Source organism: Podarcis gaigeae (genome assembly GCF_964106915.1).
Source record: "Podarcis gaigeae genome assembly, chromosome: 1".
NCBI classification, from domain to species: domain Eukaryota; kingdom Metazoa; phylum Chordata; class Lepidosauria; order Squamata; family Lacertidae; genus Podarcis; species Podarcis gaigeae.
In genome coordinates this window covers 125,332,095-125,404,183 of record NC_139678.1, presented here as the reverse complement: position 1 = coordinate 125,404,183, position 72,089 = coordinate 125,332,095, and the positions used below count along the sequence as shown (strand labels likewise).

The following is a 72,089-nucleotide window of genomic DNA, read 5'->3' as shown; positions in this document are numbered from 1 at the left end:
GAGATTGTGGGTTGGGTTGAAGAATCAGGATGGGTCTGGTGGATGAGAGAAGGCTGTGAGGCATTGGACATGACTGGGGGAAAGAGAGGCACAGCTGATACTACGACAGAATGCATGACTTAGCCCAGTCAAGGAGTTGGTACTAGTAAAGAGAGCCAGTGTGGTGTAGTGGTTAAGAGCGGTAGACTCGTAATCTGGGGAACCGGGTTCGCATCTCTGCTCTTCCACATGCAGCTGCTGGGTGACCTTGGGCTAGTCACACTTCTTTGAAGTCTCTCAGCCCCACTCACCTCACAGAGTGTTTGTTGTGGGGGAGGAAGGGAAAGGAGAATGTTAGCCACTTTGAGACTCCTTCGGGTAGTGATAAAGCGGGATATCAAATCCAAACTCTTCTTCTTCTAAAGGTCCAGGCAAGAGCAGGGGCCCTCTAACCAGTGGCATAGAATGGGGAAGCATAGGTGTGATTGCCCCAGCCACAAAATTGTTAGGGGCACAGTGCTGTCTCAAAACAGCTGTGCACTTCTTTCCCTGGGCTCTGTTGAAAATGGCTTCTCTAGATAACGGAACAACTCTTCTTCTCTTATTTCTGCAGCCGGGATCTCCTGGGTGATGTGGACGCCATTAGACAGTTGAATGTGCTGTCCATTTCCTTCCCTCCTACCTCCAGCTCTGTGTGGCCTCAGGGGGTGGCAACCACTGCTACGCCACTACCTCTTACTCCTCTCCCCCCACCCCCGGAAGTGGGGTTGGCCCAAGACATTTTGCTGCCTGAGGCAAAGATGGCACACCTATTTCACATAAGGAAACCAATTGCACTGACAGTTGAATCTTACTTTGACACTGGTGATGGGACAATGTCCTCCTGCGGTCAACAGCCTAGCTTAAGGGGGCACAGGTAGGCTGCCTTTCACATCCTTCCACTATCGGCCACCTGAGGCAGCTTCCTCACTCTGCCTGTTGGTAGGGCTGGCCCTGCCAGAAATCATGACCAATGGTCAGGTTTCGTGGAAGTTGGGGGGCCATAGGTTTGCCATGCCTGGTCATGGGTGGTTACATACTAAATCTGCAGGCCAGGCACTGTTCACAAATGGTACGCAGTCACTCTATAAAGTGAGCCAAGTAGCATACTCTAGTTCTGTTGTGAGCAACAGTGTTTCCAGATTTAAGTGAAAGCTCTTAGGGAAATGCAGAATTCTCTCTCTCTCTCTCTCTCTCTCTCTCTCTCTGTGTGTGTGTGTGTGTGTGTGTAAAATGACTACATTAGGCCAATAACACACAATCTTATGAAACCCCAGTGCTGTGGAAGTGATAGCACTATAAAGCATTTTTTATATTATTGGATTTTAGAGTCATTTTGGAGTATTAGGATATTAGATTTCTCTGCATTTACAGTTAGCTTTTGGGTTGCCTGCTTGAGGTTTTACATTGTCTGATCTTAGGTATAAATAGCATTCTTCTGATTAGGTTTTCCCCTTCTCCCTTTCTTTTGGTAACGCTGTAAAGCAATGTATTAATTACATGTGAGGCTTTTCGTTTTGCTTTTGGCTTTGGAGCGAGCTCAGTTTCTAGAGGATTAAATGGCATTTCTACATGTGTAAGGCATTCAATAAATCTGAGTGGCATTTGTGGTATGATTTTGTTTTTATTTATTTGCAAAGTGCAACAGGGTATTTATCGCTGAGACCAGAGCGAGAGGCTGGCCCACAAGAGAGATCAAGCCAAGAATAAACTAAACAGGAAGAAATTAAAATGAGAAGCAGAAGACTCTGAAATGCAATTTTGCTTTGTTTTTGTTCTATTTTGTGTGTGTGTGTGTGTGTGTGTGTGTGTGTGCGTGTTTGTGGAATTGACAGATTTCTAACCATCATGGCCAACAATCTGCTAAAGTATCAGCCCCTCGCCTCATGTTGCACTAGCACAGGGGTGTGAAACCCTTTAGCCCTCCATGTGCAGTTGGACTCCAACTCCCATTAGCCCCTATCAGCACTGGCAATGATCAGGGATGGTGGAAACTGTAGCCTAGCAAAAACTGGAGGGTCACATAGAACCCACTTCTGTGCTGGTGGCAGTGAGTCAAGGGAAAGTCAATACTTTCTGTGCAACCCTGCGATAAGGGTCTAGGCCAGGGGTCTGCAACCTTTAAGACAAAAAGAGCCACTTGGACCCGTTTCCGAAGGAAAAAAAACTGGGAGCCGCAAAACCATTGCGACATTTAAAACAAATATATCTCCGGAGCCGCGATCTGACAGCGGGTGGGAAGGTGACGGGATGGTGCGTGACTAACACACGCACTGCCCCCATGCAACGTCACAGCCAGTACTGCGCCTGCCACAGTGGGGAGTGTCGGGGCGCACAATGCGCCTCCTCCCCTCGCTAGTATCCGCCCCGGAGCCGCGGCAAAGGTGTAAAAGAGCCACATGCGGCTCCGGAGCCGCGGGTTGCAGACCCCTGGTCTAGGCCGTAGGGTAGCCATGTGTCCTACTTCACAGAGGATGGTCCTCTCTTTGAAGGGTCATCAAAAAATTTAAAGATAAAGGAAGAGTAGGAGAAGCCTTGAATCTGAGCGGGCACACAGGTTTTCTGGTCACAATCCTCCCCAATGTGCTAAGATGTATTGTATTTCTATTTAAAGGATAGTAAGGTAAAGGTAAAGGGACCCCTGACCATTAGGTCCTGTCATGACTGACTCTGGGGTTGTGGCGCTCATCTCGCTTTATTGGCCGAGGGAGCCGGCGTACATCTTCCGGGCCATGTGGCCAGCATGACTAAGCTGCTTCTGGCGAACCAGAGCAGTGCACAGAAACGCCGTTTACCTTCCCGCCAGAGCGGTACCTAGTTATCTACTTGTACTTTGACGTGTTTTTGAACTGCTAGGTTGGCAGGAGCAGGGACCGAGCAACAGGAGCTCACCCCGTCGTGGGGATTTGAACTGCGGACCTTGTGATCGGCAAGGCTCTGTAGTTTGGTTGCTAATTCTGCAGCTATACTGATACATTTGCACATTCAAGTGATATGCAAATTGGAGTCCTTCTGTTTGTGGCTCCCCTTTTTTTGGCATCGCATAAATGGCCGCCCCACTGGACCTTCTGGGAGGAGTCCATGACGCAGCTTCTTCCTATGACAACACTGCCCCAGTTTCGGTGGGTCTCTGCTAGCATAGCATAAGCCAGGGGTCAGCAAACTTTTTCAGCAGGGGGCCGGTCCACTGTCCCTCAGACCTCGTGGGGGGCCAGACTATATTTTGAAGGGGGGGAATTCCTATGCCCCACAAATAACCCAGAGATGCATTTTAAATAAATGACACATTCTACTCATGTAAAAGCATGCTGATTCCTGGACCATTCACGGGCCGGATTTAGAAGGCGATTGGGCCAGATCCGGCCCCCAGGCCCTAGTTTGCCTACCCATGGCATAAGCACTGGCGGATGAACAGGGCACAGGAGCGATCCGTCCTGGGTGCAATCCGGGAGGGGGTGACATTGTAGCCGCCCCCGCCCCTGCCCCTGGGGCGCTTGGCACTTGGCATGTATCCCCAGGATGCTCACCACTTGCCGCGCACCCCAGACACACGACATGCCCCCCCTGGGACATGGGCCAGCCATGCCCCCAGATGTACGTCGCTCCCGGTGCCCGAGCAGGTAGCTTCACCACTGAGCACAGGAAGGCCAAATCAGAAACAAGAAGAAGCCCATGTAGCCTGTGGATGGAGTGGGGAGTTACTGTATTTTTCGCTCTATAAGACGCACCTAGTTTTTGGAGGAGGAAAACAAGGAAAAAAATATTCTGAATCTCCGAAGCCAGAACAGCAAGAGGTATCGCTGTGCAGTGAAAGCAGCAATCTCTCTTGCTGTTTTGGCTTCTGGGATAGCTGTGCAGCCTGCATTCTCTCCATAAGACGCACACACATTTCCCCTTACTTTTTAGCAGGGGAAAAGTGAGTCTTATAGAGCAAAAGATATGGTAAGTTCTTCAGTTTGCCCAGCTCTCTCTTCCATCTGCACCCAAATTTCTATTTATGCCTTTCAACATATCCAGCTTTCTAACCCGGATGAAGCTGCTCCACTGATATTTTTTGGCATCGGTTTCACAATTCTGCTTAAAACTAACAGCGCACTTTCTGTGCTTGGATGCAAGTGCCATTCAGTTCGGTGGGACTTTCTTCCAAGTAAGGAGAGATTCTTCTGAGGGAAGTAGCCGTGATGGCCCAGGCAAAATCAAACAGCCGAGCCTCCTTCGAAAGAGGATTCGAGATCCCTGTTTGTAGTTCGGTGCTGTGAAGGGATAGGCATTTTATTGTGAATGATAACGAATCGCATGCCGGCTGTTAAGTAAAAGAGCATGATGCTTTCCATAGCGTGAACCTCATGATCACTATTTATTGCTTGCAATGTTCCAAAGGAAACAGCTAATAAAGAGCGACTCCTGTATCATGACTGGCCTTTTCCTAATGATGTTATATACGCAGGTACAACCAGTCTCCATGTACTTGGAACTAAAAGAAAAAAAAGCCCACAATTGGCACTGCAAAGTTGTTGTGGAGATGAGAATCCTTATACATTCATCCAGTGCTTTACCAACTGCACTGGCTCCCGGTGGAGTACAGGGTCAGGTTTAAGGTGCTGGTTTTGACCTTTAAAGCCCTATGCAGCCTAGGACCCACGTACCTATGGGACCACCTCTCCTGGTATGCCTCAAGGTCCACAAATGACAAGGTCCCAAGTCGCAAAGTGGTTAGATTGGTCTCAACTAGGGCCAGGGCCTTTTCAGTACTGGCCCCGACTTGGTGGAACACTCTGTCACAAGAGACTAGGGCCCTGCGGGACTTGACATCTTTCCGCAGGGCCTGCAAAACAGAGCTGTTCTGCCTGGCCTTTGGTTTGGACTCAGTCTGACCCTTATGTCTCCCTCCCCTTATGGTTTTGATCTATGGGCTACTATTAAATTGAGGCTGCATTTTAAATTGTATTTTTAACCTGTATTTTAAATTGCTTCCCCTCCATTATGTTTTTATTGTAATTTTACTGGTGTTAGCCGCCCTGAGCCTGGCTCTGGCCGGGGAGGACGGGGTATAAAATTATTATTATTATTACTATTATTATTATTACTACTACTACTACTACCACTACTACTACTACTACTACTACTAACTACTACATATTTTGCAAAATTCTGTCTCCAAGATGAAGGACACTTCTGATATCTCCTAGCAGGCTGCCGATTTTAACAAGTGGGAAAGGGTAGATCAGGGATTCCCAAATTTGAATATCCAGCTGTTTTTGGACTACAACTCCCACCACCCCTGGTTAGCAAGACCGGTGGTCAGGAATGATGGGAATTGTAGTCCAAAACAGCTGGAGACTCGAGTTTGGGGAACCCTAGGGTACACCCGGGACACGGGTGGTACTGTGGTTTAAACCACAGAGCCTAGGACTTGCCGATCAGAAGGTCGGCAGTTTGAATCCCCGCGATGGGGTGAGCTCCCGTTCTTCGGTCCCTGCTCCTGCCAACCTAGCAGTTTGAAAGCACGTCAAAGTGCAAGTAGATAAATAGGTACCACTACAGTGGGAAGGTAAACGGCGTTTCCGTGTGCTGCTCTTATTCGCCAGAAGTGGCTTAGTCACGCTGGCCACATGACCCGGAAGCTGTACGCCAGCTCCCTCGGCCAATAAAGCAAGATGAGCACCGCAACCCCAGAGTCGTCCGTGACTGGACCTAATGGTCAGGGGTACCTTTACCTTTACTAGGGTAGATGAATTTCAGGGGAGACTGGACACAACTGCTCAATGGGGAGACAGGAGGCTAAAAAATAATAATACTTGGCATAAGATAGGCCACGATAAATGAAGACTACAATTCTACATACTGGCAATGTGGAAGATGTCAAAGTCAGTGCCAGGTGAGTATCCCAGGGGACAGCATGTTTTTTGATTGGGGGGCACTGTTGAAAAGGCTCACCAGCTTTAGGACAGCTGATGGAGGGGACACACAGAGAAGGCCCATGTAATTTTTTTAAGCTGGCAGCTGAGCCTAGGATCTTCTGGCTGCAAAGCATGCACTCTGACTCAGAGCTATGGTCCCCCCCCCAATTCTATATATAGTGAATTTTTTCATGTGCTCATTGGATTTTCTTATCACATGGCCAAATCTCATTGCCTCCATATGATGGGTCCTTTGGATTACATCACCCTGAGCTTTATTCTGTGGGCTTTAAAAATCGTCTTTGATGTCTAACTGGTGGGAGCTGTTTGGAGGACTGCTTGTGAATTAGCCTGGGCAAAAGGTAGCGGTGACACCCCCGAGACCGTCGTATTATTAGGCGCGCTTGAAGATTTCACGAAGCTGCTGTTGTTTTTTCAGACTGCGAAGCCTATTTTGCATTTCCCAAGGGGCACAGATTTCACGCCATTCCAGGTTTTGTAAAGTGAGTTCCAGCTCCAAAAACCATACCAAAATGAAAATTTTAGGGTAAAACGCCTAAGAAAATGTTCGGTTTTTTTAAGGGTGTGTGTGTCCAAATGTAGTATGAATTTTCGTGCGGGTTTTAAAAAATAAACAGATTGATGGGAAAACAGAATGGAATGGAGTTACGACTGAGCAGAATGAAATTGGCCCAAGCAGAGTGATCTGCGCATCCCCACATAATAGCATAATTCTAGAAAAGTGACCCTCACTTTCCTGCAACGGCGGCTGCTAGCGTTGGCTTTGGAGTCAGGGCTCCATGTTAACATAGCATTAGGAACGGCAACACCTTGTAAATTGTAAAATTCATGAAAATTAAAAGTGGATGAATATTTCATGACGCCTCACTGAAAAGCAACTTAATTGCTCGTGTATTATATTATTTATAAAACACGGAAAGCAATTTATCGTGTTTTACCTTAAAAACAGACTTGGAGCTGTGAGCAGCGGAAGTGGAGCCATCTCTCGTCGCGGAATGACTTTGGCGCTATTTCTGTCGGGGCTTTGGGGTCATCGGCAGCCCCCTATGGCTATAAGGGAAGACAACTGGATCTGTTGTTGCCATCTAAGTAGCTTAGGATACCAAGTGCCGACAAACAGATTTGAGAGAAAGGAGGATATTACTGGGAGCTCCCAATAGCATACTCCATATTCAGAGGAGGCTGGCTAGTAGCATTTTCTGTACATCACCTACCTATGGTCTTAGCCGATCATTTTCCATTGGGGAAAACCTGCCACGGAAATGACTAGGGTGAAATCTGCTAGAGAGATGTTGCTCTTTTCTTCAGCATTCCATACGAGACATTCAATGAAACAAGCTTCCTATATTAAGGGACACGGGTGGTGCTGTGGGTTAAACCACAGAGCCTAGGACTTGCCAATCTGAAGGTTGGCGGTTCGAATCCCCGCAACGGGGTAAGCTCCTGTTCCTGGGTCCCTGCTCTTGCCAACCTAGCAGTTTGAAAGCACGTCAAAGTGCAAGTAGATAAATAGGTACCACTCCAGCGGGAAGGTAAACGGCGTTTCCGTGCTCTGCTCTGGCTCGCCAGAAGCAGCTTAGTCATGCTGGCCACATGACCTGGAAGCTGTACGCCGGCTCCCTCGGCCAATAAAGTGAAATGAGCGCCGCAACCCCAGAGTCGTCTGCGACTGGACCTAATGGTCAGGGGTCCCTTTACCTTTACCTTTATTAAGCGGTTGGAGGATGGATGGCGGCTAACAGATTGAGGTTGAATCCTGACAAGACAGAAGTACTGTTTTGGGGGGACAGGAGGCGGGCAGGTGTGGAGGATTTCCTGGTCCTGAATGGGGTAACTGTGCCCCTGAAGGACCAGGTGCGCAGCCTGGGAGTCATTTTGGACTCACAGCTGTCCATGGAGGCACAGGTCAAATCTGTGTCCTGGGCAGCTGTTTACCAGCTCCATCTGGTACGCAGGCTGAGACCCTATCTGCCTGCGGACTGTCTCGCCAGAGTGGTGCATGCTCTGGTTATCTCCCACTTCGACTACTGCAATGCGCTCTACGTGGGGCTACCTTTGAAGGTGACTCAGAAACTACAACTAATCCAGAATGCGGCAGCTAGTCTGGTGACTGGGGGCGGACGCCGAGACCATATAACACCGGTCTTGAAAGACCTACATTGGCTCCCAGTACGTTTCCAAGCACAATTCAAAGTGTTGGTGCTGACCTTTAAAGCCCTAAATGGCCTCGGTCCAGTATACCTGAAGGAGCGTCTCCACCCCCATCGTTCTGCCCGGATGCTGAGGTCCAGTGCCGAGGGCCTTCTGGCGGTTCCCTCATTGCAAGAAGCAAAGCTACAGGGAACCAGGCAGAGGGCCTTCTCGGTAGTGGCGCCCGCCCTGTGGAACGCCCTTCCAGCAGATGTCAAAGCAATAAACAACTACCTGACATTCAGAATACATCTTAAGGCAGCCCTGTTCACTCCAAACACCTTCCTCTCAACTGACCAGCAAACACTGTTGCTCTCACAGAGATCTGAATATGTAGTCTTGGCAACTTGAATGAATGGACACTTGGGCCAGGGACCATGTTTTGTGTCTCAGAACTGGATCCGAAATCCTTTCCAAGCAAAGATTTCAGAAACGGTGGTGTTTTGGATACACACTAACAGGAGTAGCCAATATGGTATGTACAGGTATTACTGATCTACAACTCCCTTGTCCCTGTCCATTGACTATGTTCCCTGGAGTGAATCAATGTAGACAAGCTCTACATTGTATAACCAACCACTTAGTATTATCAACTACTTAGTCACCACACTGAAAAACAGTGCTGGATCAAAAGGCCTTGGTGTTTCAAGAAGTGGCAGAAAGATATTTCTAGATTTGTCTGGCAGGGCAAGAAGCCCAGAATAAAATTCAAGATATTAACTGATGCAAAGGAAAGGGGTGGATTTGCCCTGCCAGACTTTAAACTTTACTATGAATCAGCAGCATTCCGCTGGTTGAAAGACTGGCTGCTTCTTGAGAACACAGACATTTTGGATTTAGAAGGTTTCAATAATGTTTTTGGGTGGCATGCATACTTGTGGTACGACAAGGTTAAAGCACATAAAGCATTTAAAAACCATATTGTCAGGAAAGCATTGTTTAATGTTTGGATAAGATATAAAGACCTATTGGAAAATAAAACCCCAAGGTGGTTGTCACCAATGGAAGCAAAAGCTCAGAAAAAGCTCAATATGGAGCCCAAATGGCCGAAGTATTGGGAAATTTTGGAACAAGAAGAAGATAGGTTGAAACTGCAGAGTTTTGAGAAATTAAAAAATAAAGTGAGAGATTGGCTTCATTACTATCAGATAATGGAGGCATATCATTTGGACAAGAAAGTTGGCTTCCAGGTGGAAAAATTAAAATTAGAAACAGAGCTGTTAGAACCTAAAACTAAGATTTTGTCAAAGATGTATAACTTGTTGTTGAAATGGAACACTCAGGATGAAACGGTGAAATCTGCTATGATTAAATGGGCACAAGATGTTGGACATAATATTATGTTTGCTGACTGGGAACAGTTATGGACCACAGGTATGATGTTTACGACATGTAATGCCTTAAGAGAGAATATTATGAAAATGATTTACAGGTGGTACATGACCTCAGTCAAGCTTGCAAAAATTTATCATTTGCCCGATAATAAATGTTGGAAATGCAAAGAAAATGAAGCTACATTCTTTCACCTTTGGTGGACGTGCCCAAGGATTAAGGATTTCTGGGAAATGATTTATAAGGAAATGAAAAAGGTATTTAAATATACCTTCTTGAAGAAACCAGAGGCCTTTCTCCTGTGCATGGTCGGCCAATTGGTGTCAAAGAAGGATAGAACTTTCTTTATGTATGCTACAACAGCAGCAAGAATACTCATAGCAAAGTACTGGAAGACACAGGATCTACCCACTCTGGAAGAATGGCAGATGAAGGTAATGGACTATATGGGATTGGCAGAAATGACTGGCAGAATCCGAGACCAGGGAGAAGAGTCGGCGGAAGAAGATTGGAAGAAATTTAAAGACTATTTACAGAAATATTGCAAAATTAATGAATGTTAGAATTATGTCGGACAGAAATTAAGTGGTTTCCAGCTGTAATGCCCTAAGAGAATATGAAAAAAAAGGTTTAGAAATAGGCTAAAAACTTATTGATAAGGATTTGCTGAACTAACAATTTGAATTGGAATACAAAAAAGGGAGGTATGAGGAGGTCTGGGAAATAAGTTAATGAAAAATAAGTAATGGAAACTTTATGTGTTTTTAATTATTTTTATTTTTGTATTTTTGTTATTTTTTCTTTTTGATTTTTATTGTATTATTATTGAAAACTTTAATAAATATTCTTGGGGGAAAAACAAAAGGCATTGGAAGACAATGCAAAGTGTTGTTGGTTTTTTAATAAAAAAAAATTCAAGGAATAAGCTTTTTGAGAGTCTGTTTATTTTTCCTCCTGAGCCCTTGAAACTAAGACAGGAGATGAGACTGCCTAATGAGGGGACTGATAACTTCTATCCAGAAGAAAAGGCATTAATAAATCAGTTTGGATTGTTGCCTTTCCTTGCCCAATCTGAGATCTTGGGAAGATTGGAGACCCTTAGAAATAAGCTAACAGAGATGAATGTTCAGGAAAAAGCAAGAGAGAAAGATCCGGCAACGGACCAATTAAAGAAAGAGAACCTCTCTGAAAAAGCCAAGATAGACCCCATGAAGGACTACTCCTATAATACCTCTGCAACTGCAGAGATAAACCTGTTAACAACAGATCTAACACAGTGCGCAAGGGACAGTAATAAACTACCATCTAAGAAGGAAACCATCCCTATGGCAACCATGAAAGACTACTTTTATAATACCCCTGCAGTTGCAGAGATAAACCTGATAGCAACAGATCTAACACAGTGCGTAAGGGACAGTAACAAATTACCATCTAAGAAGGAAACCATCCCTATGACAACCACAACGTGCTCTTGGACCAGCATGAGATACCTGGATGAGGACGAACTTGGTACTAGACAAATAGAACACCTCAAGGTAGATTCGCCAAAAAAAGGAGTACTGATCACTAATGTTAGCACGTTGCACCCTTCAATCGATTCCATTGAGTACTTGGGCGATAATACATCTATGGACATTGCCAAAATGAACGAAACTCAATCAATAGACAAAAAGATAGGCCCTAAAAATCTTTTAAAGGCAAATTGACTAAGATCAACTTTTGGCAAGACAACGTGCAACCTTACCTTGCTAACTTGGAATATTGCAGGTTGGCAAAAGAGGGCTTCTGACCAATCCTTTACTAAATATATTCAGAGACATGACATTGTGTTTCTCCAGGAGACCTGGAGCACAAGCGAAGTGGAGTTAAATGGCTTTTCTGCGTTCTCCCTCCCAGGTCTTTTAAGTACTAGAGGGGGGCGAGTTAAAGGTGGGTTAGTTACTTTAATCTCAACAAGGCTAAGGGCCATATTTAAAAAACTAGACCCACTAGACCATCTGGCCACAGCTGTGCAGGTACAGTGGAGAACCCACAGCTTGCTGCTGATTAACGTATACCTACCCCCACAAAGAGAGAAAAGACTGATAAGAAATACCTGGGCGCAGTTAGAACAGTATCTTGACAAACTATCAAATCAATTTCCTGATGCCTCTGTAGTGGTGGCTGGCGACCTAAATGCCAGAACTGGACAATCTGATGAGGCTTTGTATGCCCATTTCCATGAAACAGCCCCCATTATAGAGGAAGCCCACTCAATACCAGCTAGAATCTCAAAGGATAAAGGCTGTAATTATGCTGGCTTATGCCTATTACACTTGGTCAATAAGTTGGACTTGGTTATACTGAATGGCCGTACTGAGGGGGAGAAGGTCGGAGAATTCACATTTATATCTAACAATGGCGCCTCCACAATTGATTATATAATCGTGTCGTATGATCTTCAAAACAAAGTTCTGGAATGCAAAGTGGAGGAGCGCTTAGACAGTGACCATCTGCCATTAAGTGCACTTGTTGTTGCGGGAAAGGATTTATCCTGCGCTGAGAAAATCGAATATTCGAGCCCTACAGCTTTGGAGCTCAGATATTCTCGTATTAGATGGACCGATGAACTGCATAAGGAAATTTCAAGTAGGCTATGCTCAAAGGAATTCCTCACTAAGAGAGATAACCTTATAACTTCCTCAAGCCATGAATTAAAAATAAATTTATTTCAGGAGTTAATTTCACTCCTTCAAGATTCCCTGAAGGAAAAAAGGAACAGGTCAAATAGGCAATCCTCAGTATATAAAAACTCCAAACCCTGGTTTGATCAAGAATGCCAGGACATGAAGCTAAACTTACTGAAAAAATACAAGAATTATAGATCTGCCAATTTACCCCAACTCCCCACGGTCTGGTTTGAAGATAAACGAAATTATAAAATCCTGATTAAAAACAAAAAACTCCTGGCACAGAAAAGAGAATGGAAATGCCTAATAGATGCATCCAGAGAGAGAGACTCGGCCACCTTCTGGAGAATGGTAGCGAATGGAGTGCGATCTACCTCCTCAGAAGTGGAGTATACTATACCTGCAGGGACTTGGGAGGCATTTTTCCAATCATTATATTCAGCTCTGCCTTTGACACAGCCACTAACACAGTGTGCGGCAGGTGATGAGTGGCCTCCGGTGTCGGTTGCGGAGGTCAGGAGGCTTATTCAGGCACTCAAATACAGAAAAGCCCCGGGAGCAGATAATATCTCCCCTGAGCTTCTCAAAGCCAATATTGACTGGTGGGCCCCAGTCCTTGCCACCCTATTCACCAGCATAGATCAAACAGCAATAATACCAGAGGACTGGGGATTGGCAATCATCGTTCCCATATTCAAGAAAGGCTGTAAACTTGATCCAGCCAATTACAGACCAATCAGTCTCTTAAGCATTATTAGCAAACTTTACGCAACTCACTTACGTGAAAAGTTTGCGGACTGGCTGGAATGGGAGCACATCCTTAAGGAAGCCCAGGCTGGTTTCAGGGCACATAGATCAACTTTAGACCAAGGACTGGTATTGCAACATCTAGTGGAGAAATACACCTCAAAGAAAGGAGGCTCCCTCTATGTAGCCTTTATAGATTTCAAATCAGCTTTCGATTTGATACCCCGGCACAGACTTTGGGAAAAATTAAGTGCCACAAACATCGACAGACGTCTTTTGCTTCTTATCCGTAGACTACATGAAAATACTCGGATCCGTGTTAGATGTGACCGTTATGGGAACCTATCAAAGGAAATCCAAAGTTTCCATGGTGTCAAGCAAGGCTGTGTTCTTGCCCCTATTCTATTTAATTTCTACATAAACTCCTTAGTCAGAAAGATGGAGGATGCAAGTACTCATCCCCCAAACCTAAATAATATACCAATCCCAGTCCTTTTGTACGCAGATGATGCGGCACTTATTTCCTTCTCTTGTGTGGGTCTAAGAAAACTTCTACGAGCTCTTACAGAGTATTGCGAAGCTGAACACCTAATAATAAATTACACTAAATCAAAAATTATGGTGTTCTCCAAGAGAAAACTCCGACATAAATGGAAAATTAATAACCAACCTATTGAGCAAGTAACATCCTTTAGATATCTTGGAATAATCTTTGATGAGAAGGGATCCTGGTGCCATCAGATTAAGAATTCCATTGCAAATGCGCAAAGATCTTCCAGAGCTATCATAAGATTCTTCTATAGAAAAGGAGGTCAATATGTTCCTGCTGCCTCCCAGGTCTTTGTCGCAAAAATACTTCCACAACTGATGTATGGCACCCAGATATTTAATTGTCAAAAACTCAAGTCCCTGGAATCTGTACAAACTAAATTTTACCGCTCCCTACTAGGGTTACCTACCTGTGTTTCCAACACAGCCATTAGGCTGGAGGTAGGTCAACTCCCTATCAATGCCAGGATATGGATCCTGAAGATTCACTTCTGGCTAAAACTCATATTTTTCCCAGTGGGAGTGGCTCCATTGACTCTATTAGACCCGTTCCAGTCTAAATGGAGATTGTTGCTCTATGAAAAATTGAAGGGCCTGGGGCTTTCCCCACAAGAACTTATAGCCTCAGGTTTTGAAAAGGCTAAAAGGATGGTGAGCCAGCGAATAGGAGATGTAGAGCTTCAGGACCATATGAGCAAGATAGATAAATATCCAGCCATCCAAGATTATGGAAAAGGGTTCAATCTAACACCATATTTGCTGGATTTACAAATCGCAAAATACAGGCGGGCGTTTACCCTTACCAGATTTGATGTACTGCCATCTGCCTTACTAAAGGGCAGATACGTGGGCAAACCCTATGCTGAACGAGTCTGCCCATGTGGTCTGAAAGAGGTGGAAACGGTTTCACATGTGTTGCTACACTGCGACCTCTATGGGGATATCAGGTCACTGTTTATTTCCCCTATCGTTCAGAAATTTCCAGGTCGATCTGAATCTCAGTGGCTGAAAATCCTACTAGGAGATAAAAACCCAGAAGTAACACTGAAAGTGGCCAAATTTTCTGCGGCTGCAATCAAGCGGAGGGCATTAGCTGTAAAAAAGTAAAAGACTTGACCCCTGGACAAGCCCCCTCATTTTTTAAGTCTATACATACATTGTAGTGCGTGTGTGCGTGTGTGTGTGTGTGTGTGTGTGTGCATATGTGTATTGCTTTTATGTATAATTTTACAATTTTTAATTGACACCATTACTCCCCTTGTAAACTATCGTTGTTGTTTTTTCTGGTCTATGACCGTAATAAATTAATTCAAATTCAATTCACCTGAGCAAGATAAACACAGCCTTATCTTAACTCTGGTCATCTGAGTTTGTGAGCGAATGTTTCATTAGCATATGAAGTGCCAAGGAAATAATGGAAAACTGTATAAGGGTTCAGCATTGAATAATCTATTGAAGGATTCTTTTAAATAAATTATTTACCTTTAACGTTATTGAGGAGAAAGAACGGAATGTGTGCTTATGGTAGCCTTCAACTTTTCACACCTGTATCATATATCATTCTTAAGAGTGACATCTTCTGTTACTATGGAAACAATTTTGACATTAAAATGTGTTTATTGCTGGGCTATCAAGAGAGTGATTCTGGGGGAAAAAACAGAAAAGGTCAAAATATCAGAGTAATTCACATTACACTATACATGTCAACACATTCCTTCAAAGATGGAATGAAATGAGCTATCGCTTTTTGAATGGAAGCACTTAAGCCTGGTCCAAATTCTCTCTGACAATGGCGGGATATAGTAAGAGGCTGAAATTACAATCATATTCATGCCATCTTTGTACCTGGCATTGTGTTCCCACCCCCTATAGCGAACTCTTGCTGTGCTCTCAAACATTTCCATTATTGCTGACTATATTCATATGGGCATTTCTCTCTCCTGTCCTCAGACGCTATACAAGTTTTTTTTTTTGCGGTAGATGTAAACCGAGCAAAGCGGTCTTTTGAAAGCGCCAACACAGATAGGCCATGCATTCGTTTCGGGACACATGGGAAACTTAACCAAATGAGGGTCCATTTGGTTCTATTTTCGTGCGCCCTGAAATGAATATAAAGAGAAAGCAAGGAGTACGACAAGGCTGTATTTTGTCTCCCTGCTTATTTAACTTATATGCAGAATTCATCATGTGAAAGGCTGGGCTGGATGAATCCCTAGCTGGAATTAAGATTGCTGGAAGAAATATCAACAACTTCAGATATGCAGATGACACAACGTTGATGGCAGAAAGTGAGGAGGAATTAAAGAACCTTTTAATGAGGGTGAAAGAGGAGAGCGCAAAATATGGTCTGAAGCTCAACATCAAGAAAACGAAGATCATGGCCACTGGTCCCATCACCTCCTGGCAAAGAGAAGGGGAAGAAATGGAGGCAGTGAGAGATTTTACTCTCTTGGGCTCCATGATCACTGCAGATGGTGACAGCAGTTACAAAATTAAAAGAAGCCTGCTTCTTGGGAGGAAAGCAATGACAAACCTAAACAGCATCTTAAAAAGCAGAGACATCACCTTGCCAACAAAGGTCTGTATAGTTAAAGCTATGGTTTTCCCAGTAGTGATGTACGGAAGTGAGAGCTGGACCATAAAGAAAGCTGATCGCCGAAGAATTGATGCTTTTGAATTCTGGTGCTGGAGGAGACTCTTGAGAGTCCCATGGACTGCAAGAAGATCAAACCTATCCATTCTGAAGGAAATCAGCCCTGAGTGCTCACTGGAAGGACAGATCCTGAAGCTGAGGCTCCAATACTTTGGCCACCTCATGAGAAGAGAAGACTCCCTGGAAAAGACCCTGATGTTGGGAAAGATGGAGGGCACAAGGAGAAAGGGACGACAGAGGACGAGATGGTTGGACAGTGTTCTCAAAGCTACCAGCATGAGTTTGACCAAACTGTGGGAGGCAGTGGAAGACAGGAGTGCCTGGCGTGCTCTGGTCCATGGGGTCCCGAAGAGTCGGACACGACTAAATGACTAAACAACAACAACAACATAGGCAAACCCAGTTAGATGGGTGGGGTATAAATAAATAAATAATAATAAGAATTACTACTATATTATTATTATTACTTCTTCTTCTTCTTTGGCGATCACTCGTAGCCGAGTAAGATTGTCTTCCATAAACACAGTTATTAACAATGAGTCCATAAGTGACTGTGGAGGCCAATTCTGGATGCACACGTCCTTCCACAGTGGGGACACTGGTTTCCGGGCAGGAGCTGTTGTGACGGTTGCTACAAGAGATGTGAAAACCTACAAGCTGGCCAATTTGCTTGCAGGAGAAAATCCCACCCTGGCCCCAAATACGGAGACCAAATTAACCATAGCAAAGTTCATAGGCAATGTGCCGGCTCCGCCAACCCCCCACCCAGTGGCCCTCTAAGGACTGGGTGGGTGGGTGGAAAACCCCCACAACCAGAGGCCAAGAGGGCGGCCAACACCTGGTTGCCCCCCCCCCACTAAAATAGGTTGGGGTGGGCTGCTTGCAGGAGTCCCAGGTGGGCAGATACTTTCACCTATTGAACTGAATAATTTTTTTTCTGCTTGCCTTGATATGTTGTAACAGGTCGCTGCTACTTTATTGTTAAAGGTTTTGATTCCCGTTTGGTTTTATTTTATGGTGTTAATTTTGATTGAGTGAATGACTGACTGAGTTTATTTCTATGCTGCCTTTCCACGGTGAGCTGTCAGTTTACAACAGATACCCACTTCTTAGCAACAACAACAGAACATCATACATTAAAAGCGTCTCCATACAGGGCTGCCTTCAGGTGTCCTGGGAAAGTTGTATAATTATTTATCTATTTGACATCTGACGGAAAGGCGTTCCTAGCAAGAAGGAATTAATGCGCTTAAAACCTCAAGGATGGCAGTGGAAACCAATCAATTTCAATTAACTGTGTACAAAACACAGCCTTTCTTTGACAATTCTGCTACATTTTTGCCTTAAAAGAATCCAATTTAAAATAATAATAATAATAATAATAATAATAATAATAATAATAATTTATTTATTTATACCTCAGCCACTCTGTGCAGCTTCCAACAAAATATTAAAACACAATAATGCATCAAACATTAAAAGCTTCCCTAAACAGGGCTGCCTTCAGATGTCTTCTAAAAGTCTGGTAGTTGTTCTGTTTGACATCTGGTGGGAGGGTGTTCCACAGGGCGGGTGCCACTACCAAGAAGGCCCTCTGCCTGGTTCCCTGTAACATCACTTCTCACAGGGAGGGAACTGCCAGAAGGTCCTCGGCTCTGGACCTCAGTGTCCGGGTAGAACGATGGGGGTGGAGACGCTCCTTCAGGTATACTCATATGACAGAAATACTGCTATTTTAAATAAGAAATTAAGAACAGCGGTGGTTGAATCAATAGGTGGCACTTTCCTTGAGTGCCTGAAGCTCTTTGCCTCCATATTCCTTAGTAACAACCCTGTAAGATAGACCACCAATACTACTGTTCCCATTTTAAAGGTAGAGGATGAAAACTGAGAGGCAATGGCCTCCATCCAAAAAAAAACCTTACAAGAGAGCACACGGTGTAAGCTTCTTCAGGGACAAAGGAATGGAGAAGTTGTCTAAGCAGAGAATGGTTTTATTACAACATTAAAAGTTCCCCGGGGAACTCAGCCCTTGCAGAAAGCAGACTTGACGCCATCGCCTATCAGCCGGCACCACTGTGTCCTGGAACTTGTAGCTCCTGCTGGCCAGATCCTGCCCCCATCCCGACCACTGTCTTAAACTCAAGAGCGGAGCCAGGAAAAGTTTCAACCCAGCTCAGATTGCTCTTTATGTACTTAAGACAAGCACTTCTGCATCAGGCCAAGGACCCATCGAGTCCAGTATTCTATTCTCACAAAGCGTGTTCTCAATTAAAGGAGAGCGCGTGTTGCGGATGGGGCCAGGCAAGACACCCCGTAGTTGCCAGGCAGGATAGGTTGAAGGGGCCCGGCTCGGATTGGTGGATGGTGTTGCTAGGGTGAAATTGATGTTGCCAATTTGGAGGTGGGAACAGAGGTTATTTAAGCAATGCCCACAGCAATCCGCTTTCTCTTTTGCCCTTGTTTTGGGCTTGTGCTTTGACCTTGCTATGCCTGTCATGGGGTCGTCTGCCTTGGTGCAGGTGTCTGGTAGGAATTTTTCCTGATTAGTGTGTGCCATTTGATTTTTGCCTACTGTGTAGCAAATCGTCACAACTTGTAAGGTTGGCGGTTAGGCGTTGGTTTAAATTGGTTGGAGGAGGGGTATGGATTAGCTGTGCCTGCCCCTCCAATGCTGCTGCTGCACGAGAATTCCATTAAAGGAATTCAGGGGCTTACTATTCTTTCGTCCAAACCCCTGGAATCGGGTTTGGGCCGCGTATGCCCCTGGGAGCATGCGGGGAGAAGCTGAGGGTCTGTGCCGCAGCTCCAGTTATCCCTGATCTTGTTCCTCCACACTGGCTTTCGCTGAAATCCGGGAGTCAGTGCTGTCCCCCAAGGCGGGGGGGGGGGGGCAGATAGTCATAACCAATGCCTAAGCAACCACTCACAATTTGTATGTTCAATAAAGTTGTGGCCAAAATTATGCCAAAAATCTTTTTGAAAAATTTATGAGTGATGTGTGAGTTATTGGGGTAGGGGTGTTTTGGGGGACCTCAACACGCAATGCCCACCATAAAGACATAGAGATGGATTTCCCCAGTATGTGCTTCCTTAAACTCCCCCCCCCTTTTTGTACACTGTTCTAATGATTGCATACAGTTTTATTAAGTTATTTAGCTTTTAAAAAGTTTTATTATTTTATTTTAAATGCATTTGCATTCACTTCCCCCCACAGCTTGCGGAACATTTTGTATACTAAGTAGCATTTTACTATTATTATTATTATTATTATTATTATTATTATTATTATTATTATTATTATTATATCTGAAGGTCTCCAACTGACCTACCAACAACGTTAATATCAATCTCTTATGCCATAAACACAAACAACCACCGGCACAACCACATGAAGTTTTGGCAGCACAAATTCTCTCTCTCTCTCTTTCTATGTGTGTGTGTGTGTGTGTGTGTGTGTGTGTGTGTGTATATATATATATATATGCTTTCGTAGATTTTCACGGGTACAGGAATGCAGGTTTTGGTGTCCTCGGGTGTCTTCCCGTGTAAAAGTTGGGGTGTCTAGGCGACGTTTCGACGAGGTCTCACTCGTCATCTTCAGGCTGGTGCTTTCGGCTTCTTGTTACTGGAACAGAGCGGGATCTCAATGTTTGAGTTCCTATAAATACTGTAGAGGGGGTGTGGTGTCTAGCCTCCAATGTTCTGGGCAGAGAGGAAGTTCCCAGGCTAGTGTGCCTTTTCTTCTTTTGTTCCTTAATTACTTGAGAGATACCTTGAGTGATTTCTTGAGTGATATCCTGAGTACCACTTAGGTGGGTCATTAGGTGTGGATTAGTTGCTAAAGTCTTTGTGTCTTGACCTCTTGAACTTTGTGAAGAGTTTTCCTGAGAAGATGGCTGTATTGCACTTAGTTGTGCTTTGGCTTGGCTTCGTGTATAGGGGCGAGCTGTGGTTTTGTGGCTTGTGTCAGCCAGATCTGTGTAGGGATTGCAGGGGGGTGCAGCATCCGGAGGTGCCACCATGGATTGGCTACTGGATGGTGTCAGTAATTCATCTGTGGAGAGGGTCTGGGTTTGGGTCTGGTGTGGTTGATTGGTGTTGGCGTTCTGTGTGCCTCTGGATCTGGTGTCAGTTTTTGTGGGGAGGGCTAATTTCCAGATGTCTGGCAAGCGGGATGTGTCGTCACGCTTGTTCATGTTGTGAGGGTGTTTCTCTATCTCGATGGCTTCCATGATTATTCTCTTGTGGTGATGTTCCGTGTTAAAGAGCAATTTGGAATCTGCAAAATTAATTTCGTGTCCTGTTTCTTTCATGTGTTGGAAAAGAGAGGAAGTTTTTTCTTCTTTTTTGACGGCATTCTTGTGTTCTGCGATACGTGCATTTATTCGTCTGTTTGTTTGTCCAATGTACGTGGCTGGGCAGACTTTGCAGGGTATTTCATAGATCCCTTGGTTTTCCAACTGGATTTTATCCTTGGGGTTTCTGAGGATATTGGCTATTTTTTGGTTGGTGCAAAAGGCTGTTTTGATATTGTGTTTATGGAGGATTTTGCTAATTTTATCTGTAGTGCCCTTGATATAAGGAAGGAGGGCCATGCCATTGTTTTCTTCTGTGTCTTGGTTTTTGGGGGGTGTTTCCTTTTGGATTAGCTTCGTAATCCTGTTTTGCTGGTATCCATTGGCAATTAACACATTTGAGAGATTCTGTAACTCAGTTGTCAAGTGGTCAGTGTCAGTTCATAGAAACAATAAAGAAGCAAAACCTACATCCTAATGACCTACTTGTGAGCTTCGATGTTGTATCTCTCTTCACACAAGTGCCCATTAATGAAGCCTTGACAGCTATTCAAAACAAATACAATCCCCCCGAATACATCTTGGACCTGACCAACCACTGCCTAACCAACACGTACTTCATCCACAATGGACAAAGATACAAACAGATAGAAGGAGCACCTATGGGATCACCCCTCTCACCGGTCATCGCAAACCTGTACATGGAACACTTTGAAACCAATGCTTTAGACAAGTCAGAACACAAACCCAAACTTTGGCTCAGATATGTTGACGACACCTTTGTAATTTGGCCACACGGGAAGGAAAAACTTACACCCCAAAATACAATTCACTATGGAAATAGAAGCCAACAACCAACTTCCCTTCCTTGACGTCCTAATCTACAAAAAACCTGATGGCTCCCTAGGACACACTATCTACCAGAAAAAAACACACACCAACCGCTACTTACATGCACAATCACACCACCACCCTGCACAAATAAACTCCGTAGCCAAGACTCTCATCTCCAGAACCAAACGCCTGGCTGACAAAGACCACTTGACAACTGAGTTACAGAATCTCTCAAATGTGTTAATTGCCAATGGATACCAGCAAAACAGGATTACGAAGCTAATCCAAAAGGAAACACCCCCCAAAAACCAAGACACAGAAGAAAACAATGGCATGGCCCTCCTTCCTTATATCAAGGGCACTACAGATAAAATTAGCAAAATCCTCCATAAACACAATATCAAAACAGCCTTTTGCACCAACCAAAAAATAGCCAATATCCTCAGAAACCCCAAGGATAAAATCCAGTTGGAAAACCAAGGGATCTATGAAATACCCTGCAAAGTCTGCCCAGCCACGTACATTGGACAAACAAACAGACGAATAAATGCACGTATCGCAGAACACAAGAATGCCGTCAAAAAAGAAGAAAAAACTTCCTCTCTTTTCCAACACATGAAAGAAACAGGACACGAAATTAATTTTGCAGATTCCAAATTGCTCTTTAACACGGAACATCACCACAAGAGAATAATCATGGAAGCCATCGAGATAGAGAAACACCCTCACAACATGAACAAGCGTGACGACACATCCCGCTTGCCAGACATCTGGAAATTAGCCCTCCCCACAAAAACTGACACCAGATCCAGAGGCACACAGAACGCCAACACCAATCAACCACACCAGACCCAAACCCAGACCCTCTCCACAGATGAATTACTGACACCATCCAGTAGCCAATCCATGGTGGCACCTCCGGATGCTGCACCCCCCTGCAATCCCTACACAGATCTGGCTGACACAAGCCACAAAACCACAGCTCGCCCCTATACACGAAGCCAAGCCAAAGCACAACTAAGTGCAATACAGCCATCTTCTCAGGAAAACTCTTCACAAAGTTCAAGAGGTCAAGACACAAAGACTTTAGCAACTAATCCACACCTAATGACCCACCTAAGTGGTACTCAGGATATCACTCAAGAAATCACTCAAGGTATCTCTCAAGTAATTAAGGAACAAAAGAAGAAAAGGCACACTAGCCTGGGAACTTCCTCTCTGCCCAGAACATTGGAGGCTAGACACCACACCCCCTCTACAGTATTTATAGGAACTCAAACATTGAGATCCCGCTCTGTTCCAGTAACAAGAAGCCGAAAGCACCAGCCTGAAGATGACGAGTGAGACCTCGTCGAAACGTCGCCTAGACACCCCAACTTTTACACGGGAAGACACCCGAGGACACCAAAACCTGCATATATATATATATATATATATAACATTATATATATGCAAAATTAAAGACAGATGAGGGGCCATATGCAGCAAGTAATCATGCTGCAAGCAAATGGTGAGATAATGATGGATGGGGTGACTTCAGTCATACATAAGTATGCTAATCTCATGGTTGGTAAATATGCTCAGCAGCAGAAAACTGCCAACTGAGAGAGAGTCCTTGTTGCTGTTGTTTAGTCTTTAGTCGTGTCCAACTCTTCGTGACCCCATGGACCAGAGCACGCCAGGCACTCCTGTCTTCCACTGCCTCACGCAGTTTGGTCAAACTCATGTTCGTAGCTTCAAGAACACTGTCCAACCATCTCGTCCTCTGTCGTCCCCTTCTCCTTGTGCCCTCCATCTTTCCGAACATCAGGGTCTTTTCCAGGGAGTCTTCTCTTCTCATGAGGTGGCCAAAGTATTGGAGCCTCAGCTTCAGGATGTGTCCTTCCAGTGAGCACTCAGGGCTGATTTCCTTCAGAATGGAGAGGTTTGATTTTCTTGCAGTCCATGGGACTCTCAAGAGTCTCCTCCAGCACCAGAATTCAAAAGCATCAATTCTTCGGCGATCAGCCTTCTTTATGGTCCAGCTTTCACTTACATACATCACTACTGGGAAAACCATAGCTTTAACAATACGGACCTTTGGTGTCTTTTAATTTCGTGGCTGCTGTCACCACCTACCTTGGACCAAAAGAAAGTTGGCTGAGTGAGACTGCTAATGAAAGGGCAAGGCAGGGCAGAGGAACCCTGAAGCAGTGTGTCGTGCGCAGGTGAGCTTCCAGGTTTTTATAGATCTTGGGCGAAGGAATACTTCCCTGCAGTGATTTCCACCTCTCAAGTAGAAAACAAGGAGTTAAATGTTGGTCAAGTAGTAGCTGTCTCAGCAAACATTGCAACTCAGCCCGTGTTTGGCTCCCTCTGTCACACAACCTTGGACATCTGAGTTTCTTTTATTGAGAGAGAATGTTGACCAGGACGCCCAGGGTTATCTGCCAGCTTTTCAGGACTGTGGGTCCGCATTCTTCACAAGGAGAAAGACCTTGGTGCGACACCTGCTCACAAACAGTATTAATGTAAGAGACCGTTATCTTTATGGTGCTGAACAATGCCAAATCCTTGAAGCTAAGGACACTAGTTAATATTTTAAACAAAGCCCGTGCAAAATGCATTGTGTTTTTTAAGCCGTGAGCTAGGCGAAGGAAGACTGGTACAAATTTATCCCAGCTGTAACTGCTACCACTTCAACCGAGTTAAATCAATTAATTGAGATGTCTTTCCTGTTCTGTTCCAAGGGCTCAGAATGAGGAATTGTGATTCCTTAATTCATGTTATCCTTGCGAAAAAATTAAAAATTAAAAAAGCAATACAACACTAGTTCTCATCGCAATTATACATACATAATTGTGCTGAAATCTTTATATACAGATTCTAAAATGCAGACTCGGATCTTCCATTGTTGCAGCAGACTTGCAGCAAAACACTTAAGTATGGGTATCAGAATCTCTCCTGTTTGAACACTCAAAGGACAATTTATAACACAATCCCTATTGTGAATTGCGATCAGCCATATTCACCACCAACAAACACACCCCAACAACAAAAATAGCAGATTTGTTTGAACTTAATGCTATGTAAAAAAATTGCCTAATAAACTGTACGTTGCAAGCCCTAATTCTATAAACATATAATTTTAAGTGCGTATATATTCCTATGACATGCATGTCAACATATCTGGCGGGAAGGGCGGAAGGGAATCTAATGTGAATGTTATTAACACTGATTTCTTTTTTAAAGTATTAGGAATCTAGAAATTGGGTGCTCCTAATCAAGCCAATTCGAATCAATAGGCACAAGTTGCCCAACTAAACTTCTAGCTTGCCAAGGCCCCGTGACCCACAGTTGCTTAGTGATTAATAAGCACATGGACATGAGTACTGTATTTTTCGCTCCATAAGACACACTTTTTTCTTCCTAAAAAGCAAGGGGAAATGTGTGTGTGTGTTCTGGAGCGAATGCAGGCGGGGAGGCTCTCGCTGGAGCCGTGTTCTCTTTAAAGAGCCACGCCTAGTGTGTGTGTGTGGCTCTTGGGGGCTTTTTCGTGAGGTGGAAGAAGGGACTGACGGGCTGCCCTCTGTCCCTTCCCCCACTTCCCGGAAAAGCCAGCAAGCCTTGTAAGGGCTCCCTTTCGTCCCTCATCCCGCTTTGCTGGGAAGCCAGCAGAAGAAGAGGCACTGCGCAGCTATGGCTCTTGCTCTGCTGGCTTCTCAGCGAAGCGGGAGGAGGGACGGAAGGGTTTAAAGCAAGAAAAGCGAGAGCCGCTTACATGCTCTGCGCAGAACATTTTTTTCCTCGCTTCCCCTCCTCTAAAAACTAGGTGCGTCTTATGGAGCAAAAATACGGTATTTAGGATAATGGGTTCAAATAGGCCACAACTTTATTGGTTACAGATGTGAGCGGTTTGGCTTAGGCATTGGGTGAAGCCAGACTATATCTTGACTCCTGCCCATCTGCAGGGAGTCCAACTAAGGGTAAACCACCAATAGGGGGAGCTTTATGACTTACATCAAATAGGGACACCCTGAGGGGTCATCGTTGGGGTCGTGGCATGGCCCTAGCCCACGTCCAGGCATTGTACAGGATCCACACACACCCCGAATCTCTTTAACAGAGTACTCTTAATGAGAAGGGGCAGGCGTGGACTGCAGCCTCCCCTCCATCCAAACAAAAGCTTGTTGTTGTTGCTTAGTTGTGTCCGACTCTTCGTGACCCCATGGACCAGAGCACGCCAGGCACTCCATGGACAAAGTCAACAAAGGCTTACCCAGTGCCTAACCTCACAAAGTTGTGGCGCTTGCTACAAGGTAGGCGAAAACCAAATGACTGGGGCTAAATTTGCCAAGGGGGAAAAAATCCTACCTGGCCCCAACAATATGGCGGCTGCCATTTGTCCATAGCAAGGTTGTGTCGGAGCAAAACGTGAAAAAAGAGTGGGTGTGTTGGGAGATCTGGTAAAAGGGTGAGAGTGCATGGCCTCCCCGGCCATACCGCAGTTAAATTAACCATGGCCATGCCCCCTACCAGTGCTGATTGACCAGTGGGACCACACTGGCCATGGCCCTGCCCAGCGTCGGTGATGCGACTGGGATGGCACAATGGGGCATCAACTCTCTGCCCCCACATTGCATCACTGCAGTGGCCTGGATGCCTGGCCACAACGCCGCCCTCTGAGAAAGGTGAGGGGGCCTACTAGATTTTAAAGGAAATGTCTATCATTCATAAGAAGATGAGGCTGCTGGTACAGGGCAACGCTCATCTCGTCCAGCACCCTTTTCTCTCAGTACACACTTGGATGCCTATGGGAATCCAGCAATCAGAACCCAAGAACAAGAGCACTCTCTCTTCCTGAGGATACCAGCAACTGCTTTTCCAAATGGTGGGATGCAGAGAGCCCTGTGCATTTCAGGGACTTCTCACAAGTCTCTCTTGTTGGATGGCTGTCCTCTCCAGGTATTCTGTCTCCGGACCATGGTGGAGTCCCAAACGGTTGTTGCTGTTTAGTCGTTTAGTCGTGTCTGACTCTTCTTGACCCCATGGACCAGAGCACGCCAGGCACTCCTGTCTTCCACAGTTTGGTCAAACTCATGCTGGTAGCTTTGAGAACACTGTCCAACCATCTCGTCCTCTGTCGTCCCCTTCTCCTTGTGCCCTCCATCTTTCCCAACATTAGGGTCTTTTCCAGGGAGTCTTCTCTTCTCATGAGGTGGCCAAAATATTGGAGCCTCAGCTTCAGGATCTGTCCTTCCAGTGAGCACTCAGGGCTGATTTCCTTCAGAATGGATAGTTTTGATCTTCTTGCAGTCCATGGGACTCTCAAGAGTCTCCTCCAGCACCATAATTCAAAAGCTTAAATTATTCAGCTATCAGCTTTCATTATGGTCCAGCTCTCACTTCCATACATCACTATTGGGAAAACCATAGCTTTAACTATACGGACCATTGTCGGCAAGGTGATGTCTCTGCTTTTTAAGATGCTGTCTAGGTTTGCCATTGCTTTTCTCCCAAGAAGCAGGCGTCTTTTAATTTCGTGACTGCTGTCACCATCAGCAGTGATCATGGAGCCCAAGAAAGTAAAATCTCTCACTGCCTCCATTTCTTCCCCTTCTATTTGCCAGGAGGTGATGGGACTAGTGGCTATGATCTTCGTTTTTTTGATGTTGAGCTTCAGACCATATTTTGCACTCTCCTCTTTCAGCCTCATTTAAAGGTTATTTAATTCCTCCTCACTTTCTGCCATCAAGGTTGTGTCATCTGCATATCTGAAGTTGTTGATATTTCTTCCGGCGATCTTAATTCCGGCTTGGGATTCATCCAGCCCAGCCTTTCGCATGATGAATTCTGTATATAAGTTAAATAAGCAGGGAGACAATATACAGCCTTGTCGTACTTCTTTCCCAATTTTGAACCAATCAGTTGTTCCATATCCAGTTCTAATTGTAGCTTCTTGTCCCACATAGAGATTTCTCAGGAGACAGAAGAGGCGATCAGGCACTCCCATTTTTTTGAGAGCTTGCCATAAGGCAGTGATCCATGGTAAAGGTAAAGGGACCTTCTGACCATTAGGTCCAGTCGTGACCGACCGACTCTGGGGTTGCGGAGCTCATCTCGCTTTATTGGCTGAGGGAGCCGGCATACAGCTTCCGGGTCATGTGGCCAGCATGACTAAACCGCTTCTGGCGAACCAGAGCAGTGCACAGAAACGCCGTTTACCTTCCCACCAGAGTGGTACCTATTTATCTACTTGCACTGGTGTGCTTTCGAACTGCTAGGTTGGCAGGAGCTGGGACCGAGCAACAGGAGCTCACCCCATTGCAGGGATTTGAACCGCTGACCTTCTGATTGGTAAGTCTTAGGCTCTGTGGTTTAACCCACAGTGCCACCCGTGTCCCAGAAGTCAATGCTAGCCACTCCCAATTAAAGATGTAGGAAAAGGTACATTATCTCATTAGAGTGGACAGCTTCAGGGGGCATTATGCTGTTTCTCCAACTTGTACTGCCAATTGACGTCTGCTTTGTTTGTCTCTAGAACTCAATTGAAGCTATTGTATGTGTGTGGCAAGGGGGATGAGTCAGACCTGCTCTGCGTATTCCTTTTATATCTTGGTCACCCTGGAATGTGACAAGATGTCAGAAGAGCGAGTTGACTTCTTGGCAGCCGTCTTTTGTATATATGTTAAAAGTGTTTGGCTTTTTTTATTTTTGGTGAGATGATGGGGTTAATATGGGTTATTTTGTTTATAGCGTAATATTTAATGTTGAATTAATCTGATAATGTACCGAGCTGTCTGCAGTCTCCTTAAGAGATTGAAGAACTGGTCAGTATAATAGATTAGAGAAATACAATAATATTAAATTTTACAGGCCTAATTGTTTTGTTCTAATCTGATTTCATTTGATTATCTGAATATAAGTAGGGCAAATATGTCTGAAGCCATTATGTCATGAATCACAGAGCTAATACCATTTAGAATTTACTGTACATGGAGTAGATATTCATAGGAGTCTTCAAATGATCGCTGGATGCATTCATTTTGCTGAAAGATTGTACTGGATAAAACTACCCCCCCCCCCAAAAAAAAGGTTGTACTGGATAAAACTACCAAACACCATGGTTCATTCAACTTTTTAAGTACAGGGGTACCTCTGGTTACGTACTTAATTCGTTCTGGAGGTCCATTCTTAACCTGAATCTGTTCTTAACCTGAAGCACCACTTTAGCTAATGGGGCCTCCCGCTGCCACCGCGCCGCCAGAGCACGATTTCTGTTCTCATCCTGAAGCAAAGTTCTTAACCCGAGGTACTATTTCTGGCTTAGCGGAGTCTGTAACCTGAAGCGTATGTAACCCGAGGTACCACTGTAGTAGTAGTTATAGGAATATTCAGTTTTAATAGGTTACAGCAGTTCTATTCAACACTTTTGTGGTATAATTCATATGTGGTAAATAAATATTTATTCATAATTCATATTTTTTGTTACAGCCTATCAAATGAAAAAAGCTGAAGTGCCTCTCTTACACAGTTAATAAACACATTTAGCAAAAAAAATCTTCTAACAGTTTGCCTCTCTTCTGTCACCTTCATAAAATCTTATGCATTTTAGATTCCCGCTCTGTCATGGTTGGCCTTTGAGCCTCCCCACACCACCACCAATTCTGTGCAGCCCTTGCAGCTACCACTCTATGCAAGATTAATTCCCTCAGGCCACAATCCTAAAGCTGGTCAAAGGCTGGCTGAGGGGTTCCTGAATGCAGCTTAAGTGCATTCAGCCTTTGTGGTGGAGAGCCAGTGTGGTGTAGTGGTTAAGAGCGATAGACTCGTAATCTGGGGAACCGGGTTTGCGTCTCCGCTCCTCCACATGCAGCTGCTGGGTGACCTTGGGCTACTCAAACTTCTCTGAAGTCTCTCAGCCCCACTCACCTCACAGAGTGTTTGTTGTGGGGGAGGAAGGGAAAGGAGAATGTTAGTCGCTTTGAGACTCCCTAGGGTTGTGATAAAGCGGGATATCATATCCAAACTCTTCTTCTTCTTCTTCTTTCATCAGAAATGCTGCAACTTGATTGCTTACAGGAGCGGGGACTTCTCAGTGTCAGTTTGGAAAAATAAAAGGAGAATTCCTAGAGTCTAGGATCCAAGTACTCTTTGGTGAGAGAACACCTGCAGAGACTGAAAATCACATAATATGCAGCAAAGTGAAGTGTGAAAATGTAGGCTGTGAAACTTTTCAGATATGCCCTTCCAAGTGAATTCCAAAATTGTCCCCTTTGAAAGTTCTTCCCAAAGTTTCCCTCTTCCTCCAGCATAGGAAAAGACCACAAGTTAAAAAAATGGTTTACTTACAAACTCCCCAAAGGTCAGATTCATGTACTTTTCCATACAGAAAAGTTGCACAGGCAGTAAAACAGGCAGTAAAACGTAGTCACAGACGACTCTGGGGTTGCGGCTCTCATCTCGCTTTATTGGCCAAGGGAGCCGGCGTACAGCTTTCGGGTCATGTGTCCAGCATGACTAAGCTGCTTCTGGAGAACCAGAGCTGTGCACAGAAACGCCGCTTACCTTCCCGCTGGAGCGGTACCTATTTATCTACTTGCACTTTGATGTGCTTTCGAACTGCTAGGTTCGCAGAAGCAGGGACCAAGCAACGGGAGCTCACCCCATCGCGGGGATTCAAACCGCCGACCTTCTGATCAGCAAGCCCTAGGCTCTGTGGTTTAGACCACAGCGCCACCCTGTAAAAGTTCCTAAACTGATGGTATAGGAAAATGCTTGTTTCAGACTCCGTTCTTGTCAGAAACAAGAGAAGCTGATTAAAGCTATGCAGCTGAGCTGGAGCAGCCAGCTGAGACCTCATACACTGAATGCACAGGTAGCTTGGTAGGGAGTAAAGGCTTGATCACCTATTTGCTCCCAAAGTATGGGGAAGTGGCATAGCTAAGTCTGGCAGGACAGCTTACTCGGTGGTATTAACTCTTTCATGCCTTAAACAGTCACTGAAATAGTCTTTCCCATTTGCTACCTGCAAGAGGGTTAACTCCTCCCTCCTCAGAAATAACCCCCAGCAGCAAAATGCCAACCTCTACGTTGTAGAGCAGGGGTAGCCAATGTGGTGGTGTTGGACTACAATTCCTCTCAACCTCAGCCAGCATCAATCCTCAGAGAAAATGGGAGTTACAGCCCAGCAGTGGGGAGCCTGGTTTGGGCAATGGGACAGGCCCTTATTTTACCTACCCCTTGTAGATGAAATTAGGTGATGATTTTTGGGATTTCAACGGCTTGGAGATTGTTAATCTCAGAGGCAGCCTGGTGTCACCCTTCTGGTTCCTTGAGAAACATGATAGTTCAATGAAGTGAGTTTAGATGTAGCTGCTCCAGGTTCTCATGTCTGCTGAGCCCTGAAGCTCCCTTGGACAAGTCCTCTCCTATCCATATGGTCCACAAATAGCAGAGGCCTTAGACCACATGGTCCACCCATCTACATGGTTGATAGGAATGATCACTGGAGGGCCTGGAATATGGCTTTCTAAGAGCAGCACACGGTTGTGTGATGGGAAATGAGACAATGACTGCATGAGTGTCCATGACCAACAAGGACTTGGAAACCTTCCATGGTCTAAACTTAGGAAAAGTCCAGATGACAAATGACTGCATCATTTTTCTTCTGCACAGTGAGCATTGTTGACTAGCGAGATTTTTCTTTTATCTTGAAATCTGTCATTAAATATGTAGGTGTAGTTGTTAGTTAATCCATGGTGGATAGTGAAAATATTAAAATTTAACTTCTCCATGCTTCATTTCTCTTTTACTAGGACAATAAAAAAACAACAACCCACAAGACCCAGAGTGACTCAGACGCTGTTTCACGCAGTAGAGCCAGGCTTTGCTGAGTTGGATTGTAGAACCTTTAACTTTTTCTCTTCTTCACTGGAAAGTAATGAGAGAGAGGACCTGCTGCTTAGATTGTTCTACATTCACCAACATCTGCAGAGGTACAGATCTCTCTATTTTTCCAAACCCGTTCCATATATTTAATTTCGTTGAATGGCTTAATTACAGTAATGATATCACTTTTATTTCCAAGGTGACTAATAAGATTGAAAAACTTCAAGAATGTCACTAGGCAGTCCATTTTACAGATGAGGATGGCTTCCACTAAACACTGGCCATTTCTTGATCGGAGTTTTCCTCCCCCTGACAAAAAAATGAGAGTTTTGTACTGAAGGGGAACCAATTGTTTATGTGAGTTTGTGATGGGTGTGGGTGATAATTCTACCATAACTAACCGTAACTAACCCCCCTAAATCACCACTGTAACCATTTTGGAAGAGTTTGGATTTGATATCCCGCTTTATCACTACCCGAAGGAGTCTCAAAGCGGCTAACATTCTCCTTTCCCTTCCTCTCCCACAACAAACACTCTGTGAGGTGAGTGAGGCTGAGAGACTTCAGAGAAGTATGACTAGCCCAGGGTCACCCAGCAGCTGCATGTGGAGGAGCAGGGAATTGAACCCAGTTCACCAGATTACGAGTCTACCGCTCTTAACCAGTACACCACACTGGCTCTCAGTGATAAATCCTGATAAAAATATAATGGGTGACATCTAACTTTGCACAAGCTTATTTCCCCCTCTTCTCTGTCCCTTGCACACACACACACACACACACACACACCAGTTTGCTCCAGAGGGTCCCACAACCCTCCAGAGAAAATATTGATGGTGGGATTGATGGTGGCGAGTAGCAGAAGGGAGAGTCCCATTGTACCAGTGGAAGTCTGTTCTGCTGGTGGGCAGGCGCCATTGAATGTCACCCGATTTACATGCAATGTCTCCATCACTAGCTCTTTGTCACACTCTGGTGCCCCCCATGAACTTAATCTAGGGCATGGAGATTCAAGAGAGGATGAACTCAGGTCTCAGTAGTTCCAGTTCACTTCCAAGGGGCAAAGTAAAAGGACTAAACTTTTGAGGGCCTATACCTGATCCCTGCCCCAGATACAAGGAGGTTCTCCTTCCACTGACAAGGAACCCCAAGATGCTACCATATATCTGTGGGTTCAGGGATCTGCTGGGCTCCCCCAGGTGGGACCTTCTCCCACTTTCATCCTCATCATCATGATGGGTAGTTCCATTTAACGTGAATAAACATAAATGACCATGCTTTGCCAAAATATTTTATGGAAAGGGCAGAGGCAAATATTTTTAGGAGCCTCTTTTCAGGGTCAAATGAAAAGGAGGTGCAAGCAGGCATCAGCTGGCCCTGTGGTTGCTTGACGGGAGTTGCTGATCCAGTGGTCCATCATCTGAGCTGTGTTGTTGTTGTTTAGTTGTTTACTCGTGTCCGACTCTTCGTGACCCCATGGATCAGAGCATGCCAAACACTCCTGTCTTCTACTGCCTCCCGTAGTTTGGACAACTTCTTGCTGGTAGCTTCGGGAACACTGTCCAACCATCTCCTCCTCTGTCCTCCCCTTCTCCTTGTGCCCTCCATCTTTCCCACCATCAGGGTCTTTTCCAGGGAGTCTTCTCTTCTCATGAGGTGGCCAAAGTATTGGAGCCTCAGCTTCAGGACCTGTCCTTCCAGTGAGCTAAGTGTTCATCTGAGCTAAGTGTTGCCTAATAAGAGGGCCGGCTGTGGGCAATTGTAGCCATCAATCAAATGGCCTATCTTCAGATTTGCCTGGTTTTTTCCTCCAAACAGGTTTCAGGGCACCTAAAATATCTCCTGGTTCCCCTGCTCCTTCCCACGCCCATTGCAAATCTCTGGTGCTTTCCAGGGCTGAAAGAATACTGAGCGTAGACTAGGAGAAGAGGACCTCACAGCAAACACCTCCTCTAGTCCTGGCTACAGGATGACTAATGGCCGATGACTAATGAGCGCGACCTCAGCGCTTGGAATCGCTGCTGGGAATTTCATCTGAGAGCCATTGTCTGCCTGGCTGAGGGGCATTCGCGTGCCTTGCCATTAGCGTTAAACACACATACCAGCACCTCGGCCTTGACCTCTTAATGGCCTAGTTTGGGGAAAAGGCAGGCCTCAGGAATCAATCGGCTTGAGATTTCCCCAAAGTTCAGCAATTTAACCTCCGTGAAGGATTTTGCTTCCTGTGATGAAAGGAGATAAGGATCTAGATATGTAAACACCGTTCTTAAAAAAATAAAATCAGGAAGCATGGATTTCCGGGGACAAAACAGAACAAAAGAGTGCCCTGCTAACAAGACAATAAGTTACTGCTGCTGCTTCTTTTTTCTTTCTCTCTCTCTCTCTCTCTCCTCTCCTCACTATCTTTAAATTCCACTAATCCTACATTTTCTTCTTTGGGCACAAGAAGCTCTTGGTTCTTGTTTCAGTGGAAGATGCCTGGTGGTCAGAGACAAACAATGCAGTGGGGGGAGGAGGATACAGGATTCGGCATTTATGGCTTTGTCAGCACATTAGAATTCATTTTGTAGCAAGGAATTGGCACCCCCGCCCTGAGAAAAGGCTGAGGAGTTTCTTGCCTTTCTTTCTTTTTTTAATATATTTTTTATTCTTTTTCCATAACAAATTATACATCCAAAACATATTTTTAACATCCAAATTCCTCCTTATTGACTTCCCTCCTCCCGCCTGAAAAACCTTCCTAGTACTTACTTTCTCCACATTTCTTAAATTTAAATTATACCACCATATTATTAATTAATTTTTTTACAATCTAACAATATTCCTACCTTTTCTCTTCACAGAGCTTCCTTAAAACTTACAAACGTTATCTGATTATCACTTAATTTTTGCATATATTCAGCAAATTTCATCCAATCTTCTGTAAATCTTTGATCACGTCGGTTCCGGATCCTTCCTGTTAGTCTATCGAGTTCCGCATAATCCATCATTTTCATTCTCCATTCTTTAATCGTAGGTAACTCTTCTTGTTTCCACTTCTGGGCCATCAAAGTTCTTGCTGCGGACACTGCATATAAAAATATCTTCCTATCTTTCTTATCTATCTCATTGAGGAGTTTCTTGCCTTTCATGGCGGGGAACACAGAGTCCACAGCAGACAGAGCCAGCTCAGAGGCCTTCAGCAACTCGTCTAGGTGGGCCCTATGACAGCCCCAACATTGCAATGTGAAAGGGCCAGGGCCAGGGAGTGAAATTTGGCTTAGCTTTTTTATATACAGATTTTTTCCATGTACAGTTGTAGGGGCATGAAAACCTCCCCAAAATTTGGAACCGGAGTGTATATCTTTGGATTGTGGTGGTGGGAGGACTGGGTGGTGTCGATGCAATTATGATGAGGTGGCTTATCAGTTTTCTCACTTAAAAATCTTGGATGCTGTGCTCGACAAGATGACGGCTTGGAAAATCTAGTTGCATGTGATCCCAGGAATGACATTGCTCCTAGCATCGTTTTCATGGATGCCTCTAGGAGTAATACTACCTCACCATCTCTCAACATGGCAGCACTTAGACTCTGTAATTTCCTTCCAATTCGCATTAGATAGGCTTGCCTTTCAATGCACACTGAGCCAAATTTCTCCACCCATCCCTAGTTCAGTACAGTGGTACCTTGGAAGTCGAACATAATTTGTTCCAGAAGTCGGTTCGACTTCCAAAACATTCAGAAACGAAGGCACCGCTTCCGATTGGCTGCAGGAGCTTCCTGCAGCCAATCAAAAGCCGCAGAAGCCGCGTTGGACATTTGGGTTCCAAAGAACGTTTGCAAACCAGAACACTCGCTTCCAGGTTTGCGGCATTCGGGAGTCAAAACATTCGAATCGCAAGGCATTCAGGATCCAAGGTACGACTGTACGACATATGAACAAGACTCATTCAGAACTCTACATTCCTGGGAGAAACTCAGTGCAGGCACTCTTGTCATCCAATGCATTTTTTATTTTTTGCAAGTTATACAAGACAAAAGGCTTCTCCTCTTTTTTTGCTAGTGATGAGCATGAGAGCTGTATTTGTGTTACCAAACAACAAACGCTCTTTTACCAGGTGCACCACATGGATTTTGCTGAAACGCACAGCCACAAATTCAATTCAAGAAATGAAGAACAGCCTCTGCTGCCCCCCTTGTCAGAAGGCAGCGTCTTCCTTTATTGTCATTAAACACTCTCCCACTCTCACGGAAACACATGCTCCTTGAAAAGACAGCATGTTTATTAACCCACATGCTGGGCTTTTCTTTAATAAATGTGCTTTTGGTTTATTTATTTATTTTGCTTTTAATTTGCAGAAATTACAATCAGCCACACATTTTTTTAAAAAACCAAACCAACAAACCAAAAAGTGTTGGAGCGAAGAAAGCGAAACGAAATAAATGTTTTTGATTCCAGTTCCGATGGTAATGCTGCGCTGGATGGGGAAGGTAAATAAACTCTCTGTGTGGGTGACGGTCTAATAGGAAATGGGTGTGCCTTCCTCGCACGGCAGGGCCTGTCATGTGGTTGACATGTTGCACTCCTCCTTAAGCCACACTTGGCACGGCCTCCTCCGACGTGGCGCTCCTGGCAGAACTGGCTTGAAAGAGCCCCCCCCCCAAAGCGCTTCTTTCTTTGAAACAAGAGAGGAATTCACAAAGCTGGTTTGCCTTGCGACAACACAGGAGCTGGTGAAGCCAAGTGAAAAAAGTGGCCAGAGCCACTTTATTAGCCGTGAGATCAGGGCATGAGCTTACCTCAGTGACACAGCTCTTGTTGTTTTCTGACGAGAGCTTTTTGTGGTCGAAAAGCTGTGCAGGATCATATGGAACTGCTTAAGGGGGAGAGAGCAAAACATACACCCACCCCTTAAATGATTTTAAAGCAAAGCATTGCAAGCTTCCTCTCCCCTCACTCTCCCCCCTCGTCACAATTCAACCTCTAATTGTTGTGCTGAACCTCCCTCCATGCTCGTTCTCTTGTGTAAAGGACAGTCATCGATTGCAGTGCGTTAGAGGATCACCCATCGTTCGAAGTGGGGCTGTTTGGAAGTGCAAGCACCCTGTTCACGTTGGAACGAAAGCCAACCCCCCCTGTGCCCCAAAAAACTTTGGACTCAAATTGCAGACCCTCCAAGTGTCCCTATTTTCCAGGGACAGTCCCGAATTTACAGAAGCTGTCCCGGTTTCTTTTCCCTCCCCCACTTTCTTTCTTATTATTATACTTATACAAATTATGCAAATAAGTATACCAAGTTTTCTCATGTCATTTGTATATCACAAAAATAGCATAATAAATCTGGAAAAATATCTACAACATAGGTTTCATTATTAGTGATCAATGTGAAAGTTCTTGGTTTATGAATTGGTTTAAACATTTGGAGTTTTCATGGTAGGGATACTGGAGTGGCTTGCCATAGTGATGTGTGGAAGTGAGAGCTGGACCGTAAAGAAGGCTGATCACCGAAGAATGGATGCTTTTGAATTATGGTGCTGGAGGAGACTCTTGAGAGTCCCATGGACTGCAAGAACATCAAACTGATCCATTCTGAAGGAAATCAGTCCTGAGTGCTCACTGGAAGGACAGATCCTGAAGCTGAGGCTCCAATACTTTGGCCACCTCATGAGAAGAGAAGACTCCCTGGAAAAGACCCTGATGTTGGGAAAGATGGAGGGCACAAGGGGACGACAGAGGACGAGATGGTTGGACAGTGTTCTTGAAGCTACCAGCATGAGTTTGACCAAACTGTGGGAGGCAGTGAAAGACAGGAGTGCCTGGCGTGCTCTGGTCCATGGGGTCACAAAGAGTCAGACATGACTAAACGACTAAGCAACAACAACAATAAATAAATAAACATTAGGAAAAATAAAAAAAGAAAAAGGGGGAAGAGGGGGAGGGGGAGTGGCGAGTGGGGTGGGGTGGTTATGCTTCTTTATTCTACTTAGTGTGTGTGAGGGGTTGTGTCAGCGTTACCTGTACAGTATGGGTTCTCTTAGTACTCACTTGTATTTCTTTGGTGGTGAGAGAGGTTGGGGGTGGCTTAGGGTGTGGTTGGTTGTCTTTGGTTGGCTGTGGTGAGAATTGTTTTTGTGTGTGAGCGGGGAGTGAGTGTGTATTTTTGAATCAGGTTAGCCAGATTGATTCGTATGCTGTCGGGGGATTCTTGTCGTTGTCTTGTTGGGCTGGGTATGTGATAAAGGGGAACCAAAGCGGGCTGAAGGCGTCTTCTTCTATTTGTCCCCATGTCAGTTTCGGTTTCTTGGTTAGTTTTTCTAATAAGGCTGTTTCCCGTACTATTTGATACCATTGGTAGCCGGCCCCGGTTTCTGATTTGATCCTTGAATGTCCCACTTTTCCTTACGACATCCCTATTTTCATCGGAGAAATGTTGGACAGCATGGTAGGAAGTCCATTTTTTCATTGGAGAAATGTTGGAGGCTATGGAGTTATCTGACCCCTGAGCCATCTGAAGGGAGCCCTGTATAGGGAAGTTTTTAAATGTTTCCGTATTATTATGTTTCTATATATGTTGGAAGGTGCCCAGAGTGGCTTTTGCAACCCAGTCAGATGGGTGGGGTATAAGTAATAAAATTACTACTACTACTACTACTATTGAGTAGGATGTCCCTATTTTCATTGGAGGAATGTTGGAGGGTATTTGCTCAGCTAGAGGGACCAATTCTCCAACTCCTTATAAGCCAACTGTGGCGATCACACAAGGTCCCCGGACGTTTCACCGTCTATTGATCCCTGTGCCACCACTTTATTTCTCGCTGCCACTACCCAGGCCCTACCTGGTACAATACTGAGTCCAGTCAGGGTTAAATTGGAACATAAACTTCTGTTTATTTATTGCAGTTTAACAAGTGTGTGGTTTCATAAACGGTATTGGTCAATTACAATCATGGGGTGCCTATCCAGACCTATAACTTCCGCTACCTGCTCTCACTCACTAAACCACCTCTCAGATGTTTACTTGTCTTCCTAGCTTCTAACTGTTCTTGACTTAGCTTATTTCGCTATGCTAACTCAACCTACCCACAGACTCTATCCCAATTCACTCCCACTCCAACCAACCACCCAACTCCCAATGAACTCCCCCCTTTTGCCCCTCCCAGAGCTGGTTTTATAGTCCCTCTGACTCCACCCCCTGGGTTCTGATTGGGTAACCTGTTAACTATTTCACCTCCAGCACTCTCATATGTTAATGCCACACCAACTTCCTGCGTATTTCTTATCCTCTCCTCGCTCCAACCTCCTTCTCTCATAACATGGACTTGATTGCTTCTTTACTTCTCCAGATTCCTTTTCTCGATCCTCTGTTTGCTCCTCGTCAGGAAATGTAGCACAATTGGCCAATAAATCAAGGCTTTGTGGCGGTGAACCGGGTTGACTGAAAAGCTCCTACGTTTTCTCCAATCCTGGCGTCTTCAGAAGAATGTCCAGAAGGGAATTGCATGGACCAGTATCCAAAAGCACGAAAGAAGGATCCTGTTAAATGATAGGGATATGTAGATAAGAAAAATAAAAGAATAATAATAATAAAAATATTCCAGCTCTGTTGTTGTTGTTTAGTCGTTTAGTCGTGTCCGACTCTTCGTGACCCCATGGACCAGAGAACGCCAGGCACCTCTGTCCTCCACTGCCTCCCGCAGTTTGCTCAAACTCATGCTGGTAACCTCGAAAACACTATCCAACCATCTCGTCCTCTGCCGTCCCCTTCTCCTTGTGCCCTCCATCTTTCCCAACATCAGGGTCTTCTCCAGGGAGTCTTCTCTTCTCATGAGGTGGCCAAAGTACTGGAGCCTCAGCTTCACAATCTGTCCTTCCAGTGAGCACTCAGGGTTGATTTCCTTCAGTATGGAGAGGTTTGATCTTCTTGCAGTCCATGGGACTCTCAAGAGTCTCCTCCAGCACCATAATTCAAAAGCATCAATTCTTCGGCGATCAGCCTTCTTTATGGTCCAGCTCTCACTTCCATACATCACTACTGGGAAAACCATAGCTTTAACTATACGAACCTTTGTTGGCAAGGTGATGTCTCTACTTCTCAAGATGCTGTCTAGGCCTGTCATTGCCCTTCTCCCAAGAAGCAGGCGTCTTTTAATTTCGTGGCTGCTGTCACCATCTGCAGTGATTCCAGCTCTAGCCTCAGCCAAAGCAGTTTTTTAAACTTATTAAATCATTTTTAAAATATAAACAACCGCAACAAAAAACACATACAACAAAAACCACAATAACACTAATAACACAATTTAACAATTCAGATTTGAGTACTGATATACCTACAACTACACTTTTTAAACAATATTTTCCCACCTCTTCTTGCCCTACTTCCCACCACCGTCCGCCTTATCGCTTAAGCATTCCTTCCAGATTTCTTCATATTTATCCATTCTTAATTTGCGCCGATATGCAATTCGTTCGTAGGTAACTAGTCTGTCCATATTGTCAATCCATGTGCTCAATGGAATCTTTTTGCGGCTCTTCCAATTCATCAAAACAAGTTTTTTTGCTTCTAATATGGCACGGTACATCCATGTTTTTTGACCCCTTGTAATCTCCCACGTTTCCGGTATATAATTTAGAATTAAATTCAATTCCCCTAAATAACAATTTCTTTTTATTACTCTTGCTATATATATCCTCACCTCGTACCAAAGTGATCTTATCATCGGGCAGTTAATCATCATATGTACTAAGTTCGCATTTTTACTTCCACATCTCCAGCAGTTGTCTGCATTTGTTATTTTCTTCTGGTAAAGTTTTGCTGGAGTCCACTGGACTCTGAATATTATTTTCTGCTGAATAAGTCTTAGTCTTAGATCCATAGAGGTTATTTCTGTTGATTTTATACTTGACTCCCATATATCATTTGTTATCTGTACCCCTAACTCTTCACTCCATTTTTGTCTATCATATTCTGAATCATATTTCTTTCTGTTGAGTAGGGCTTTATATAGTGCAAGTGTAAAGTTCTTTGTTTATGCAGAGAAACATGGTTTGTTTCCATGGCAATGGTTTATAATTCAGCCCGCCCCCCACATATTAGTATTTAATGTGGATTTATATATTTTTCTTGTGCTGTAACGTATTAACAAGCTAGCATATATATTGCATAGCATAACTTGCTTCCTATGGTTTTCCCAGTAGTGATGTATGGAAGTGAGAGCTGGACCATAAAGAAGGCTGATCGCCAAAGAATTGATGCTTTTGAATTCTGGTGCTGGAGGAGACTCTTGAGAGTCCCATGGACTGCAAGAAGATCAAACTGATCTATTCTTGAGGAAATCAGCCCTGAGTGCTCACTGGAAGGACAGATCCTGACGCTGAGACTCCAATACTTTGGCCACCTCATGAGAAGAGAAGACTCCCTGGAAAAGATCCATCTTTCCCAACATTAGGTGTTGGCCGCCCTCTTGGCCTCTGGTTGTGGGGGTTTTCCACCCACCCACCCAGTCCTTAGAGGGCTACTGGGTGGGGGTTTGGCGGAGCCGGCACATTGCCTATGAACTTTGCTATGGTTAATTTGGTCTCCGTATTTGGGGCCAGGGTGGGATTTTTCTCCTGCAAGCAAATTGGCCAGCTTTTAGGTTTTCGCATCTCTTGTAGCAACCGTCACAACAGCTCCCGCCCGGAAAACAGTGTCCCCACTGTGGAAGGACGTGTGCATCCAGAATTGGCCTCCACAGTCACTTATGGACTCATTGTTAAAACTGTGTTTATGGAAGACAATCTTACTCGGCTATGAGTGTTCGCCAAAGAAGAAGAAGAAGAAGTAATAATAATAATATAGTAGTAATTCTTCTTCTTATTTATTTATTTATACCCCACCCATCTAACTGGGTTTGCCTATGTTGTTATTGTTGTTTAGTCATTTAGTTGTGTCCGACTCTTTGGGACCCCATGGACCAGAGCACGCCAGGCACTCCTGTCTTCCACTGCCTCCCGCAGTTTGGTCATGCTGGTAGCTTTGAGAACACTGTCCAACCGTCTCATCCTCTGTCGTCCCTTTCTCCTTGTGCCCTCCATCTTTCCCAACATCAGGGTTTTTTCCAGGGAGTCTTCTCTTCTCATGAGGTGGCCAAAGTATTGGAGCCTCAGTTTCAGGATCTGTCCTTCCAGTGAGCACTCAGGTCTGATTTCCTTCAGAATGGATAGGTTTGATCTTCTTGCAGTCCATGGGACTCTCAAGAGTCTCCTCCAGCACCAGAATTCAAAAGCATCAATTCTTCGGCGATCAGCCTTCTTTATGGTCCAGCTCTCACTTCCATACACTACTACTGAGACTCCTTAGTGTAGTGATAAAGCGGGATATCAAATCCAAACTCTTCTTCTTCTCTCCTAGTCCTACCAGGAGATTCTGGGGACTGAACATGGGACCTTCTGCATGCAAAGCAGATGTCCTACCCATGAGCCATGTCTTTGCCTCATGGTAGTAAATTCCAGCACACTATGGTGTTCCATCATCCCATCTCACCACTTGACTAGAGGCACCCTTTGTTTTATGTTGAGATGGGCCCTCATCCCACCGCATACAGGAAGCTCCTTGTTCCTTACAGTAGTTGAACAGCAGCTAGGACTTACGACGCAGCAGGAATTTACTGTAGATTTCATGCTATTACCCGGGGGGCTAGCTCGCTCATTGCAACTCATTTCCATTTTTACATTGAAAATCTGGATTGTAAAATTTACTGTTCGATGCACAGAGTTTAAACTCACAACCATTAGACTCTTACAACTCTACTAATGTTACTTTTATGGGCGCTGGCTATGGTCCTGGTTTACCATTTCATCAAAGAAAATACAATGCAGCTGTCATTTGTGACCAAATGGTGTGATTTAAGTGGAAGGGCAAACTTTCCATGGGAGTCGCGTGTTGCTTCCTCCCCACACAAAAGGAATCTAAAACGGAAAAGAACTGTTCCACAAAACTACCAACAATCATCTGGGACTTTCAGCTGACTTCAGTGGGAGTGTTAAAGCAGGGAAGAGAAATCTGTGGCCCTCCAGATGTGGACAGATCACAGTTCCCATCCTCCCTGATCATGGACCAGGCTGACTGGAGCTGATGGGAGCAGAGGGTGCAATCCTGCTCTCTGGCTTACTGCAACCTTCCCCTGACTCCAAGAACATCTAGAGGATCACAGGTTCCCCATTCCTTGCTTAAACTTTTTATTATCCGCATTTAACCCACAGCGCCACCCACATCCCTATGATGCTTAAAACCTTATAACAATTAATGTAACTTTCTGCAGTTACTGAGATCGTTCTGCCATTGTGCACCTTACTGCCTGGTGAGGTGTTTACCGTTTTTTTATTTTGTATCTTAAATGGGGATAGGTGAAGAAGAGACAATGGAACAGCAGTCAGGCATTTGTAGCGGAACTGTTGGTGGCATAAACAATAGCCTTATGAGCCAATATCTGCAAACTAATTAATTTCAAGGTGAAGTTACTACAATGTTCAAACGTATAATCTTTGAAAAGCTCCAGGACATTGACCTGCAGATATTCAGTGTGTTCTCAATTCATTTCCTGAAAGTAAAACCAGCTCCTTGGCTAGCTTTGCTGAGAGTTTTGTAGAGGCTTTGAGTAAAAAAGGCTTTCAATAATTTCACGCAGGACTTAAATTAGCTTTTCTTTACATTGGTCTGATCCAGGGCTATGATTCATTTATAAGACTATAGCATTGCTTTTCCTTCACTAGGGGAGGAGATTTGATAATTCAATTCTCATTTAAAGGCGAATCTGTGCAATTCGCACTCTCCGAATAAATGCATAAACATCTCCGAATTTTGTGATGCAATTGTCCACCCAGGTAATGTGCACAAAAATGCATAATATTGGGGTAAAATTTGCATATGTTAGTTCAAATTGCATACAGAATGCATTGTATTCTGGAAAATCGTGTTGCAGAAATGTGCCCATTAGGCAAAATTGCATGCTAACATGTGCATATTGAGATAAATTCCCACTGAATTTACATGGACAGCTGAGAGTCCAAAATGACTCCCAGGCTGCGCACCTGGTCCTTCAGGGGCACAGTTACCCCATTCAGGACCAGGGAGTTCTCCACACCTGCTCACCTCCTGTCCCCCCCCCCAAACAGTACTTCTGTCTTGTCAGGATTCAACCTCAATCTAAACTGACCTTGTCCATACCAAAGCTCTTCTTTAACTCTTCCCCCCTCCCAGGATAGTTCTCTAGGTGCCCCACATTTTGCCTTACGGATAAAAGCACATCGCCCACTTATTATCACAGAGTGTCCAGCTGTCCTTACTCCTTCAAATAGCTTTCCTGGCATGAACAGATGTTCAGTACCATCGTTCTCCATAATGAAGATGTCCTTGGGGGTTTTCTTTTCTGTTTGACATATTAAATTCCTTTGTACAAATGACAAGAAAAGCAGGCTTTCTTGCCGCTGAAGAATTCCCAGGGCTGGTGTGCTAGTGGTTCACACACAACCAGCAGGACTTTTAATGAGCGGGATCCCCAATTAGCAGGTTTCAATCTCCTGCCTAGGTGAAAAGGAGGCCATGGCTATTATTTGGTAGGCATGGGTGCTACCATTCTGGGAGGGGGGGAGAGAAGCTGTGGGGATAAGCAGAATAGCTCTGACCCTCTCGTTATCTTTCCTGTTGCCCACTGTTGTAGAAGGCGGTTGTGTGAAGTGGAGACATTTGTGTCTCTATTTCCATAGATGCAGGAGGCTCCTCCATGAGTTGAGGGCTACAGGAATGAAGTGGTGGGAGCTTTCCCCAATCACCGCCTCAGATTTTGTTCACACTGTTTTTGAGCGCGCTGGCAGGACTCGTGAAACTTTTATGAAACACGAGCAAGTTGTTAAACATAACCGCTTTATCTTTTCCAAGATACCATGACTTTTGAATGACACCATTGTGACCATTTGTACTGGTCAAACAATTCCAAAGCCTCCAGAACTGTTGTTAGCTGTAGAAGTAGTAGTATTACATGCCTACACACACACACACACACAAACACACACAAACACACACACACACACACACAGAGAGAGAGAGAGAGAGAGAGAGAGAGAGAGAGAGAGAGTCCGTCCATTGGGCCATTGTGGAGAATGCATTATTATTATTATTATTATTATTATTATTATTATTATTATTATTACCTCACCCATCTGGCTGGGTTTCCCCTGCCACTCTGGGTGGCTCCCCCCCAATAATAATAATAATAATAATAATAATAATAATAATAATGTGACAAAACATCAAACATCGAAAGCTTCCCTAAACAGGGCTGCCTTCAGATGTCTTCTAAAAGTCAGATAGTTGTTTATTTCCTTGTCATCTAATGGGAGGGCGTTCCACAGGGACGGTGCCACTACTGAGTAGGCCCTCTGCCTGGTTCCCTGTACCCTCACTTCTTGCAGTGAAGGAACCGCCAGAAGGCCCTTGGCGCTGGACCTCTCAGTGTCCGGGCAGAACAATGGGGGTGGAGATGCTCCTTCAGGTTTCTGGGCCAAGGCCGTTTAGGGCTTTAAAGGTCAGTACCAACACTCTGAATTGTGCTGGGAGCCAATGTAGGTCGGCATAATGGTTGCCGACTTAAAAAAACCCCAGAAACCTTGGGACAAAAGGCAGAAACTGCTCCTGCTAATGGGTGACAGTGTCCTCTGAGGGAGAATTTCTCCTCCCCCTTGGGGAAATTCTGTGAAATGCTTCCCCACAATTTACCCGCTTACAAATAGGGCGAGGATTTCAAGGGACCCCAAAATATCCCCATTCCCCTTAGATCTAGCCTATATACCTGCATCTCCTCTCCAACCCTGCTACAATGAATTTTACAGTCTCGGTTTGATCACCCTCAGAAGGAGATTTTGTTGTGACGGAGGCCAAAACAGTAACAGCTGCCAAGCAATCGTTATTATAACAGCAAAACACATTGCATGCTGGGATGGTGCCATGGGTGGGGTTCAACTGCATGGAGGTTTTATAGGATGCCCATGTGTGTTGGAAACTCGGTACTAAAAAGTCTATTTGCAAACATTGTCCTCAACATTTGTAGTTTTTCTTAAGAGTCAAAGTAAACAGGGAAATGATATGAAAAGGTTTTATGGACATTTCTCTGAATGGGATATACATGCAAAGTTATTCTCTCTAATGACCATTCTTTTCTTTTTTCCCAGGGAGCGGAAACACGCGCATTTTAAAAGGAGCCGCAATCCATTTCAGTGCTTCTTGCATTGCTGAGCTCGGTGTCCTTGCTGGGTAACGTTCTCACATCTTCACCTTTGAGATGGTTTGCTGCCTATGTGTGAAATTAAAAATGAATTTCTCTTATTTAAAAGTGGTGGTGAACAAGGGGGGGGGGGGAGAGAGGCTTTGTTTCAGGAGGTCTGCACAACTTGAATCCATTGGTTAATGGACAAAACAGCACAAAAGTGTTATTACAGTAGGACCCTATTACACACAGTTTTCAGAAACTGAGTTTCAAGTTCTGCCTGACCTCCGTTTCAGAATTATACTTTTGTCTAACCACTAAAGCCCAGGATTCAAAAGGCCCCGTATAGGGGTGGGTAACCAATGAGCCTTCAGATTTTGTTAGACTACAACTCCCATCATCCATGACCATTGGCCATGCTGGTTAGGGCTGATGGGAACTGGAGTCCAACAATATCTGAAAGGCCAGTGATTCCCCACCTATGGTCTAGCACATGGTTACTGTCATGAACTGGTTGGGCGCAGAGGAACGGTGGAATGAATCAGCTGGGGAACCACCAAGGAAAGAAGGCCCAGAGCCCAGGAAGTGGTGGGAGAAGATGGGGAAGAAGAGGTATTGGAAACTGAAGGGATAATAATAATAATAATAATAATAATAATAATAATAATAATAATTTATTTATTTATATGCCACCCTCCCCAGCCAAAGCCGGGCTCAGAGCGGCTAACAACAGTAAAATAATACAGCATTCTAAAATCAATACATTCTAAAATCAGTTCAATTCAAATTCATGGCAACCATTGGGCCAGAGTTCTGTGAAGAATTATCAAAGGAGGGGGTCAGGCTGTGCCTTGGCCAAAAGGCTGGTGGAACAGCTCTGTCTTGCAGGCTCTGCGGAAAGATGTTAAGTCCTGCAGGGCCCTAGTCTCTTGTGACAGAGCATTCCACCAGATCGGAGCCACAGCCGAAAAAGCCCTTGCTCTGGTTGAGGCCAGCCTAACCTCTCTGTGGCCCGGGACCTCCAAGGTGTTTTTGTTTGAAGACCATCAGGTCCTCCGTGGGACATACCAGGAGAGGCAGTCCCATAGGTACGAGGGTCCTAGGCCGTATAGGGCTTTAAAGGTTAAAACCAGCACCTTCAACCTGATCCTGTACTCTACCGGGAGCCAGTGCAGCTGGTATAGCACTGGGTGAATGTGATCCCACAGCGAGGACCCCGTAAGGAGTCTCGCCGCGGCATTCTGCATCCGCTGGAGTTTCTGGGTCAGTCTCAAGGGCAGCCCCACGTAGAGCGAGTTACGATAATCCAGTCTGGAGGTGACCATTGTGTGGATCACAGTGGCTAGGTCAGGGTGAGAGAGGTAAGGAGCCAACTGTTTAGCTTGGCGGAAATGAAAAAATGCCGCCTTTGTTATAGCTGCAATCTGCGCCTCCATCGAAAGCGATGTGTCGAAGATTACACCCAAACTCTTAACTGACGGTGCTGGCACTAATTGCGCCCCCACAAAAGATGGGAGTTGCCCCCCCCATCCCATATCATCCCGACCCAGTCAAGGGACCTGGGCTTAGTTTGCTGGGAGAGTCTGACAGAGATAAGCCCAGAATCAGAGACAGAAGCTGAAGCAGGAGAGTGGAGAGACCAAGAGGCAGAGATGAGTCAGGCTGATGAAGAGTCATGAGTGTCTCCCCCTTCCTCTCCTGATTTGTCTCCTGTCATGGCTAAAATGGCTGCTGTTTCTTTAATGCTTAAAAAGCTCGGTCAGCATGATTCAGCAGCCTGCACTGGGTTGTATATATAGAGTGAGAAATGTTAGTTTGTTGTTGGGGTTGGTTGGTGAAAGCTGGTAGTGTTGTTGTGTGTCAGTCGCTTTGGCAGAAAGACTTTTAATAAAAGCAGAAAGTACTCTGCAGGGATACTTTTCTCGTGGACTCTTTTATGCCGACAAGGGTCCGAGGACCAGGCTGAGGCAACAAAGGGAGGTCAGAACCTTTTTTTTTTTTTTTTTTTTGCTTTTTACAAACACTGACATCTCCCAGAACCAGTAGAGGTATGAAAAGGTAGAAGGGGAGTTTGGCTGTGTGCCGGCAGAGTCTCTGATTGTTTGGAAAAGAAAACCTGCAAGGGAGGGGATTTACAGTGGTGCCTCGCAAGACGAAATTAATTCGTTCTGCGAATTTTTTCGTCTAGCGAATTTTTCGTCTTGCGAAGCATGAAATCCCATAGGAATGCATTGAAAATCAATTAATGCGTTCCTATGGTCAAAAAAGTCCAAACAAAGCCAAATTTGGTACAACAAGAGTTTATTAAGTGCTCTTTAAAGTCACACATACTGTAAAGAGCATTTCAAAATTCAAACCCAGAATTTTTTTAAAAAAACAGCAGAGTGGCCCAATGCTCACAGAAAATCATAAAAATGCAGGGGGGAAAAACAAGCTTCCAGATTCTTGCAAACCCCTCCCCAACTGTTCCCCCAGCTACCCAGCACACAGAAATTCAAATCCAGATTTTTTAAAAAAAACAGCAGAGTGCCCCAATGGTCACAGAAAATCATAAAAATGCAGAAAGAAACACAAGCTTCCAGATTCTTGCAAACCCCTCCCCAACACCAAGTCCTTGAATTCCAAACACCCCAACCCAAAATCCAACCCCCCCCCCAAAGTTTTAAAAGCTTAACTTACCAAATGGCTGCAAAAGAAGTTTTGGAAAAGCTTCAAAAATCACCAAAGTCTTTAAAAACCTCAAAAAAGGCTACTATGTACACTGTGTTCTATGAGTTGCTCCTTGAAGTCAAGTCACAACTGTATTAACGGTGTTAAGAAAAAGGAAACAAACTTGCAAGACGTTTTCGTCTTGCGAAGCAAGCCCATAGGGAAATTCGTCTTGCGAAGCAGCTCATAAAACGGAAAACCCTTTCGTCTAGCGAGTTTTCCGTCTTGCGAGGCGTTCGTCTTGCGGGGCACCACTGTAGATGGTTGTGGGTTGGTGGGAACCTTCAGCAACTGCTTCAGTGGGGTCTGACCTTCATTATCATCTTCTTTTTTCTAATAAAGAGTTAACTCCAGCTGCGTGATTTACTGCTGACTGGCTTCTGACAGTTGGGGAATGCTTTTCAGCCTGAGGGCTGGCATTCCCTTCTGGGAAAGTTTCTGGTATCACCTACCAGTAATGAGTGGGAGCAGATACAAAGGGGAGCAATTTTATTTTTGTACAGTTGGCTACTTTCTATACACCCTTCCCTGTTGCTTATCCAAGCCAACATTATCAGAGTTCAAGGACACATTCCAGTCAGACAAAAACACTCAAGGAGGAGCTAAAATGAAAAGAAAGAAAGATGTAAATTGACGAAGTAAAATTTTATGTGAAAATAGTTTTGGAAAACTGCTACAATGGACTACAGTGGTACCTTGGGTTGCATACGCTTCAGGTTACAGACACTTCAGGTTACAGACTCTGCTAACCCAGAAATATTACCTCAGGTTAATAACTTTGCTTCAGGATGAGAACAGAAATCGTGCTCCGGCGGCGCAGCAGCAGCAGGAGGCCCCATTAGCTAAAGTGGTGCTTCAGGTTAAGAACAGTTTCAGCTTAAGAACGGACCTCCGGAACGAATTAAGCACTTAATCTGAGGTACCACTGTGTATGGAAACTCAGGGGATTTGAGGAAGTCATTTAACAATGGTAACAAAAATGGAATTATTATAGTTAGGATAAATGTTTGGTTTTTGTTGTTGTTGTTTTTTTGATGATTTCTGTTTGATATAAAATTGGAAAATCAATAGGTTTTTTTGAAAAAAACACGCTCAAGGAGGGTACAATGCAAGGTCAGTAAGAGGCATGAATCTCTGGGGGGGGGGGGGTTGTGAGAAGAGCCCAAGGGTCAGATCCAGAGTTTTGGAGAGCTGTTTTTGTCTGGTCTGGTGGATTGAGAATTCCCCCACTGTTTAAATAATATTTGGGTCACTTTATAATGAGCTCCCTCCATAAACGATAGGGGTTGTTGTTTTTTGGGCCATGGTGGGGAGATGATAACTTCAGACGGAAAATTCTAAATTGGCTCCCAGTTGTGTTGGCAACTGCACATTCTAACAGTGCCACACTAGAACCATAGCACAGTGATGGGCAAGCACCAGCACATTGTCTAAGTGCCTGTTACTTAAAGGTAAAGGTAAAGCTAGCCCTGCCCGTACGGGCCAGTCGTGACCGACTCTGGGGTTGCGTGCCCATCTCGCTTAAGAGGCCGGGAGCCAGCGCTGTCCGAAGACACTTCTGGGTCACGTGGCCAGCGTGAAAAAGCTGCTCTGGCGAGCCTGCACCAGCGCAGCACACGGAAATGCCGTTTAGCTTCTCGCTATAAAGTGGTACCTATTTATCTACTTGCACTTAAGGGTGCTTTCGAACTGCTAGGTGGGCAGGAGCTGGGACTGAACAACGGGAGCTCACCCCGCTGTGGGGATTCGAACCACCAACCATACGATTGGCAAGTCCTAGGCACTGAGGTTTTACCCACAGCGCCACCCGCGTCCCTCTCATTTTCCTACTCAAATTGAAATACTGCCCATGTGGGTTTTACCCACAGCACCACCCGTGTCCCTTTTACTGTTACTTATGTGTCCCTAACTCTGGTGTCCAGGGCTGGATATGGAGGAGAAGCCATGAGAAGCTTTGATGACAGCCTTGCCCTCCAGTCAGCAGAAGGATGGAACAGACAGATATTCCACTGGCACACACCCCTACTCCTTTCCCGGTCCTTCTTCCTACGCGGAAGTGAATGAAGTAAACAGACAAATAATAGTAGCAGGATCTCTTGTCGTGCTTCCGTGTTGGCTTTCAGCAGCGTACAGCTTACATTTCAGCTGTAGTTTTACAGTTTCCTTCATTGTGCGTTACCGGATTTTCTCCACTCTTCTCTGTGTACCGAAAACATCTTGTCTTTCATCCCCTAAAAATATCAGCCTGATGAGGAAAACTGATAAAACATTGATTTCCCCTTTTGGCCCGTCTGTGTCTTTTGACACTTTGCTCATAATTCTCGTCCTGTGGAATTTGTGGTTTGGATAGTCAAAGGTTCCTTTCTGGCTGCCCGTGTTGGCCTTATAAAAATTCTCTTTCCCTTTTCATTTCTTTCCAGTGTGCCTACTTCCTATGTAGTGAGAGAGCTTCAGTTTCCTTCAACTTCTTCCCCACACATCCCATCCCTCAGCAGATACAGAATTCTGCACTGGTGAGATGTTCTACGGGAGCCAATATCTACATGGCTCTGTGCTTGCAACCAGCATTGTTGTTGTTGTTATTTAGTTGTTTAGTCGTGTCCAACTCTTCGGGACCCCATGGACCAGAGCACGCCAGGCACTCCTGTCTTCCACTGCCTCCCGCAGTTTGGTCAAACTCATGTACGTAGCTTCGAGAACACTGTCCAACCATCTCGTCCTCTGTCGTCCCCTTCTCCTTGTGCCCTCCATCTTTCCCAACATCAGGGTCTTTTCCAGGGAGTCTTCTCTTCTCATGAGGTGGCCAAAGTCTTGGCGCCTCAGCTTCACGAGTGAGCACTCAGGGCTAATTTCCTTAAGAATGGATGTGTTTGATCTTCTTGCAGTCCATGGGACTGTCAAGAGTCTCCTCCAGGACCTCAGCAAATTCTAATCCAGCTACGCTGCGTAGGAATCACTTGGGTATCTTTAGCCCTTTGCTCAGTGCGTGATGATGATACGATCTGAAAATCTTGCAAAGCCCATTGTGCGCTGATGGAGCGAACTGAGTGAGGAGTGGTACAAACTGTGTGAAACTGAATAATATTTGTTCACTCGACCTGGATCTGGGTGAGGATGAGCGTTTGAACATGGGCAAGGGCTGGAGAGGGAAACAAATGGGCATCCAAGTCTCCCAAGGGAAACAAAAGTGCTGTTTAAGAAGAGAGAGCTTCCATTATCACATCTTCCCTTAGAATCTGTGATAAGCTCTTAAGAGAGCTAACAGGAAGAGGCAGCAATTTGGAAATACAGAGGAAAATGTGAAGTGGATTTTCCCCTGTAAACCTCAAACTGACATAGAGAATTCTTAGTTCCTCTCCTGCTTCAATAAGTTACTGGTTCCACCACCACCATCTCCTCCTCCTCCTCCTCCTCCTCCTCCTCCTCCCCCTCCTCCTTCTCCCTTCTCCTTCTCCGTTCTTATTATATCTGATTTGTCACCTGTAGGCAACTTACAACAAAAAACCACCATCAAGCTGTAATGGGATGTATTTGTTCACATACAGGCAGAAAAATAGTCGGCAGCACCATTTACCTGCCTTTTCACACCAAATTCCATTAAAACAAACAAACAAACAATTTTTTATTAGTTTTCCAATACTATCCCAATATTACCACACTTTTGACAATTATACAGAAAACAATTAATTTAAAAATTATTCCAACTAATTCCAAATTTATAAAATTTAGTCCAAGTGGTTTCCCACGCTTCTTGATCAATGTTTTTTGTCCAGTTCTTATATTGCTGCCTTTCATTTTTAAAAATGAGCTTCTAATTACATTTCAGTTGGTATATTAATCGTTAAGATGACAGCTGCATTTTTAGTGATTATATTAATGTTATTACATTATCTAACTTTTCATAGGATTTCAAATGAGGTACTCTAATTGTTTTCCTTTTCTCTCTCTGTGTTGGTCTGAATATATCCAGTTATGAAGTCCTTGGCATTTATCTGCTGTTCAATTCTTGAAATTCCTCCATTTGCTGTTGCCTCTCAGCATAGCTGGGATGGGACTATAATCCTCGAGGATTCTCAAAATATCTCACTAGCTGCCTCCCATCGTGCTCTCATCTTGTTTGGTGTTTCCAGACAACAACAGTCCAACAGTCCACTCTTTCTCACAGGACAGGGTTGAAAGAGAGCATTTCATGAGGATGCCAAATATACGTAATGTGTGCTGTTCATTCTTTACCCAACCACTCTCTGCCACCTAAGCACATCACCATCTCTCGTCCAACCAGAGTCCTTGGAAAGCCCTTACTCAACCCATTTTTCACTGTGTGTGTGTTGGAACACTCCTTGTACCTTAACACAAGTTGTTTCTCACTTTAACATTCAGTCATTGGGTTCCTCCTTAACTGGCTCTTAGAAATTTGGTGATCAGGTTACCTTCTTGCATACGTGACATCACTGTGCATGATTTTAACAGAAATTCCACTTTGGAGGCCACTGACAGTTACCATGAGTGAGAGGGACAAGGTGGTGGGGAGGTCAGGGTACGTGCTGTCATGGACCTAATCCGACACCCCCAGTACTGTACCCACACTGCGCCTACTATCCCACCACCTCCCCTCCCCTTTCTTGGTAATGGGCAGCAAGCCCAGCACGGGGAAGTTAGGCAAGAAACAGTGGTTCCCAGAATTCTTTGGGGGAAGCCATGACTGTTTAAATTGGCATGTTGTTGTTTAGTCGTGTCCGACTCTTCATGACCCCATGGACCAGAGCAGACCAGGAACTCCTGTCTTCCACTGCCTCCCGCAGTTTGGTCAAACTCATGCTGGTAGCTCCGAGAACACTATCCAACCATCTCGTCCTCTGTCGTCCCCTTCTCCTTGTGCCCTCCATCTTTCCCAACATCGGGGTCTTTTCCAGGGAGTCTTCTCTTCTCATGAGGTGGAGTCTCAGCTTCAGGATCTGTCCTTCCAGTGAGCACTCAGGGCTGATTTCCTTCAGAATGAAAAGGTTTGATCTTCTTGCAGTCCATGGGACTCTCAAGAGTCTGCTTTAAATATACAGTGCAGACAGGGCTGATAATGGTCTGACAAGGCACTTTCCTATATTCCTAAAACAGGGTACCCCTAAAACAGGCAACCCCAAATGTTGCTGGATTGCAATTCTGGGGCTGGTGCAAGTTAAAGAGTCCAATAACATCTGAGAGGGACATGTTTCCCATTTCTGTCCTGAGGTATTGTACTGGTATAATGTTTGTTGTCAGAAATGATGTGTCCCCATTGCGGAGGCAGTCCGGGTAGAAATTTTATAATAAACATACAAACACTCAGATGGCGTCTCCATTTCAAAATTACCCTTTGGTATATCTCCCCTGACTGCGAAGCCATGAGACATAGATTATTGATGGCATAACAGGGCTCAAGATTAAGGTTCTTTTTTCGTTTGGTTGTTTACACTGTTTGCTCTGTAGAACAGAGGCGAGGATCCTTCTGAACAGTCACCACTTTTTAACATCAAAAGCATTTTCTTTCCCAAAATGACAACCTCATAACAGAAGTGGGCGAGGCTGGAAGTTCTTCACAAAGAAATCTCCCGGGAGCCTCAAGAAAATGGGATTTGTAACATGTTGGTGGACACGATTGTCTGGCTTCACCTTGACAAAAACAAAGATGCACCAAGGGTGACATTATTTCCCAACAAAGAGTTTGCTAACCTCGCTCCCTGGAGCTACATTCCTCAAACTGGACAATTGCCAATTTTCAGAAGCGTACATGAAAACAATGATAGGTATCACATGAACGATGCTTTGGTTTAAGGCTCTGAGTGAGGAGTAGAGAAGAATGAAACTACCATATTTTTCCGTGTATAAGACTAGGTTTCCCCCCTAAAAAATAATGTCAAAAATTAGGGGGGGCATCTTATACATGGATATATCTCCCCCCATTTTCTTAAATCTGAGTCCCCAAAATAGGGCATCTTGGGGCATCTTATAGATGGAAAAATACGGTACTTTCTTGGATTCCATCCTATATTTTTATGCCCCTATTTTCAGTTATGAGCCTGAACACTTAAGATGGTGTTAAAGACAGGATGGTAAGGAAGTGACTTCTGTAAACAGAATGCTTCTCCCGCTTTTGCCTACATGAATTACTTGGTTTGCCACCTGTTACTGCTTAGTCAACACAATAAAACTTAATCAAAATTTAGGCTAGAGGGGTTCTGATGGTCTGAAAGCATTTATTGCGTCTATAAAGTGATAAAGCCCTAAATGTTTCTAAATGGCCTGGCAGGATCTGAGATAAAGATTATAAATGGTCAACTGTAACAAAGGTTTTTCAAAATGCCAATGGACCCATTGCCTCGTCTGCAAAGGAGGTGGCAGGTTATAAGATCTTGTTGATAAACATGTAATTTTGCAAATGATATAACGGTCAAGGTCCAAAGAGGTAGATGATGATCCGGCATGTAGGGGAAGATGTTTCCATTGGCAGTTTTGAAAAAGCAATAGCTCTGCACATAATCCCATTGCTATGCTATCCGATAGCCAAAGATGGAAAGCCAAAATAACAATTGTTATTTATTAAATTTTAATACCGCCCTACACCCGCAGGTCTCAGGGCGGTTCACAAGATACAATTCATCTGGACTGTGGCTGGATTCTCTTTGGGGAGGCAGAATTGAGAGTTGTGTGCAAACAGCCTCTTGAAATTCCCAGCCCTATCTGCAGGCATGGGAACTGGGGGAAATACTTCACTGGCTTTCTCCAGGGTGAGGGGAAATTCTCAAAAGAAGAAGAAGTGTGTGGGGGGATCACACAGGGTCCCCGGACGTTTGACCGTCTATTGACCCTGTGCCACCACTGTGATTGCCTCTTCTCTGCCACCAACCCGTTTCTCGGGTACACACAGAGTCCAGACAGTTGTTAACATTAACAAATAATCACGTTTATTTGTATAAGCATGAACAAGTAACAACTTCAAACTGATTATTCCAACTATCTATCTGACTCCACCTGACAATTCCTCTCACTCTCTCACCACACAACTCGCCCAACCCACAGACTATTCCTCCCTCTTCCTTCTCCAACTCCCAACTCTCAACTAATTTCCACACACCTCCAACTCTAACTTTTACTCCACCCCTTGCATTCCCACTGGCCAATCACATCACACTTATTTAACCCTTTCCTTATGACCCACCTAGGAGGCAAACGCCACAGTGAGGACTGACAGTTTCTTCCTTTTCCCTTGCACTGTGTTGGCAACCTACTTACTATTTTGCATCTTCCAGAGTTCTCCGCACCTATGTATTGTTCTCAGGGCATTGGGGGGGGGGGCTGCCATTTTTTTAAAAATAAACCCTTACACTAGACCATGTCTAAGATTGTAAAGTTGATGTATATCCTTACACATCCTAGGACCTGCTTACCTGAGACACCACCTTTCGCCTATTCATCCTGTTTGTTTCAAGTGAGGTCCTCTTTGGGGAATTAGAGGGGCACCAACCCTTTCTGCCCCTCTTTAAGACTTTTTAATTTATTCTTTGTTGGATATTTTTCATGCTGGTCTTGGTCACGGATAGATTCAAGGCACGTTTGGTTTTTTTAAACTTTGTATCCCCCCCCCCTTTTTGTACACCGCCACAATACTTTTGAAAGGTGAGTAGTTTATATGTAGTCTTTTACACAATTCAGTGACTAATAAGCATTAGGCTGGATTCTGTTAGAATTCCTGCTCCATAATTGCAGTCATGGGATTTGTGTCTTTCACATGACGATGTATGTTTTGATTCCACAGAGGGGGAAGTGACAAAAACAGGATGTTTGTGTTACTGTGTTCCATGAAGTGGGACTATTGTCTCTGCCAGGGTCCTACTCAAGTGTAGGCCGAACTCCTGACAGATTCGACGAATGGACTCTGTGCAAAGACTCTGTGCAATGAGCCTTTCCTCCATCGGTGGAGGAAGCCGCTCGGGTGCCTGAGGTGGCACATCCAGGGGCGGGGCAAACTGTCCATAGGGGCGGGACGCACAGTGGGGCCTCCGGAGTCTGCCTGCTTCCTCTCACTCAGCCACCCTACAGCTATGGGGGAGGCAGCGGGTGGACCCCTGGGGAAGCGTGGAGCCCGCGTGCACCCAAGCCACCACGTCTCTCCCAGGAGAGACGCGTGGCTCGGGCACACTGCAGGCCTTGCGGTGAGTGCTGCCCAGCATTTTGTCACCCCCCACAGTAGTGACACCTGGGTTGGACCGCACCCACCACCCACCCCTTCCTCTTCCCCTGCTTTCCTTTCCCTAAAATTGGCTCCAGTTTTTTTTTTTTTTGGTGGGGGAGAACCCCCAGAATAGCCTTCAAGGGCAGGGAAAGATCATTCTGCCTGGCAAACTGCAACAACAACAACAACAACAACAACAACAATGTATTACTTATGTGGGTTAAACCACAGAGCCTAGGACTTGCCGATCAGAAGGTTGGCGGTTCGAATTCCCGCGACGGGGTGAGCTCCCGTTGCTCGGTCCCTGCTCCTGTCCACCTAGCAGTTTGAAAGCATGTCAAAGTGCAAGTAGATAAATAGGTACTGCTCTGGCGGGAAGGTAAATGGCGTTTCCGTGCGCTGCTCTGGTTCGCCAGAAGTGGCTTAGTCATGCTGGCCACATGACCCGGAAGCTGTACAATGGCTCCCTTGGCCAATAAAGTGAGATGAGTGCCGCAACCCCAGAGTCGGCCACGACTGGATCTAATGGTCAGGGGTCCCTTTACCTTTACCTTTATTACTTATACCCCGCCCACCTGGCCGAGCCTCCCCAGCCACTCTGGCCAGCGTCCAACAGAACATTAAAAACACAATAAAAGATCAAACATTAAAAACTTCCCTAAACAGGGCTGCCTTGCTTGCACAGCCATCAAAGTGCAACACTGAAGTCCACCCACTGTGTTTTGCCACTAACTGCAAACTCCATTACCACTCAGCATTTCCTGTGCTCGGATGCATTCAGCCTCTAGGTCATTCCCCGCCCCCTTTGAACTTTGGGTGACTTCTGATAAACGTGGCATGCAAGTCTTCATCTTCGCCACCTACAGAGGACTCCACCCTTTGCTATTATGCCTCAAGTCCTTTGGACAAAAGCCACTGCGTCCACCTCGCTGCTGAACTTCCATGGCCCAGGCTTATGTGCTTTTTTCCTGATAATAATGTGCTGGAAAGGCGAAAGCATCACAAGGATGAAAATCGCACAGACATCTTTACGTGGAATTTGCTATCACTCACCCTGTAACTATTATTTCGGAGGAAACATTGCAATTGTGGTTGAATGGCAGATTACAGATTTATACCAACTTCCCTCAGTCCTAGCAATAGGCTCCTAAATTTGCAAATGTCCACATCGCCCCCTGGAAAGGCGCCACCAGCTCATCACTTTCAGGAGAATTCATATACTTTTTCTTCTTCATCATCATCCTTTTTTCTCCCCCCTTCCTACATAAAAGTAGACTTGCACTATTTATAGATGGATGAGAAAGTAAAACATGCCTCTTTTTAAAGTCTGGCTTCTGCCGTAGCCTGTAATTTAGGGTAATATAATAAGTAATTTAGAATTAAAGATTTGAGACGACAGTTCAGCATTAGTGTCTTTAAGACAAAACATTCAAAATAAAACTGAAGCCACGGGAACGGACTCTATCATTAGATGCCTACTTTGGGCTAAATTTGTACCCATGGCTGCTTAAATCTCAAGTGGTTTCATTGTGACCTCTTGAAAAATAATAATAATAAAAATAGTATTATTCATTGCGGCTGAAGACCAATATAGCATTAAAAAAAAAAAATCATTGGGGAATTTTTTTAAGGCACAGCTCTTTAAAACACATTAATTAGTTTTTATTCCATCATGCTGGATGTTTTTTATTTGGAAAAATGGGGCTACTTATGAACATGCTGTAGAATGGATGCCTTCATTTTCTTTCTTTCCTTTTTCCTTTTTCTTAATTTTTATTGAATGATTTTATGTTACAAAAAACAATACAGCCATATTACCACTAAATATAATTAAGAAATTAAAATTACATACATCGATATTTAGTTTGTTATTTGTTATTTACCGTCTTATTTCCTCCCAAACATTGCATACAACAACACACATCTGTGCAGACACCCACCCACCCACCCACCCACAAAATGATAATAATGAAAGTAAATATTTGTCCCCTTTTATCTTCCAAAATCTTTTCTTCTACTTTGACTTCCTGTCAAGTCCCTTTGCATATATTTTATCTAACATTTGAATGTACACAAAACAATAAACCTTTCTATATAATTTTTCTAATACATTCTGAAAACATAATAAATCCTTAATTGTTATCCACCTCCCTTTAGTTCCTTTATTACTCGAATGCTATTATTGGATTTTTGAACATATCTTCTATAACCATCCCATTTTTCCGCAAATTTTTGCTTTGATGCCTTCATTTTCAGGATGGTACATTATGCTGTAGATGTGTCTTGTTTAAGTAAAACGCTTGTCGGACGTTTGCTACGATTAATTCCGCCGTGTACTGAAGCAGGTCTAAGGCATGCCGCTCAAAGGCTTTTTAATTTTCTCGGCATAAATCAGATATTCTAGACTCCTTCCCCCCGTCTTTGTACATACGAGACGCTGACAGACAGTTGATGTCAAAGCAGACTGTTAGGAATGCTGCAAAGAATGTATGTCAGGTAGTTCAGTTGAGTCCATTAACTGTGCAAAGACAACTTTTTCCCAGTCACACCTCCTAGCACAGCACATGTTCCCTGCTAATTAAGCAGTCATCTTTTAGTACGGCAAGGGAACCCTCTCTGTCTGCTGACTGCAAAGACTGGAGGGCCTTCGGCTAAAGAGGTAAGCTGGGAATTGCCCATGCAGACGCCCATTTTGTGGCTCGAGAGAGCAGTGAAATAACCGACACAGGGCACCAGGTGTTGGGTGAAAATCAGACCAAATCTTTATTGATTATCAGCTGGTAAGTGGGTATCACAGTCCAGTCTATGGGCAACTGAAGTCCCGGCTGAGGACGTCGGGACCAGGGGCAAGATGGCGGGGTGGGAGCAGGAACGAGAGTCCAGAAGCCAGGGGTCCGAGGGTCAGGAAGCAAGGAGTCATGAAGTCAAGGATCCGAGGGTCAGGAAGAAGAGTCATGAAGTTAGGGGTCTGAGGGTTGAGAAGCAAGGAGTCAAGAAGCCGAGGTCCATGGTTCAGGAAGCAAGAAGCCAAACGCAGCAAGGCAGGAAACGTGGCAAAGAGCCGAAGGGAAATGCTGACCTTATATCCCTTCCTGGCTCTTGCCACCAGGTGCAGTGACTTACCAAGTGGCCTCACCTGTGTGGCCGCACCTTGCCTCGCCTCTCCAGAACAAACTTAGGAAGGCCCCAGTCCTGCGAAGCCCTACTGGTCCCAGGGCCTGGCTCCTGCACACACTCCCGACAGTGGGGTTGGCATGGCGGTAGGGCAAGGATCAGTGCGCCATTGTGCTCGGCACTTGCTGATGGGATGGCAGCCAAATCCCCTCTATGGGAGTCACTCACCGCTGAACCCTGTTGTGGTGTCAGCCAAGCATCTTGCTGGGAGACCAGGGAGAGAAGTGTCCCTATTTTCCAGGGACAGTCCCAGATTTAAAGAACTTATTCTATTTCCAATTGGATCCCAGAATGTCCTGCTTTTCCTTAGGATGTCCCATCACCCCCCCCCCGAGAAATGTTGGAGGGGATGGTAGGACAACCCCATTTTCATTGGAGAATTATTGGAGGGTATGGAGTTAGCAGCAACGAAATTAAAAGACGCTGCTTCTTGGGAGAAAAGCAATGACAAACCTAGACAGCATCTTAAAAAGCAGAGACTATTAAAGCTATTGTTTTCCCAGTAGTGATGTATGGAAGTGAGAGCTGGACCATAAAGAAGGCTGATCGCCAAAGAATTGATGCTTTTGAATTCTGGTGCTGGAGGAGACTCTTGAGAGTCCCATGGACTGCAAGAAGATCAAACCTATCCATTCTTAGGGAAATCAGCCTTGAGTGCTCCCTGGAAGGACAGATCCTGAAGCTGAGGCTCCAATATTTTGGCCACCTCATGAGAAGAGAAGACTCCCTAGAAAAGACCCTGATGTTGGGAAAGATGGAGGGCACAAGGAGAAGGGGACGACAGAGGACGAGATGGTTGGACAGTGTTCTCGAAGTTACCAGCATGAGTTTGACCAAACTGCAGGAGGCAGTGGAAGACAGGAGTGCCTGGTGTGCTCTGGTCCATGGGGTCACGAAGAGTCGGACACAACTAAACAACTAAACAACAACAACATATGTTGGAAGCTAGAGTGGCTGGGGCAACCCAGTCAGATGGGCGGGGTATAGATAAATAAAATTTATGAATATGGAATAGGATGTCCTTATTTTCTTCAGAGAAATGTTGGAGGGTATGGGATAAGAGACTCCAGCCTGGATCCTTAAGACATGCCATAGCTAATTCTCACATTAGGCCCCTTATGAGGGTCCTCATTACTGTGCTGATCTTGCCCTATGCCATTTCAATCCAAAGTTGTAACATAAGTAAGCCTATTTCACTGAAGGGTAAACCACCAACAAAAGAACGATTGGGTAAGGAGGCAAAACATTCCTTTCCAGCCTTTTAACAGCAACCCAAGGAGCTCAGTGAGGCTCAAGCCTGAGGGTGGGTGGGAAATTATTAGCAATGCTAAAAGAAGGCATCTAATGATAGACTTCATCCCTATGGCTTCAGTTTTATTTTGAACATTTTTTTCCCTTAAAGATTCTAATGCTGAACTGTCACCTCAACTCTTTAATTTTAAATTACTTATTATATTGCCCTAATTACAACACAGTGCCAGATTATTGTTATTTTTAAGCACCTTAGGGAGAAAGAAAGAAGCTTTGCTATTGCCACTGTGTTAAAGATGAGTCTCATCCTTGAGAAAAGCGTTGGCGAGTGGAGGGTTTGAGGAAGACTTTTGTGCACAGCTCTAGCTATATCCCATCAGAAGTGATGTCACCCCCCCTCAGGGATGACACCCAGGGAGGACCGCACCCACCACACACCCCTTCCTCTGCCAGTGCATCCTATAAGGAGCCAGCTCCTAGGGGCCGAGGTCCCTTCTCCACCCTCCTTATTAAATGGGTAAAAAGGTAAAGGTAAAGGGACCCCTGACCATTAGGTCCAGTCGTGGCCAACTCTGGGGTTGTGGCGCTCATCTCGCTTTATTGGCCAAGGGAGCCGGCGTACAGCTTCTGGGTCATGTGGCCAGCATGATTAAGCCACTTCTGGCGAACCAGAGCAGCACACGGAAACGCCGTTTACCTTCCCACTGGAGCAGTACCTATTTATCTACTTGCACTTTGACGTGCTTTTGAACTGCTAGGTTGAGAGGAGCAGGGACCGAGCAACGGGAGCTCACCCCGTTGTGGGGATTCGAACTGCCGACCTTCTGATCAGCAAGTCCTAGGCTCTGTGGTTTAACCCACAGCGCCACCCGCGTCCCTAATAAAATGGGTATTGCCATTCAAATGGTGTGTGTGCGCAGCATCATGTGATCGATCATGCAGGGCGGGGCTTCCTTGCCCCTCCCCCAAATATTTTGGCACTTCTCCTCCATCCCATGGACATACGGGTAGATGGGCCATTGACCCAGATCTTCTCAGAAGCATAATGGGACAATGTTCATACGGTAGCCATGGGCCCAATCTCAACCGTGTTCCACTGAAGCAGCATTTATTTATGGCAAGTGTGCCACATCAGTCATCTTTTGGATGATTCCCATCACCCCTAACAACAAAGCAGGCTGACTGGGCCTGATGGGAGTTGGGTCTGCTCCAACAACATCTGGAGGGCCACAGTTTCTCCATCCTGGGCTTCCAATAAGGTGAAAGAAAATGATTAGGAAAACAGTTGGGGCCTGACAGAAGGAAAGAGATGTGTGACTGAGCATATAATAATAATAATAATAATAATAAATAATATATTTTTTTTAATATCCTGCTCTCCCCAAGCCGAAGCTGGGCTCAGGGCGGCTAACAACAATTAAATAATACAACATTCTAAAATCATTTCATTATAAAATTAATTCAACTCAAAATGATGTCAACCATTAGGCTAAAGTTCTGTGAAGATTGCCAAAGGAGGGAGTCCGGCTGTGCCCTGGCCAAAGGCCTGGTGGAACAGCTCTGTCTTGCAGGCCCTGCGGAAAGATGTCAAGTCCCGCAGAGCCCTGGTCTCTTGTGACAGAGCGTTCCACCAGATCGGAGCCACAGCCGAAAAAGCCCTAGCTCTGGTTAAGGTCAGCCTAACCTCTCTGTGGCCTGGGACCTCCAATATGTTTTTGTTTGAAGATTGTAAGTTCCTCCGTGGGACATATCAGGAGAGGCGGTCCCGTAGGTATGATGATCCCAGGCCGTATAGGGCTTTAAAGTTAAAACCAGCACCTTAAACCTGATCCTGTACTCCATATGACTCTCCATTTTAAAAGTAAGGGCCAGTCCTGTACAATAAATGTACGCTCTTGTGGACCGGGCAGCAGGAAAGAGGGAAGAAGATAACAGATTTCTCTGCAGAGTTCTCTGTGGAGATCCCTTCGCACCCATACAGCTTTGGTTTTTAAGCAGAGTTGCCACCCGCTGAAAGAAATCCTAACTGCTGCACCATAGGAGCTTGAGCTGATCAGTCTATCTGCTGAAATCTGCTTGTGAATAAAGTAAGCTTCTTGCGAAAGGAGCATGTTTCTTTGTTTCTCAGAGATCATTTTATTTTGTTTTTATTTTGATTCAATTGATGAATCGCTTCCCGTAAAATATCTCAAAGCGATTTCGCAGTGAAAACATCAACAATAAAAATAATTAAAAACAACCCCGTATATGCAAACAATTAAAAATGATTTCATGTGTAAAAACCATTTCGAATCCGACACAGGACAGGCTGGGATAAATGTCTCCACTTAAAAAGGCTTGTTGGAAAAAAAGGAAGGTCTTCAGGGGGCAACGAAAAGAGACGGGAGCCTGCCTGATACATAACGGGAGGGAGTTTGAAAGCATAGGTGCTTGATAAAGGCTTGATGCCTACATCGTACGGAATGGACCTCCTGATGAGAAGGCATCTGCCGTCTTCTGTGTTGTTTCAAGCATCGCTTTTGAAGAGGAATTTCCTAGTCTGCAAGAAAAAAGGGTGAATGTCTCTTGTTAGACACTGTTTGCCATGTTTCCTGATGAAGCGGGGTGCCTTTTTCATTCAAAGGATGCCGCACTCTTATTGGCAGAAAAGCCAACCCCAAACGCTGCCAGGCAACTTGGAAGGTGGTGGTGAAGAAGACCATCTTCTCACTTGCTTCTCCTGTTTTCAACTGTGGCGTTTGCCCTCCTAGGTGTGTGACATCATACTGGGTTCATAAGGAAAGGGTTAACTAACTGTAAAATAACTAACCAATGGGAACCCAAGGGGAGGAGTTAGGAGTTAGAGTTAGGGTGGTTGAGAAGTCAGTCCGGTGTTAGAGAAGAGACAGAGAGGTTAAGTCTGTGGGTTGGGCTAGTCTGATGTGAGAGAGTGAGAGAATTTGTTAAGAGGAGTCAGTCCAACAGTTGATATAATTAGTCAGAAGGTATTAGGAAGGTATAGGCCGGTAAAGAAACTAAAGTTAAGATACTGTCAGGAATATTTTCTGAGAAACCATAAACTTGTTAATGTTTATAAAATAAACTTGTTTATTTGGTTCAAGTTTAACAACTTTCTGGACTCAGTGTTTACCCGAGAGTAACGGGTTGGTGGCAGCGCGGAAGGGAGCAAAGTGGTGGCACAGGGATCAATAGACCGTTAAACATCCAAGGACCCTGGCCACATCCAAGGCCACATCAACCACCACCTCCTTCTTCTTCTTCTTCTTCTTCTTCTTCTTCTTCTTCTTCTTCTTCTTCTTCTTCTTCTTCTTCTTCTTCTTCTTCTTCCTCCTCCTCCTCCTCCTCCTCCTCCTCCTCCTCCTCCTCTTTCTGAGATTGCCCTTCTCATTGGACTAGGCATCCCAGTGCTGGCATAAATTTCTCCCCATTCTGGGAGCATGTGGAGAGCATGGAATGGGCATGGAATCCAGTAGATCCAAAGCTTCCCGTGCCTACCCCTCAAATGCTCCTCTTTCTGTTGTCTCTATCATTGGAGCTCTAACTACAAGGGAGTACCAGTCATGGTTCTTTCTGCTCTGGTTGTGAGGGGCCTTCCAAGGGTGGCTCTTCCTCTCCAACATTTGTCCTCCTTCTCCATCCATGGAGAGACAGGTCCACAATACCCAGTGGCCTTGAGGATGCCCTCTGGAGACCATTGGATTTTGGCCTGAAATGGATCAGTCTGACCAATTAAGCCAGGCTTCCTCAACCTCGGCCCTCCAGATGTTTTGAGACTGCAATTCCTATCATCCCTGACCACTGGTCCTACTAGCTAGGGATCATGGGAGTTGTACATCTGCAGGGCCGAGGTTGAGGAAGCCTGAATTAAGCACTGCATTGCCCCCCCCCCAGCAAATGCATCACTCTCAGCTGCTGAACTAGCCAGTTACTGTGGGAATTAAACTCTCATTTAGCAGAGTTTTGTGGAAGTCAGCCCTGGGTTGTCTGACCCTTTAATTAGTTCCCTCCTATGAAAAGTATGCAAGACACTCTCTTTTAAAGTTTAAATATCATTTTCTTGGTGCTCTTGCAGATTAAATATACTGTGCAGGTGAATGATGCCTACATTGCTAAGACGTCTTACATAGTTTAAACTGTTACAGACTAACTCTGAGGCAGACAACAGCACAACACAACATACCTGATGCTCTAACCACTAAAGAGTGTTAGCTACTAACTGCTATAACTGAAATAACTGCCACAGAGTGTATGGTGTCATAGAGTTCTACGACTCTTGCACTTAACCCTTGACATATCCATTTTGGATGTTAGCATCCCACAGTTAAAGGTAAAGGTAAAGGGACCCCTGACCATTAGGTCCAGTCGTGGCCGACTCTGGGGTTGCAGTGCTCATCTCGCTTTACTGGCCAAGGGAGCCGGCATACAGCCTCCGGGTCATGTGGCCAGCATGACTAAGCCGCTTCTGGCGAACCAGAGCAGTGCACAGAAACGCCGTTTACCTTCCCGCCAGAGCGGTACCTATTTATCTACTTGCACTTTGATGTGCTTTCGAACTGCTAGGTTGGCAGGAGCAGGGACCGAGCAACGGGAGTTCACCCCGTCATGGGGAATCGAACTGCCTGCCTTCTGATCGGCAAGTCCTAGGCTCTGTGGTTTAACCCACAGCGCTACCTGCGTCCCTTATCCCACAGTTATGGTCCATCTAAAAGGTGGTTGTGTGTGATGGCCCCCTATTGGATGGTGCCTGTTAACGTAGCTAACAGCAACGCAATGGAGGAAGTTGCCTTACGATGAGTCAGATCTTTGGCCCGTCCCGCTCAGTACTGTCTATGCTGACTAGCAATGGCTCTCCAGAGTTTCGGCGAACTGTTTCCCAGTCCTACCTGGAAGAGATGTTAGAGGTTGGAGCTGGGGCTTTCAACATTCAAAGGACATGCTCAACCGGGGAGCCACGCCCCACGCCAACAAGCCTTCTGACCTGCTGGCCCAGTTACCTTTTCTTTCTTGCTCAGCCTCCTTTGATATGCTCTGCTCTGCTCTGATTCTCATTGCCAGGACGTTTTCCAGATTCAGTAACAACCTCTTCTTCTACTGTATCTGACCATAGCTGTCAACTGTCCCTTATTTGGCGGGAAAGTCCCTTATCCCAGCACTGTGTCCCGCGGCTGTCCCTTATTGATGATGTCCCTTAAATTTCCCAGGTTTCAAAGGAAGCAGCTCCTCTCCCTCCCTCTCTGCCAGCCAGGGAGGCGCCAACTGTGTTGCTTGGGGGATGGAGAACGACTGGGGGGTGGAGCTTGCATGCCTTGTGCCGATCAAATCGGCCGTGTTGCCAGGGGACTCGCCTTTGCTCAGCGCTTCCCAGCGGAGTGGTGACGGTGGTTTTCCTTGCTGCATCCCCTTTGCCGGGTTGCTGCACTGCGGGAACCACCGCTTGAGGCTTCGTTTGGCTGCTGGCTGGGCTTTCTGCCTTTGGCTCGGAGGGGCTCAGAAGTTGAACATACCTGTTTTCGGAAAATCCCTTATCTTGGCTGCTGATCCCTTATTTTCGAGGCTGCTGGTCCCTTATTTTCAAATCTGTAAGTTGACAGCTATGTATCTGACTTCCCGGGGTCCATTTCCCCCCTACAAGGAACTGAATGGACTGGCAGATTCTAGGAACTTGCTTGGTCCTTGAAAGCACTGAACCATCACACTCGCTTGTATGTTACTGGAGAAGAGTTTACAGTTTGGAGAAAAGAGAAAAACAAATGTTCTGCATTAGACTTCGTAACTTCGTTGTGGTGTTTTGACTTTTCGGAACATTGGGTGTGGCTACCACATCTTTAGACTTTCAATTAAGGATCTGTAATTCCAAAAACCAGTCCAAATTTTTCCTTTGGATGTCGCATACGCCATTCTTATTGATTTTGCTGCTCTTCCAAAACCAGAATTTAGCTCAGAGTCAAGTAACGATAAAGATGCCTGAAAAGAAATGTTCTTACTTCAATTTTTTTCCTAAATTTAGATCAGTAGTTGGGATATTCTCCAGGATCAAGGATCATAGTTCCTGCTGTGGGGAACTGAGCATACCCTCCAACATTTCTCCAATGAAAATAGGGATGCTGCTGCTGCTGCTGCTGCTGCTGCTGCTGATAATAATAATAATATTTTAAAATAACTTTTTCATTCAAAATTAAGACAAAACATATTATCCAGAAACATATCATCCTTATTTTCCCCTCCATTTTTCCTCCATCCCCTCCCTCCCCCCACAGAACCCACCCACCCCCACCCCCCGGCTTCCCTCAGTTCCAGTCTTTGATTTCTCTAAAAATGCTGTTTTCTGCATGTTACACAGTTGTATAGATTCTCAAACTATTTAGCTGATTGTTATCAATAAAAAGTTTGTGAATGTTTATTCAAAACCAGCCAAGGAGTCCAGTTCGCTTTGTTGTGTCTTCAAATACTTTGTAAAGGGTTCCCATTCATCCTTAAAGTCAAATCTTTAAAGTTAAAGTTATCCTTGTCCCGAAGCTTGTATGTCAGTTTTGCCAGTTCTGCATAGTCCATCAATTTTTCTTGCCATGATTCTTTAGTTGGGGTTTCTTCAGTCTTCCATCCTTGTGCTATTAAACCTCTCGCGGCCGTTGTCGCATACATGAAGATGTTTTTCAGCTTTTTTGGCAGATCTTTCCCTACAATCTCTAATAAAAATGCTTCAAATTTTTAAACAAATGTTAAATGGAACATTTTCTTCAATTCGTTGTATATCATTTCCCAAATTTTTTTAATTACCTTACAATCCCACCACATAGGATAAAATGTCCCTTCCTTTTCCTTACACTTCCAACATACATTTGAACTAGTTTTGTACATTTTCCCTAACTGCACTGATGTTGTGTTCCATCTGTACATCATCTTCATGTAATTCTCCTTCAATAGGGAACAATCTGTAAATTTTAAATCAGTTTTCCATAATTTTTCCCAATCTTCCATCATAATGTTGTGACCTACATCTTGTGCCCATTTATTCATAACTGATTTTTCCTCTTCATCTTTCGTCTCCCATTCTAATAGCATGCTGTATGCGGCCTTCAATAATAATAATAATAATAATAATAATAATAATAATAATAATAATGCTATTATTCATACCCCGCTCATCTGACTGGGTTGCTCCAGCCACTCTGGGCAGCTTCCAACACATATAAAAACATAATAAAACATCAAACATTAAAGAGCTCCCAAAATAATAACACCTTAGAGAGCTCCACTACTCAGCATCTTTCACAAACTACAGTTCCCATGATTCTTTTTTTGGGGGGGGGGCGGATAGTCATGGTGTGGACCTGCCCTAAAGTGAGCGCAATATGCCAGACCACATAAGCTTCCTGTCTGCAGAGCCGCATCCTGTTTGGTGCACGAGAGAATTTGTAAATGCCGTTGTGACGTTACTATATAAGAGAGAGTGCTGGAGGGGAAATAGTTAAATAGGTTGCACAGACAGGACCCAGGGGGTGGAGTTAGTGGGTCTATAAAGGAGTTCTGGGAGGAGTTCTGAGTTAGTTCATTGGGAGTTGTGGGTGGTTGGTTGGTTAGTTTGAGTGGGTTTGCTGGTTGGGAAAGGCAGTTGGTAATAGAGAGACAGTTAGGGCAGTTGGTCCTTGAGTGTGGGGTGGTAGCAGAGATAGAGGAACATAAGACTAAGAAAGTAAAGAGGAACACTGTTTGGAATGCTATAATAGTTTGTTTTACGTCTGAAATAAAATACACTCTTCTTTATGAATTGAAAAGCTGATTGAGACTGAAGTGATTTTACCAGGTAGGACCTGGTTGGTCGCAGCGGATTAGTGGTGTACGGGTCAATAGTCTGTGAGACGACCGGGGGCTCCGTACGAACGCCACAGCTCTTCTCTGTCTCTTCTCTTAAACTGAAGGAGGGGATGGGCTAATCCTGGAACTCTTCCTTGCTTCTTCCTAAATATTCCAAAGCTTTTTGTTTATAGATAAAAGGAGACACACACAAAAAATTTCCCTCCTCCTCAGACCCCCGCCCCAACCCCCTAATCTTACGTAAACTAACTCAATAAATTATGAGGTGAAACTCTGGAGATCAATAATTCATCAGTGCTACGGCTTTTTTCCTGCCTTGCTGCAAAACGTTTGTACCCACTTGTAATATTTTGTTGTATTTTTAAATACTGTCATAACCTTGAGACCAGTGGCACTTTGCCTATAGTAATTGTTTCCTAGCGACATCCCTCCCCTTTGAATATTTGAAGCCGAGTCTCGAACATGTTTACTCAGAAGTAAGCCCGGCTGAGCTCAGTGGTAACTTACTTCCCGGCGAATAGGTTTAGGGTCCTAAATAAACGTAAAATGGTTTATAAAAGAAGTTTCCATTTTTAAAAAAAGATAGCAAAAGGAACTATGATTCATGCACCAGTTGTGTCGCACAGTGTAATAATGCATAGACTTTGCAGAGATGCCTCTCTGCTTGGTCTTCGTCCTCTGCTTTTAGGTAAAGGTAAAGGGACCCCTGACCATTAGGTCCAGTCGTGACCAACTCTGGGGTTGCGGCACTCATCTCGCTTTATTGGCCGAGGGAGCCGACATACAGCTTCCGGGTCATGTGGCCAGCATGACTAAGCTGCTTCTGGTGAACCAGAGCAGCGCACAGAAACACCGTTTACCTTCCTGCTGGAGCGGTACCTATTTATCTACTTGCACTAGTGTGCTTTCAAACTGCTAGGTTGGCAGGAGCATGGACCGAGCAACGGGAGCTCACCCCGTCGTGGGGATTCGAACCGCCGACCTTCTGATCCCATCTAAGAAAATGTTATGAAATGCCACCATAGTTAGGCTTGCCATATTTCAAGACACCCCCGAAAGTTGTTGAGCCTTTGAAAACCCAGACGTATGCTAGCTCTAACCTGATGGTAAAAGTGAAACAGACTTTGGATGAGCAACAGGTGAGTGTGACTCAGCAAAAGCAAATCTTCTCAGCTTAGAAGAAACTTTCAGCCCGATGCCCCTTAGCGCTTTTCTTTCTGGAGAAGGCAGGTTCCCTGTGCTTCAGTCTCTCTTCTGTCAGGGAGCCAACTCTTATCCAACAGACACCAATCTGTCTCCCTCCTCTCTTTGTCAGTCAAAGGTGTCAGTGTTACATCCTCTCCTTCTCCTCCTAGAGTGGTGTCACTCATTCCTGCTTTCTCTTTTTATTAATGATTTTTTTCTCTCTTTTGCATGGATATGTCATTACTGTTCCATACTTCTCTTATGCAGATGGCACGACTGTGCATTTTAATGGCAAATCTGTTTCTCACATAACGACTGAACTGCAAAAAGATTTTGACAGACTGGATCCAAGAAAACAAACTGGATTTGAATGCAGCAAAAACTAAAACAATGCCTTTTGGCTTTCCTAATCATCCGAGCTCAAATTGCAATTTTCCTTGGAAGTCACAAATCTGCAGAAGATTAAAGTTTGAAAGTTGGGAAAGTTGTTCTGACCAATGAGATAGATCATGTAAGAATGAGTAGATTTCCTCCGTTGCATTGCTTTTTTTTTTGTTTTGTTTCATGGGATCGCTCTGCCTTGTGCTTAAGACGGAACAAAAATGGCCTCTCTGTCATATTTGTAGGTGGTGAAATTTGGGGAGGGCATTTTGTCAACAGAATTTTTAAGGGGGTGTTGGAGGTAATTTTCTCCTGCACTCCCCCCCCCCTCGGAAAATTGACTTCTGGTAATTTTGGATTTGAAATTCTGGTAAATTTGCAGGGACACGGGTGGCGCTGTGGGTTAAACCACAGAGCCTAGGACTTGCCGATCAGAAGGTCGGCAATTTGAATCCCCGCAACGGGGTGAGCTCCCGTTGCTCGATCCCTGCTTCTGCCAACCTAGCAGTTCAAAAGCACACCCAAAAAGTGCAAGTAGATAAATAGGTACCACTCCGGTGGGAAGGTAAATGGTGTTTCCGTGCGCAGCTCTGGTTTGCTTGAAGCGGCTTAGTCATGCTGGCCACATGACCCGGAAGCTGTACGCCGGCTCCCTCGGCCAATAAAGAGAGATGAGCGCTGCAACCCCAGAGTCATCCGCGACTGGTCCTAATGGTCAGGGCTCCCTTTACCTTTACCTTAATTTTGGATGAAGCCATGTTGTTAGTTTATAATAGTGGGTGGAGGAAGTAATAGATATGGCTGTGTACAGCCCCCACCCAATCTGATCCACACTGACTCAGAGACCACCTGCCTTGGATCTGGTCCTGGATAAATTCAAGGGCTGAGCTAAAGTTTAATTAAGGTTTGTAAAACCTTGATTAATTCTCAAGAGAGGACTAGGGCAAAAAAGACGCTGCATATCCTTTACTCCTGCAACCAAGAGTAGAAGGGTTCAGGAAGACACAGGATCTACCCAGTCTGGAAGAATGGCAGACGAAGGTGATGGACTATATGGTATTGGCAGAAATGACTGGCAGAATCCGAGACCAGGGAGAAGAGTCGGCGGAAGAAGATTGGAAGAAATTTAAAGACTATCTACAGAAATATTGCAAAATTAATGAATGTTAGAATGATGTCGGATAGAAATTAAGTGGTTTCCAGCTGTAATGCTTTAAGAGAATATGGGGGGGAAAGGTTTAAAAATAGGTTAAAATTTATTAATAAGGATTTGCTGAACTAATAATTTGAATTGGAATACAAAAAAGGGAGGTATGAGGAGGTCTGGGAAATAAGTTAATGGAAAATAAGTAATGGAAACTTTGTGTTTTTAATTATTTTTATTTTTGTATTTTTGTTATTATTTTTGTCTTTTTACTTTTTGATTTTTATTGTATTATTATTGAAAACCTTAATAAATATTATTGGGGGGAAAACAAGAGTAGAAGGGTTCAATCCTATAGGATGCTGTATCACAGTGTCCTGCACCCCACCGCCTCTGACAGTTGTGGGTCACTCTGGGCAGCCCTGACTCAAGACTGCATTGACCTGACTCAAGTCTTGATCCCCCCCCCCCGAATTGGCTCAATTTGGTTTGAGCTATGGCTAAATCCAGTTCACAGCCTTAGTAATGGAAGCCAAGAGAGAAGGACTTGAAAGGACAAGGGTTTGATCCCATTGTTTCCTTCAGCAATATTATTTATGTGCTCACAGTTCACAGACGGTGAAATTGGGGAAGTCATTTCATCTGGTGTTTTCTGGGGAATTGCTGTAATTCCTCAAGAGTTTTGGGAAGTTTCTGGGGGGTGAGGTGATGAGGAAACACTCCAAAAGTTGCCAGAAAATTGTTTTCTGAAAAATTTTGGCTCAGCCCTACCTGTTTGTCACTCCTCTTGAATTTCAGTTTAAGAATATTTTCTAAAACGAATGCCCAAATTAGAAAGCATTGTGAATTTCCCCCCACAATATTCAGTTATTTCCTTTTGCACTTCATAATGTGTTCTTTTTCACCATTTACTTATCCTTCT

General features: G+C 44.7%; 1 long non-coding RNA gene across 2 annotated transcripts; it reads right to left on the bottom strand.

Moving 5' to 3' along the window:
• Positions 1-46,295: 46,295 nt before the first annotated feature.
• LOC310833832 lies at positions 46,296-65,837 on the bottom strand. Of its 2 annotated transcripts, none has more exons than XR_014558955.1 (3): positions 65,526-65,837; positions 62,461-63,181; positions 46,296-46,438 (listed from the first exon to the last, which is right to left on the bottom strand). It is a non-coding gene; the product is annotated as an uncharacterized lncRNA (long non-coding RNA). The 2 variants fall into 2 exon arrangements; XR_014558956.1 differs by lacking the exon at positions 65,526-65,837 and adding an exon at positions 64,748-65,395.
• Between the last annotated feature and the right edge of the window lie 6,252 nt (positions 65,838-72,089).